The 60,948-nt window shown below is 44.3% G+C and overlaps 3 protein-coding genes and 1 non-coding gene across 4 annotated transcripts; 2 read left to right on the top strand and 2 right to left on the bottom strand.

Moving 5' to 3' along the window:
• The first annotated feature begins 7,605 nt into the window (after positions 1-7,605).
• Positions 7,606-15,569, top strand: KLF11 (KLF transcription factor 11). The gene is made up of 4 exons (XM_056856423.1): positions 7,606-7,717; positions 11,397-11,657; positions 13,576-14,548; positions 15,261-15,569. Exons 1-4 carry the CDS (start codon positions 7,673-7,675, stop codon positions 15,554-15,556), a joined length of 1,575 nt encoding a protein of 524 aa, XP_056712401.1. The 5' UTR covers positions 7,606-7,672; the 3' UTR covers positions 15,557-15,569.
• Positions 15,570-20,919: 5,350 nt separating this feature from the next.
• On the bottom strand, positions 20,920-32,819 carry CYS1 (cystin 1). The gene is made up of 3 exons (XM_056856158.1): positions 32,505-32,819; positions 23,254-23,306; positions 20,920-21,016 (listed from the first exon to the last, which is right to left on the bottom strand). Exons 1-3 carry the CDS (start codon positions 32,817-32,819, stop codon positions 20,920-20,922), a joined length of 465 nt encoding a protein of 154 aa, XP_056712136.1.
• Positions 30,680-30,870, bottom strand: LOC130484035 (U2 spliceosomal RNA). The gene has a single exon (XR_008933677.1). It is a non-coding gene; the product is annotated as a U2 spliceosomal RNA (small nuclear RNA).
• Positions 32,820-48,359: 15,540 nt separating the features above from the next.
• On the top strand, positions 48,360-57,717 carry RRM2 (ribonucleotide reductase regulatory subunit M2). The gene is made up of 10 exons (XM_056856331.1): positions 48,360-48,467; positions 49,429-49,494; positions 51,993-52,148; positions 52,490-52,606; positions 54,186-54,319; positions 54,767-54,861; positions 54,956-55,089; positions 55,717-55,821; positions 55,960-56,073; positions 57,423-57,717. Exons 1-10 carry the CDS (start codon positions 48,360-48,362, stop codon positions 57,573-57,575), a joined length of 1,182 nt encoding a protein of 393 aa, XP_056712309.1. The 3' UTR covers positions 57,576-57,717.
• The last annotated feature ends 3,231 nt before the right edge of the window (positions 57,718-60,948 follow it).

Below are 60,948 nucleotides of genomic sequence, written 5' to 3'. Positions count from 1 at the left end.
CTGGTGATTTTCGAACACACAGTTCCAGGAAAAACCTCTACGGTATTTTACATCTTGACATAATCAGCTCTAGTTACTGACAAATATGAAAGCAAGGACATCAACAACAGACACATCCAGAAACTATGCACTCCTGATCCTGAGTTTGGAGAGGGAAGGGAGCTCAGCAAGGCTATGATGCCACACCACCCTCCAAAGCTACCGTTTCTTCCATGGGAACTTATTTCTGTTACCTGCTGATCACTTGTAATTCCAAAATTTTTGCAATGTTTGCAATTCTAGGTTAACTGATATTTGGGTGTAGGGGTCCTGCCTTTTCAGGTGTATGTTTCAAGCTACTGCACAAGCCCCTCTATTGCCCTCTCATCCATTCCAATACCTCCCAGCTCTGCAGCCCACCTAGGCAAGGCTGATGGTTCACCCCCCCACATTAGTGTCTGTCATGCTGAGTCACATGTTACAGAATACACAGCTTTGATGTCCTCAACCTGTGTCAGACTTGACAGATGTGAATTCCGGGTTCACCTCAATTATTGTGTTTGATCAGGAGTATAGTACATAAGAAGAGAAGTTTTCAGCCTTCCCTCTCCAAGCTGCAGTCATCCTGATATTTGGCCTGTTGGGGAATCTCAAGTCTATCCCAGAGAATACACCTTCCCATCATCCTTGGATAGATCAAGCAGCCCACACACAGCTGTGGGCAAAGATCTCTGGTTGCCAAAGAGGTGACTGGTACTTACCCGCTCCATTCTGTCCACATCCTTTTTGAAGTGAGGCTTCCAGAACTGCACACAGTATTCCAGGTGTGGACTGACCAATGCAGTGTACATAGGGGCTATGACATCTTGCAATTTGGATGTTATGCCTCTGTTGATACACCCCAAGAGCACGTTAGCCTTTTTTGCCACTGCATCACACTGGCTGCTCATGTTTCGCTTATGGTTCTCCTGTACCCCAAGATCTTGTGTATCCCCCATCCAGTATGCATGTTTTGCATTTTTGTTACCCAGATGTAGAACTTTGCCCTTGTCGAATTGCATCTTGTTTACATCCGCCCACTTTTCCAGTGTGTTCAGATTTCATTGAATTCTATATCTTCTGGTGTGTTCACTGCTCCTCCCAATTTGGTGTCATCTGCATTCTGCAAATTTAATGGGAAGTCTCTCCCCTCATCCAGATCATTAATAAAAATATTGAAAAGTACGAGGCCCAGAACTGAGTCCTGTGGCACCCCACTGGTCACTTCCCTCCATTCAGATGAAATGCCATTGACAACTACTTTTTGAGTGTGGTTCTCCAAACAGTTCACTATCCACCCAACTATCCTCGAGTCAATTCCACAGTCCTCCAGTTTAACCATCAGAACATCATGGGGAACCCTGTCAAAAGCTTTACTGAAATCCAGTTAAACAACATTGACAGCATTCTTTCAATACAGTAAGTTCATCACTCAATCAAAGAAGGAAACAAGGTTGGTCTAGCAGGACCTGTTGGGGACAAAGCCGCGCTGACTTCCCCGGATCACCAAGTGATAAAGCAGCATCGCTTCCTCCCTTGTATCTCATATTATGTTTGGATTAAGTGCTCAAATGTAGTACAAGGCAGTCTGACACAGACTGACCTCCTTTTCAGGATAGCACTACATGGGACATGGCTCATGTAACTGCAAGCTCAGAATGCCGATCGTGGTGGGGGTTTCTTTTTTGCTTCTACAGCATGCCAACAACCATTCAAAAAAATATTTCTCATTTGTAAAGAGACAGCTGTCGCCATTCCCAGCTTCATTTCTGTTTGAAAACTGCTGCTGCAGCAGGGCGAGCTGTTCCACTCCAGGCTCTGACCTGTCCCCTAGTTTCTAATTGTGGACTGGCCTTGCTACAGTTTCAAGGGTCACATGTCATGGGTCTTTTATTTGTAGCTCACACATGTACATGTGGAACCTGAAGGGGTGGGAAAGAAGCAAATTGGGGATCAATATGGAATGAATTGTTAGGTAATGAAAGGATTAAGCAATTACCTGTATTCTCCCATGATGTTTCTGTTCCAAATCACCTTCCTCTCAGTGTTTTGGACTATGAAATGTAACCGGGCATCTATACATATAACATGCATTCTTAAGGTTGCCAACCTCCAGGTACTTGCTGGAGATACCCTGCTATTACAACTGATCTCCAGCTGATAGAGATCAGTTCCTCTGGAGAAAATGGTCGCTTTGGCAATTGGACTCTATGGCATTGAAGTCCCTCCCCTCCCCAAACCCCGCCTTCCTCAGGTTTCACCCAAAAAATCTCCTGCCAGTGGCAACGAGGGACCTGGCAACCCTATGCATTCTGCCTTTGCGTTTGTTGATTTGTGCGGGGTTTGATGCTGTAGGAAAGTGTATTTTTTTCTGCTTCCCACAACATCATGGTGTTTCTATGTACCACCTAAGTTTCCCTCAATTTTTATGTAATCTTTACCAAATTTGTTTTACTGTAATATTTTGGGAAGGATCGCAGTAAAGCCAGGCTGGCTACTGGGTGGATGGGAAAGTCTGGATTTAACCGGCCCTGCCCACACAGTAGACATTTTTCCTGCCCCAGTTCTCACACCAACCATCCCAACCTTCCATGGCACCAGTGTAAGCAGTCAGACCCCTCTTCCCACTAAGGGGTGCCACGAAGGCACGGGGGCCAAAGACTGGCATAAGAACAAGACACTGCTCCCTACAAAATAGATGCCTCTCAGAGAGTTTTGGGATCCATCTTGTGTGTCAAGCCTGGGAAGGATGGCAGTAGGCTGCTGAACTTTTCCCCTGGCCCCAAGGTGTGCCTGGCTGGACAATGGGGCTAGCTAATTCCCATTGTGTCACCCTAAGGTGATGTAATCAGTGCTCCAAGCAGACCATTACTTACCCTATCTCCACCCATCCCAGCAATCAATCAGTATTCAAACAGAATAGCCCAGCCCTTGGGTCCTGATGACTCATCAAGCCTCTCCTATCTTCTCTGGAGAACCAGGTTTGATTCCCCACTCTTCCACATGAAGCCTGCTGGGTGGCCTTGGGCTAGTCACAGTTCTCTCTGACCTCTCTCAGCCCCACCTGCCTCACAAGGTGCCTGTTGTGGGGGTGGGGAAGGGAAGGCGATTGTAAGCCTCTTTGAGACTCCTTACGGTAGAGAAAAAGCGGGATATAAAAACCAACACTTCTCTCTTCATCCCCGCTGTGATGACGCAGTTTCCAGTGCGCCCCAGAATTGTCATCAGTGCACTGCGGGTGATGCTCTAACATTCACCCAAAACTCTATGATAACCATACACCATGATGCCCATAGAGTTTCGGACGAATGCTAGTTTGCCTGACATGATGACATCCAGGTTATACCTGAAGTTGTGTCGTCATGCCAGGAAAGCTGATTGTGCCCCACCCCATTCTCTCAGAATTTGCTCACCTCCCTCCACTCCCGCCATTCACTCATCATTTTCCCTGTGCTGCCTAGCTGAGTGACAGCAGATGGGGGCAAGAGATCTCCCGCCACCAGTGGAAATATGGCAATCCTAAAACTGGCCTATTAAGGGCCAATTCTCTCTTTACTTTGTGTATTCAAGTATGTAGCTTGTGTAACCCACTCCGTTTAGAGATGTGTGAGCTCCTTACCTTTCCCTCATACAAAGACGATGAAAACCCATCCCATATCTTTCAGGGTACTCTACCCACAAAATCAGAAGCCTTGTACACATTACAGTGGATGCTTGTACATCCTGCATGTATGAGAATACATCTGTTTATAAGAAATAGCCAACACATGTTCACTTAAAAATAAAACCAATACCTGGATAAATGTGGGTTTTAATGTGGGGTACATGTTTGAACCAACGTGTGAACTGGGTCGCACATTCTATTAACTGGTTATACCTGGATGCTTTATAATGTAAGTGTGATTGCTTTGCATGAATTACACTTACAAATCAGTATGAAGCAACATATTTTGAACACACGGGAATCATGCCCAAGCATAACCCAAGATAAAATATGCCCAATTTGTTTACCATAAATTGAAAACAGAAGCAACAATGTGGAGGAAAGTCAAGCTGCAGCAGAGGAAGTAGGATCATAGCCAGCGAAAGAACTTAATAAAGCTGAACAGCCATAAGTAGTAGTGCTAGATATTTTTAGACTACAATAGGTTATTGTTTGTCAGATTCTGAAAGTTTGCTACCTCAGCGAAAAATAGGAAAGAAAGATCTTCGAAGCTAACACCATCAAATGATCCACATTACTGCTTGTTTGCTTACGTGCATGCTTGTGTTCCCGCACATGGACTCCCCTAGAAGTATCATATAGCATAACAACATACTGAATTTCAGAAGTGCAAGTGGAACTCAAAGTATTTTTAAAAAAACCACTGCTAGGTCTCAGCTGTTATTCACTATGAAAATGCTACACACGGAAGGAAGAGGCATCTCACTGCAGGCGGCTTCACCCTTTGACAGCAATGCAGAGAATCATCGCTGTGTTGGTGTAGGCAGGAGAACAAGAAAGGCAAAAATAGGTAAGACTTTTTTTTTAAGCCCAGTGGTTCAGTTTTGTCTTTTGAACTGGCTTTGGTTATCGAAGAGTATGCAAAAACGTTGAGTTATAGAGGGCTGTTCTTCAAATAACTCCCCTTTATCTTGATGGAAAGTTCTAAGCATCTTTTTATTAATGGATAGATGCTGAAACAGTTTGAAGGAACGTATGTGATTGTACTTTTTGTGATATAGTTTATTTCATAGTAAGAACTTGCATGTTTTCTTTCTTTCTGTCTTTCTGTCTTTCTTTCTTTCTGTCTTTCTTTCTTTCTTTCTTTCTTTCTTTCTTTCTTTCTTTCTTTCTTGACCAGATATAGTTGTTACCTTCTACCTCCTCCTGCAATTTGTCTCCTCAAATGGAAAGGAAGAATTATTTTCAGTTATTATGATTTTTGTCACTCCCCTCAATATGTACAGTTGCCATTTTTTATAAATAGGGCAATGTGGGTATTTTCCCCTTCCCACCCAACAGCTAACCTACTTTTATCTGCCCCTCTGTCTTAAGCTTTCCTTCCCCACCCCCGCACCTCGCCAGCCTCTGCCTAGCAAAACTATGGCCCAGTTGTGTAGTGCCGGCCACTGGCCCAGGCCCACTTGCATGGTAGGGAACCCACAAGGACATGTGGGGTGGAACCTCACTTTCCCTGTATCCTCCTCTGCACACTATTTCCTCTTTCCCTCCTCCTGGCAACCCCCATATCCTTTCCCTGCCTCATTCTCTCCTTAGCCAGCCTACATTTTATCTGCCTCCCATCTTCAGCTATATTCATTATTTGTTTACTCCATTTATACCTGTTTTCTCCACAGTAGGGATCAAAGCATCTGACTTGATTCTTCTCTCCTCCTTTTTATCCACACAACAACCCAGTGAGGTAGGTTAGGCTGAAAGTATATGACTGGTCCAAAATCACCCAGTGAGCTTCCACACCAAGATGGGGATTCGAACCTGGGTCTCACGGACCCTACCCTGAAGCTCTGCTACACCACACTGGCTTTCATAGGGTGGCTGCTTTTGAACAGTAGCAAGCACCCAGGCCTACTTGAGTCAAGGAAGTCAGGTGGTATCAAGTCACCCAAAGGTTGCTTCCAGGCCTAGTGTGGCCAGTCTCCAGGTGGGACCTGGGGATCTCCCAAGTTACATCTGAACTCCAGATGGCAGAAATCTGTCCCCGTGGAGAAAATAACTGCTTTGGCATTATATCCACCCAACTCTATGGCATTATATCCAGCTGGGTCCTCTCTCCTTCCCAAACCCTGTCCTCCTCAGACTCTACCACAAAATCTCCAGGAATTTCCCAACCTGGAGCTGGCAACACTAGTCAGGCCTGGCACTAATGAGTCCTCCCTCAAAGTCCAAAATAGACCTGGAAGGGGCTCTGCCCCTCCCCCTTGCTTTTACTGACAGAGCCAAGCCTTGGGATGCTGTGGTTGCCTGGCAACAGCCACTGAGGGACTCTGTTGCTTAAAGCAACAGGTGCCCCTTTTATCACATTTGGGTTTTTTAAGATTTCACATTTTTTTTTGCAAACCTGAGGCGTTGCTCAGGTTTGTAGAAAAAGTTTGCTCAGGTTTGTAGAAAGATGTCTTGCCCACTCACAGCTCCAGTTACCATATTTAAATATCCAACTATTTGGCCAACTTCACTATTAGAATATAAGATAATTCCTGACAAGACACCATGTTAGTCTGCAGCAACAAAATAAATAAAAATAACAGGAGTCGTTTTATTCTTGTTTTAGAGAGGTCTCTAAAATAATTATATACCCCATGCATCTGACGAAGGGAAGTCTAATGACAGCATAAGACCGCTGGTCACCAAATGCACGAAATGAAATGTTAGATTTTAAAGTGGGCCAAGACTCCTATTTACCACAATCCTTGCAAAATCCACAGTGGGTACCCGTGTTAGTCTGTCTGCAGTAGTAGAAAAGGGCAAGAGTCCAGTAGCACCTTAAAGACTTAACAAAAATATTTTCTGGCAGGGTATCTGAACAAGAAAGCTGTGGCTCGCAAAAGCTCATACCCTACCAGAAAATATTTTTGTTAGTCTTTAAGGTGCTACTGGACTCTTGCCCTTTTCTACTCTTGCAAAATCCGTTCGCATCCTTCTGGGTATATTATCTGTTGGGTCTACATCACTCGCTGCCAAGCTCCTCATTTAGACAAACACCACGTTTCAGCAGGAAATAGAGAGGCCCCCCCCCAAAAAAGAAGAGAGCAACATTTCTTTCCAGCTTCCTGTACTAACTCTTGCATCCCCCCCCCCTAACAACAGCAACATCAGAATGATCAGCAATGTATTCTTCTATTGGAGCAAGATTAAGGGGGTGGGAGATCTGCAAAACATCTCTGAAGCAGCCGAGTCTTGCAAACCAGACCCGAAATTCTGCAAATAAGAGGGGGAGGAAAGAAAGAAGGGGCGCTCATTCATTGCACGAGCTTCTTAAATCTCCTCGCTGCGCTTAAGAGTGCTCAGGGTGGGGCTAACAGGAGCCGACTCTGCGCTGTTGCTGGGGCCAGCCGGGGGAACTGGGTTGCGTGCACGAGCGCGCGCGGGCGGTGATGTCAACTCTCTGCGGCCCCGCCCACCCCCTTGGCGGCGTCCGAATGCCTCTGTCCCTTCCGCGCACGCGCGCTCGCGGGCATTCCCTCGCTGGCCGGCTGCCGCTCCCTGACTAAGCCTCCCCGCCCTCCCACTGGCCCCGCCTCCCCGCGTCTCCTCGCGCCGACCTTTCCCCTAGTTTCCAGAGGGAGGTTTCTGCTCGCAGACTCGGCGGCCGCCGCCGCGGAACGTGCCCACGAGGGGCCTTTCCTGCCGCCTGCCGAGCGAGCACGAGGCCATCACGCCGCCCGAAGGAGGCCATTGGCTGGCCGGGAGGCAGCTCGGCCCGTGATTGGCCGAGGCGCGCCTTCCCCCCCTTTTCCCCTCGCCCTCCCTCCCTCCTCTCCAGCTGGCTTTGCTGGATGGAGTGTTTTGGTGCGTTTCCTTCTGTGTTTTGGCTGCTCGCCTCCCCTTGCAAAGGGAGGTGTGGGGAGAGATAAAGGGAGGGCGGAGGAGGAGGAGGCGGTCCCGCCGCTTGTTGGCTTTGTCACATCGCGGCTGCCCGCGGGAGCTTTCGGCATGCATCCCTCGCCCTGCGCCGAGGAGGCGGGAGATGCCCCCGCGGTGAGTACCACTTATGCACGGGGAAGGTGGTGGGCTTCCTCTTGCCACCTCCCGGGAAGAAACAGGCTGGCCGCCTCCCCTCTCCCTCCCCCGATCCCATTAGCATCATTTCCCAAGCTGCAAGAGACTTGACTTGAGGTTGCTTTCTTGCAAAAAAAAAAACAACCCAACGACAATCCTGCATTGTTGTTTTGTAAAAGCATTCAGTGGGTTGCCGAGATGCTCAGACGATTGAGACGCTTAAGCGTGGTTGCACCCTTCACCGGCTAATCCAGGAACGGTAGTTCAAACAAAGGCAGCCCGTTCAAAACCTCCCCCTGGGTCACCTAAGTCGCGTGTGGGTGGCTCCCTTCGTTGACGTCGTCTGGGTGCTGTGATGCACGCATCTGCCTTCTTGTTCCTGAAGCCTGGAAGAGTGCAGGGGCGATGCAGTGGGGATCTGTCACGCGTGTCTCCCAAAAGTCGCTCCCGCCTTGGGCGATGGAGCTTTGCGTGCTAAGAACTGCAGCTTTGCCCGGGTTTCCTGCTCCCCGAGGAGTCCCCCCCCCCACCCCACACGCTTCGTGATGAGCAATCTTTGCAGACTGTGGTCCGCAGTTGCCTGTGAATGACATGCAGCCCAACCCCAGCGATGATTGCACCTTGCAAACTGTCGCCCTCCGCTTACTGGGATGTGTGCCTTCTTGGGTGGTGTGCCTTTTTGCACAGGGTGTAAACGCATGGTGGAGGGGGGGGTTCGCCTTGGATATGCCGCTCTCTGGATGCACATCCTGCCCAGCCAAATTCTCCAAACTCAACAATAAGCCCCCCCGTGCAGAGTTTTGAGAATTCAGATGGGGGGAAATGTGCATCTAGAGAGCAGCAATCCAAGGCAAAACCTCCCGTGCTTTTTCGCCCACAGCTTCTTGTGTTAGTAGAAAAGGGCAAGAGTCCAGTAGCGCCTTAAAGACTAACAAAAATATTTTCTGGTAGGGTGTGAGCTTTCTTGTGTTGTGTGCCTTTTTCATAGCTGGTCGGGGCTGAGGAGGATAGAGCTTCAACGGCTAGGAAAGGTTTCTCTCTTTGTCAACTTCTCATTTTTTTTTAAAGTGGTCTCCTTCCCCCTCCCTTTATGCAGCTCTTGCTCTCCACCCACCACCCACCCACCCCTGGGCGAGGCTTGTGGACAAACCCACCACGCCTCGCGGCGCATCCAGAAGCGGCTCAGCCAGAGACCACCACCCACTTGCTCAGGGGCTATTTTGATGCATGACGTCGACCCTCTTCCACCCCCCCTCCCCAGCTATATTTGGAGTGGGCGGATGCCCCGAGTCCCATGAGGTGGGAAGGACGCCCCCCCCGCCCCCTTCCCTCCCTTGAGAAGGCGGAGCCTCACCCCCCTCTAGCCAATAAACGCTGAGTCCATAATAGCGGATATTTGCATAGCAGCCCCGCCCCTTATTTATTTATCTATTTATTTATTTATTTTAGCAAAGTGAAGAAGCTCTTGCAGTGAAATAAGCGCGCAGAGCCGCCGTCGGGAAGAGGAAACAGGAATGTAAAAAAACAAACAAAACATAAATGACAATACATTAGACCCCCCCCACGACTCAAAGCGTTCATGCCCTTTTTCGGGGTAACGACGTCGGTAGGAAATTTCCAGCCCTCCCTTCTGCCCGCCCTCCCATTTCCGCAGTCGCTTCTCGTGTTGTGTGCCAGCTCGACCGGCTTGCCTCTGCAGTGTCTGGGTAAAAGAGGTGATTTAAGGACACGCTGCCAGGCTGGGTTATGCTGTTGCGTGCCTGCCTGCCTGCCTGCCTGCGAGGCCAACCCAGGCGCCTCAAACGGCCTCTAACTTTCTTTCAAACCTTATTTGTGCAGAAGCTGTCGTCTTTACCTCGAAGAAAATGGGGTTCGACGAATTGCAAGCCAATGCAGAATATTTGTGTGTGTTTCTCTACCCCCCTCCCGGTCTGTTTCAGAATGCTGATAGTAGATTTCATTTTTTTTTTGCCCCAAAGGAAAATTAATGTTAGTAAATTTGCAAACACGTGTCAAAGCCCTCTTTTTCTTAAATGCTTTTTGTTTCCTGGTATTGTTGGGCTTTGACATGAATACATTTTTATTTTAACAGGTAACCCACTCCCAGTTGGTATTTTTGATCACTTAATAGATTAAATAATAAGGAAAAACAAAACTCTTTGCGGTTCATTAGATAAGTTTCAAGACAGCTGATTTTCCTTCCCTAAGCTTTCCATTATCTGTCAGTCCATACAGATGTCTATTACAGGAGTCCCCAGCGTGGTGCCCCTAGGTGCCATGACACCCACGGATACCTTTTCTAGTGCCCCCCCAAGTGTTTTTAGGAAATGGGTGGGCCAGGTAGGACTTTTGCCTAGCAGGTCTTCTCATTGACTACTGGAGATTTGATTGGCTGTGCAGATTTTAAACGTTGCTTTGGCAAAAGCTGCCACCACTGCCCAAGGATCTTCACTGTGTTATGGAAGTTAAGCTGCAGCCATCCTTTTGTGGCTGGCTCCGCTTCCTGTGGCAGCCATTTTGTCACCGTGCCCTCCATGCCATGTCAGAATTTCAAAGGTGCCCAAAGGCTCAAAAATATTTTGGACCCCTGGTCTATTAGCTTACACTACCAAATTATTAGATGGATATCAAATTTCACAATAGTTTGACCTTGTGAAAACTGTCTTATTTATTAGGATTCAAATAATTTTGTGGGACCATCCTGTGGCTAATATCTGTAATCAAAGTACTGTGACTAGTAACCTTTTGACTAGTTCTATGTGGACGCCTTCCTGGTAACGATTGAATTTACTTGTGTTTTGGACGAAAGCCTGTGATATTTGCACATGGTATCTGGTTATGGTAGTCTGCAGACAACAAGTTGAGCATGATATATGACCTCTTGTAGGAATTATGAGGATTGCTGCCCAAGAGCTGATTCCTCTTTCCTTGTGAATCTGGGCTTCTGTAGTTCTGGGTGTGCAATGAATGGAGTTCAGTCCTGTGCACACGTGAAGTTCTGGATTGGAATCATGTTATAAGGCTTCTGCATTATCAACATTACTACAGCAACTCCAGATAACTGACAAAATGGGATGGGGTTGACCAAAGCTACATGATATGGTACAAAAGCAGCTGCTGTAGATGAAGTCACCTCAGTACAATGCAAAATAAAAGCATGCTCATATCTATTGATTTAATGGGGTTTAAGCATGCTTAATTCTTAACAGTCATAACAAATGATCACAAAGTTAAGGGCTAAATAACTGTATTTTTGAAAAGTTTACTTAATGCTGTAAGTCTTATTGAACCATTTCCAGCAAGCTGCATATTTTTCCCTACTTCATTGAGTTGGTGGCATAACCTGTATAACTGGAAGGAAACAGTTTTCCTGTAGAATAATAAAGCTGGTGACAAGACTTTTCTTTCGGTTTCTGTGCTCTGACCCAGCTCTACCTGCATGTAAACAAGGTGCTAAATGTTCCACTAGTTGCACAAGAAAGTGGATGAATATGCATGTTGAACATCTCATTTACCTGGGAAGTGAAGCGTCCGTGAGCTTTCTTATACGTGAATATCTCCTTAGCTGGAACAGGACGTTGATGTATATGCTGAGTTTAGTAATCTGTTAACTTTGTTTTCTTACTGACTTAACAAACAATGATATGCTTTTGTCTAGGTTGACATTGTGGACATCTATGAATCCATACGTGAGCGGCAGCGTCATGATAGTGAAAGGTCTACCTGTAGCGCTTTGGAACAGAATGACATAGAAGCTGTTGAGGCACTTGTCTGTATGAGTTCCTGGGGTCAAAGATCACAGAAAGGTGACCTATTAAAAATAAGACCTCTTACACCTGTATCAGATTCAGGTGACTTTGCAATGCACACTGAGCCTACGTCTGAGCTGCCCAAGGACTATAACTTTTTATCTACGCTGGTAAGGATAACAAAACAAATATGTATGGGATTACTATGAATAGCATTAAAGAAAAGAAATATGTCCCCGTTTGATTTGTACTTCATTCATTTGATCTGAGAGCCTTTATGATTGAGTAAGAAGCCCTTGGAAGCAACGTGTTTCACCTAATGTTGGACATACCTCTCCCTTCCATTATACAAAAATCAGTTTAGATAAGGGCCTGCTCCAGATTGCTTTGTTTTATTGCATCACATCTGTCAGATTTCCAGATAATGAAAACTAAGCAGAAGTGCTCTTTTCACATGCATATATGATTATAATTTGGAGAATCTGATTGTGTTGGTTGTTGTTATTACAAATGTTTCCAAAGTGGTTGGATTGGATTTCCCAGTTTTGTTTTGGCAAGAGAACTATGCAGTGAAGCTTGACTCGGGCCAAGGCTTGTCAGCCCTGGCCCCAGTCTGGTGGAACTCTCTCTCTAACGAGACCAAGGCACTGTGGGATCTAGTTCAGTTCCGCAGGGCCTGTAAGGTTGCGATGTTTCACCAGGCCGACAGTTGAGGAAAGCAGTGGTGTCTAATATAGCTGGCCTTCCTTCCCCCTTTTCCTTTCTTCCATCTCACTGAGTTTTAATTGGGACCCTGATTGCGTCTCCTTTGTCTCACTGTGGGCCATATAATAGGCAGCAACTGGATTTTACCATTAGAATTTTATTGTTGGTATTTTATATTGGGATTTAATTTACATACTGTATGATTTGGATTGTGTTTAACTTGATGTTAGCTGCTCTGAGCCCGGCTTTGGCCTGGGATAGAGAGCGGGATATGAGTTTAATAAACCGTCCTCCCTTCAGTTTATCTTTGCATATTGATCACAATCCAGCACAGAGTTAGGTGCACTTAAACCCAGTCAAATAAAGTGCCTTCTTAAACTGTCCTGGCTTGTGGTTCTAATGTCAAACATGAACCTTGGAATGCAGTAATAGGTTTCATCAGTTTGTAACATCAAAGCATTCATAATAGATTCAGTTTAAATTGATAACTAACAGTGTAATCATAAACATTGACTTCAGTGGATTTGGAAGGGTTTAAGATTACATATTCATTTCTGTTGTGGCAGATTACCTGGATGTTGTACAATATAAAACCAGTGGGGTTCATGTAGTTTTCTGCAGTGAATTAAAGGCAAAAGTTCTGATTCTTTTATACAAAATACTTTAAAAAAAAGCAATTAGAGTTTTTTTTTCCTTAATGGAAATATATACCATTATGAGAAATTAGTAAAATAACATTGAATGTCATGTTCAGTGGTAGCTACAGCCTTTTATCATGCTTTAACTCAGCACCCTTTAAGAGTGGTAGGTCTCTAATCTGGAGAACAAGGTTCGATTCCCCTCTCCTGCACATGAAGCTTGCTGGATGACCTTGGGTCAGTCACAGTTCTCTCCAAACTCAGCTCACTCAGAGGTAAACCACCTCTGAATGTCTCTTGCCTTGAAAACCCCAAGGGGTCGCCATAAGTCAGCTGCGACTTGACTGGACTTTACACATTCATGCACACAAAGCATAGTTAACTTGGAAATGAGCTCTGCTGAAATAATTGGGTTTTTATTTCCATGTCAAAATTCTCTGTGAAATCTGTAAATAACTTGAGAAGGAAATAAAAAAAAATAGTAAGGTTGTAAGATGGGATATTTCCTTCTTATGTTAATAACTAACCTTATTGATCTCTTTGAAGGAAAACAAACCTGTTTCAACATTTTATATTTTAAAAAATACACTGTGAGAACAAGACAAAGCAAACTGATTTTGGAGGCCTGTATGATAGTATATTAACATCCAGGAGTAAGAATGATTGCCTCTAAAGTAGCAGTGTTTTGATTTTGGTATGCTGCTGCTGCTACTCTTAACATCTTTTCTTTGTTTTCAATGTCTAGTGTATGACTCCACCATACAGTCCAGATTTTGCTGAGCCATCCACATCAGTGCTGCCCTCCTCCCAAGTCACATATTCAAAACCGAGGACTATAATGGCTAATGCACCTGCCGGCCTTGTCACTCCTCCTGGCTGTGCTCCTGCTGCAGCCCAGCCACCTGCCCTGAACGCGGAGAGGCAGTCTAGCCAGAAGCCAAGGGCTGACCAACCCGTTCCTCCGCTCTGCAGGGCCATGGCAACCAGCGTGATCCGTCACACGGGGGACAGTTTTGCTTACTCTCGCATTTCTGCCAGGCAAGAGAAAGCAGGAATGGTATCAGGCAACAGCAGTTCCATAGATCAGCATGAGGCCCGGGACCAGAGACGCTTGCGAGTCTTACAGGATTCCAGTGTTGCTGACGCCTTAATTTATGACCCTTCACCAGTCAACGAATCTTGTTTGCACAGGTCAAGCTGTAACACCACAGGGAAAGGGCAGGAAATGCCACAGACTTCTATCCCAAAGAACTGTGAAAAGGATATACAGCAAAAGAGCCCCCCGCTTCTACCCACCCCACTGTCAAATCCCCAGGTGATCTGCCAAATGATCCCTTTGGACAGACACAGAGGTATGGTTCCTGCCTTTCTAAAGCCCTCTACTCAGATGGCATCCGCAGTCAAACCCATCTTGCCCCACACAGCCCCAGTTTCCCAGCCTCTTCTAATGGGACCTTCCATGCCTCAGGGGACTGTTATGTTGGTTCTTCCACAGGCGGCTGTCGCTCAGGCACCACCGTGCCCACAAACGGTGTTGTCTGTTGGGAACACCAAACTCTTGCCCTTGGCTCCTGCTCCAGTTTTCATTGCCTCTGGTCAAAGCAGTGCACCTTTAATAGACTTCTCCCGGAGAAGAAATTACGTTTGCAACTTTCCAGGCTGCAGGAAAACCTACTTCAAAAGCTCTCATCTCAAAGCCCACCTCCGTACGCACACTGGTAGGTATGGAAGAGAATGAGTGTGTCACATTTCTTTCAGTATTGCCCAGTAACATAGCTGACTATGGAGATGTTGGTAGTGTGTAAGGAGGGCTTATCTTCTTTCGTAGGAGAGTCATTGTTCTTCAGGAACACAAAGAGGGCAGTCATTAGGGCTCAGTGGGCTTGAGCAAATTGGTTGTCTTTTAAGTGAGAATAAAGCATGTGCAGTCAGTGGAAGTGGTACTTACTGCCACTTTAGAGGAATAGGATTCAACAAAAGGGTGATTTCATGAGACATATGCTGTTCTTTTGGGGGACAAAAACCGATTGATGCTGGAGGAGCAAATCTACCTGTCTGTTTTAGTTGTAAAGATTAAGTTCCTTGTCAAAGAATATGTCTTGAGACATGCTGGAAAACAAAGGAAGCTGTCTCTTTTTACAGAGATGTTTGTTGTTTTTTACTTCCTGACTTGGTTGGGAACTGTGTGTGGAATAGTAGCTTCATTTAATTCATACTGCATTATTTAGTGTTGGATCCCAGCAATAATTTTCATGGGAGGGGGCAGTTTCCACCAATTCCCCCTCCTCCTGCTGTTCCTAAGCATCCCCACTCCTTGAGGAGCAGCATTCCAGGAGGCAGGGTCGAAGTCTTAGTCTTCTTGATAAAACAAGCTGTTTTCTTCTTGATTTCCCTTTTCTCCCCTTCCCCCCCCCCCCCCCGCCCTTTCAGGAGAAAAACCTTTCACTTGCAGCTGGGAAGGCTGTGATAAAAAATTTGCGCGATCCGATGAACTTTCTCGACACCGCAGAACACACACGGGGGAGAAGAAATTTGCCTGTCCGGTCTGTGACCGCCGCTTCATGCGCAGTGATCATTTGACAAAACACGCCCGCCGCCACATGACCACAAAGAAGGTGCCCAACTGGCAGACGGAAGTTGGCAAACTGAACAGAATTGCGACAGTGGAGAAACCTAGAGGCGAGGGTGCTTTGAGCATGCTTCTGCCTATGCTGTCTTCAGGTTAATAGGTCTGTTTGTGAAAAATAGACATTCAAGACTCACTTGGTTGACCCAAAAGCAGCTTTGACTGATTTCCTAATGTCTATTAATAGTTGCTTCATTTTTTATTGGAGGGAAAAACCTGTAATGTTTTCTATTCTCTACCTGTTCCCCCCCCCCTTCAACTTAAGCCCTATTTAAATGTTGAGGACACCCCCTTCCCCGGATATATATTTTTTTTAAAAAAAATTTCTACAAAACTTTAGAGCAGGGGTGTTGAACTCATTGGTTATGACATACATGTCACTTGGTCAAGCCAGGCCATGCCTCGCCAGCCCAGATTAGGGCCTGGGGGAAGGTGGGTGCCTCAGCTGGCTCATGGGCCGGATAAGAGCTCTCAAGGGGCTGGATCCATCCCACAGGCCTCTTGTTTGACACCCCTGCCTTAGAGCATTCACCAGCACTTGAGGAAAGCAAAACCTTTTTGGGGGAAACATTGGCAATGGACTTAAAAAACAACAACAACCCTGTCTTCATTTTAGAAACAGTGGTTCATCACAAGTGAAACAGGGTGATTTTTTCAAAAGGAAAAAAATACAATTTTTTAGAGTACAAAATATTTTGTATCTGTTCTGCCGCACCCTAGTTTTGTAATCACACTTTGACAGGAGGTGAAACACATGGTCAGACCCACCATGGGGAAACTGCTTTTCTTGCTGAACTAATTGAGTAATTATGATCTCACCCTGTCTGAACTGCAAGTCTAGCACCTGAATCTGCCTTTGGATTGTCTGCCATGTGATTGTTTAAAGAAAAGGCATAGTTTCCCTTGTCTGGAGAGAAGGCGTGTGGGGGGTTGTACAGATGATGAAAGCATGAGGCTAGTGCAGGACCAGTTTAAATACGACACAGACTGCATGTGCAGCCATCAGGCTATCAGGCTGCTATCCACATGGTAGCTCCATACAGCCAGAATCTCACTTTAAAAATGTTTGGGTATCATTTTATGTGCATACAAGACTGCTAGTTAAAGGTTTGTGGGCCTATGTCCATTAGTGCAGGTGAAAAGAGCCTTTGAAATGTGACAACATCAGTATGGTGCTTGTATGTATAAGGTATGTTTTGTGGTAAAGCTGCATGCAACCACCATGTCTTCTAAACTGGCTTTTGGAAACTTAACAGCCAGACTAGAGTAGATGTCATCCCCAAGGGCATTTTGTAGAGCCCAAGAATGCCTTTTAAGAGTGCTGCGAGGACCCAGTTCTGGTAGGAACTACCGTGGTGCTGCAGGATGAGGGGTTCTTGCCTTCCCCACATGCTGTTTTTTTTTTACCCAAAACAGCAGCACACTGAAGTGGTCCCAACCAGAGATGGGATCTGCAGTGCTCTTAAAAAGGTGTTCTAGGACTACAAAATGAAGGTTGGACCCAGGAATGGCGTCTTTGTAGTTTGGCCCTCTGGTTGCAAAATTTTGGTTGCATTTTGCGGGAACCAGGTTATTAAGATGATAATTTGCTTCCTATTTTGAACAAAGGAATGACTTGTTGAAGCCCCTTCCTTCTTCCCCCCAATACATAAATTATAACTTGGAAGTGCCTTCTAATCTTAGCTCAGTGCAGATAACTTAAGGAGGCTACATGTCTGTCACAAACATCTTAAGAGCACAGTACTGCTCAACAATTTTATATCCCAATAGGTTAATGGAGCCTTGGGAGTAAATCTTTCCATTAGAAATACAAACCAGGGTGTAAAAAATGTTCAGGTTTGGCAGAACTGTGCCCTCAGATACTAGGAAGAAACATAAAGGTGGTTAAAGGAAAAACACAATTATATAATGAGCAATCATAATGACGTATATAAAGAGGAAGTGACTTAGCATTTAAGATAAAAGCTGAAACTTTCATTTTGACACAAAAATTAACTGGCGATTGGTCAGCGTGCCGTCATGGAGACTTTAAATATTTCTCACTTGAATATTCCACAGAAGATAAGCAACGTGAAATGAGGCATTTACAGTGCAATCCTAAGCAGAGGTACAGCCTTGGAGTAACTTTGCAAAGGATGCCGCTGCTAGTCAGCTGGTGCTCTCTTTTTGTAATACTTTGCTTTAAAATGAGGGATTAATAATGCTTGTAGGATGCTGCAAGCCCTAGTAATAAAGTGTCCTAGAAAGGCAATTTATTTCTCTTGGAAGGGGTCCCAAAAGTTCTTAGCTTTGGAACAAAACCAGTTGATACCTTAGTATGATATAATGTGTAATTTTTCTACACTGTAAAATGAACTACAAGATTGCTAATTTGTAGGGCTGCTGTTTCTTATCTGTTTTTTAGGGAGGTGTGAATTTTGGGACATATGGACCATTGAGCTACTCTCTCAAATGATTACTAGAAATTTTACAAACATATTTTTGATCAAGATGAAAAAAAATGTCTTAATGATGTGAAAGGTGTGTGTGTGTAAAACATTCAATACTTCATTAGCATTTGAAACGAAATAGAACTCTCCTTAATTGTTATATCAGACCATTATTAAGCCAAAGTTACATTCATGTATTTACTTGGTGCCCATCAGAGACAATGAGAGCTAAATGAAAATGCATGCGGTATAAATGGTGGAAGAATCGTAGCCTGGGTGCCCAGATTTAAAAAAAACGTACACTTACACAATTGTCATCAGTTCTGGAATAATGCTAGGCAAAACTGGTGTTTAGGTTTGCTGGTGTTTTTACTGGCCTCGCTGCTGTGCCTCTAACAGCAGTTTTTGATTTGCAGAGGTTTGGAAAGAAAATCTTTTCCCATCACTTTATCGTCATGCTTTACTTTCCTGCCAAGAAAAATAATTGGTGGCCCTACTAGTGTAGTATCATGAGTTTTGCAACGAATTTGCTACGATACTATGCCTGTCCTACTAAGCATGTGTATCTGCTGGTCTACTTATTCTTGAGTTTGCAGGGCCTCATTTTCACTATAACAGAAATGGGCATTTCCTCTCTCTTCAAAAGAAGTAATTATCATGGGTGTATGAATTAAGCGTTGTCTTAAGTCGTTAGAATTTTGGCATGTGTTTCCGTTTCAAGTACTGTAAATGGGATTCCTTTGAAAGGACATTCAGCCAGGCTGTGTACCTTGTGCCCCCACAAGCCCAGTTCAGCCATGAGCGGTCAGGTGCTTGGCAAAAGCATCCTGCTTCGGCACTCTCCAGCAGGCAGCAAAACCAGGCAGCCTCTGGAACCCATAGATGGCTGGAGGTTATGCATGGCTGGTAGGCCAGAAATTATGCAAGTTTTGAGTTAAAACATAAATAGGCTATAAAATGGCACCTCAGTATTTATGTATTTCCTTTATTTCTATTTATATATGATTCTTTAAATTTGATATTTTAAGAACTGGCACAGCTGCGGGATAACGCTTGTACGAAACAAGTCAGTAGGCTTAATGCTTTTCCATTTTATGCTCAGTTAACTGAAAATAATAAGAGCGTGACACTCGTTCAATGTTGAGCGACGTTAAAGAACTTGTGAAGAGGTAAATGGCACAACTGTGGTGTGTCAACAGCATAGACAGATTGGAACCACTATCCCTGCCTTTTTACCTGTCTGTGCAGAACGCAGGACAAAATTCACTGTTGAGAAGACGTTACCTGAAATCCACAGATTTCCTTAGTGTACTTGAGAGCCAGATGTCTGTTTCCCGAAAGTGTCCTGATTATTAGTTACCTCTGATTTTAAGACTATGGAAAATTATGTTAAGTGTAGTAAATATATTGTGCCTAATATTTTATATAAATTGTTGCTTCACTTTTGTTCGGTGTTTTATTGTATATGTGCAGATAACATTACCATGCCTGCTAACAGTAAAATGGCCACCCACATTATGATAAAGAAGCAGATTTGGGCTACCTACAGAGAAGACAGGGCTTTCTCCATTCTGTAGTGAACTACCGGTATTCAGAAAAATACTACTTTTAAACTGGGGTGGGGTGACAATATGCTTTGGGAGGCTTGGAATTTTAAGAACAGCTGAGGGTCAGTTAAAGGAACAGAGTAGGAGGAAAAACTAAACTGCTCAATCATGTAAGAGCACAGAGTATTGTGAAGGGACAGAGAACAGCTTGGCTACCTCCTAGTATGAAGTAAAGTTGGCAGGTTTTCTCTTCAGTCCTGTATCATTGGCTTGAGGGGCTGGTGATGTATGGAGGAGAGTTTAGCCCCTCCTCTCAGTGGCATACTACTCAGGTCAGGGCCTTCTTGCATCATCCCCCATTTCTTTCCTCCAACAATCACTTCCGGGGAGAAGGGAGCCCTTGTGACTCACCTGTTTCTCAAACGGCTCTGTTGTAACTTCTCTTCCAGTAAAATGGAATTTAAGACTCTGGGCACAGTTGATTTTCCCCAGCTTTCTCTATGCCTGTTCTTCCCACATGACCAAGTGATCTGGCATGTGGTTTGAGTTTGGAATTGGCAAGATTACAATAAGTCCAGAGTACCTTAACACAGGAAGGCACTTTAACACCAAAATATTGAGAAACATCAGAGACAACAGGCAGCTCGAAAGAGCCAAGTTTTCTACCAGGTCTGTTTTGGAGGTTCAATATACTACTTTGAAAACTGCTAGGATAGAATTCAAATAGATCTCAACAATCTGGTGGGCACCAGTGCCCCAAGAAGGATTGGACAACTGATGTTTTCCCACAGGTATTCAAGGCTTTGAAAAAGGATACTGTGAGTGGAAAGACTTAGCTTTAGGGGCTCTAGCCTTCCTTACGCTCTTCAAACTTGCCTGCTGGAGCCAGGATGGTTTCATGGAGGAAAAGCCCCCTGCTGGGTACTTCCAGTGAACTCTGGGATTGGAACTAACATTTCAGCTGCAGCTGTGCTGTTGAGTGCCTATGGTACTTCAGCCGGGGAGGCTGCACAGCCCCTGGCTTTCTGAATGCCAGGATAATCAAGGAGTGGGGATGAAACAATATCTGCTTTTTTACCTGCTCAACTATTAGCCTGATCGTGGAAAGGTGATGTCTGGGGAGGATGGAAGATTGATTTTCCTTGATGACCAGTTCTATGAGTCAAGTAGAGTTTTTAACTAAAAAGAGGCAAATGTCTGATGGAAATACAGACTGCAGGTCAGTGTTTAGGGCTAAAGGGGTCAACATTCGTATTACCCCTCCCCCAAAAGGCAAGGCAAAGTGCAGCCCCCACTTTTTTGAAGTAAGCTTTCAAATCCTTTCCTCCTAATACTAAGACGATGCTTTCTTGGGGCATTCTTTCCATTCAGTCTTATCTGTTCCCTCACATCCCCAATTCGATTAAACTTGCAGTGTTGCTTAGGATGCTAGCTTTGCAGCGACAGCGATCCTGTTAAGATTCCTTCTGGTCCAGTGGCGACAGGCCTCAGCGACCATATTCTTGTTCAATCGCTGCCATCATCTCCTCTTCAGAATAGTCGTAGGATGTCTTGGACTTCCTCTCCACTGTCTTGAGTGGGAGGCTGCAGGAACAAAGATTGATCAGCATAAAAGAAGCAATCTATTAAGTCAGATCGTTTTGGTTCGTCTAGCACAGTACTGTCTTACTCTGATGGGCAGCAGGTCTCTGAGGTCTCAAGCAGAAAGGGATCATCCCCAGCACCTGGTACCTGAGGTGCTTTAATTGGAGCAGCCAGTGATAATACTGGAGCGGCCAGCGATAGTACTGGGAATCTTCTGTATGCACTGCAGAAGCTGTACCACTGAGTGATGGCTCCTCCACCAAATGCTCTTTCCCTACTGCCTGAGATCCTTTTTATTTGAGTTGCTGGAGACTGAACATCTGTATGCTTTACCTTTGAGCTATGGCAGGAATTACCATATTCTTTTGTGGAACCTGAGCAATATATTGCAAAGAACTTCATGTACATCAGAGCACATGAAACTACCTTACAGTGATTTAGACCAAGGCTTCTTAAACTTTTTCCACTCGCAACCCCTTTTTGCCCGAGAAATTTTTATGTGACTCCAGGTATATAAAATAGGTATACAAATCAAATATTTACTGATAATAAATCATAAAGAAATTTATTTTAAAACAATGCTTTGGTATACATATAATTTTACCATTTATTGTTGCCAAATTTTTCTCGACCCCCAGTTCCTGTTATGTGACCCCAAATGGGGTTGTGACCCACAGTTTAAGAAGCTTTGATTTAGACTAACTGGGGGTTACCGCATTATGTATTCCCAGCGATGTATTAAGAGTTTGAGAATGTTATAAAAAACATTGCTTTAAAAGGGTTTTTGGATACCACGGCTAAAAAATGGTTGGAAGACGTCTTCACAGCTAAAGGGGCCAAACAAAGTGCGAACAGTATTTTTTATAATGTTTTCAAACTCTTAATACATTGCTGGGAATACATAGAAAGTGCGAACAGTATTTTTTATAACATTTTCAAACTCTTAATACATCGCTGGGAATACCTAGTGCGGTAACCCCCTTAGTCTATCAAGGTCACCACAGTCTACTCTGACTGGCAGTGGCTCTCCAGGGTCATAGGTAAGGGTATTTCATATCACCCACTACTACCTGATCATTTGAACTGGAGATGCCAGGGATTGAACTGGGGACCTTCTGCATGCAAAACATGCTCTACCACTGAGCCACATCCCAAAGAGGGAGACAAATTGTTCTGGAAGTATAAAGGGATAAAATAGATGGGTAAAATTAAATTTTAGAAGGAACAAATTCAATTAAATTTCAATAAAGCTGTTCCTAAGAGCACTCTGAGCAAAACATACAGCCCCATATTGAAAATGCTTGAAATTGATTTCCAACTTCTTTCCTATTCCATTCTACAACCATTATGCCGGCTGCAGCACACAGCAAAATGAAGTAAACGGGGCAGAAAAACAGGGTCACCCGTACGGGGGTCAGTCTCTTCATATTTCAGAACCTTATCAAGCATACAGAAAAATGTTAGTTACTTTTTCTTTTAAAAGGGGGAAAGAAAAAAAATGCCTGACAGCTAGGGGGTAAAGAATGCTGAGGCAGTTGAGCGTCACTTGGCAAAAACGGAAGGAAAACTGACAAGCTTTGTACTATTATTGAATGGGGAGTGAAATCAGGATTGGGGAATTTATTGCTAAGCCCAATTTCACTCCCCCTGCCCCCAAATTTTTCAATACTGCATGGGGAGGAAGAGATAAAATAACCTCTCCCATGTGGGACTGCTCATATTTGGAGAAAAATGAGCATTTTTCTGAGATCACCGCAGCAGTTAGCGTGACACAGCAGAAGTCCTTGGAAGTTCAGGGTTAGGTAAGCAGAAAGGTATGACTTTTAGGAACCAACCCAGTATAAACCATCACCCAAGTTTTTTATGGGCAACCGTTTATCAAGGAGATTTTCATATCTCCAAGCCCTTTTCAAACATGGATGCCGTTCCTTCGGGGAAACGATTGAACACCTTTGTTTTAAATACGCTGATTAAAGTCAGTCTCCACCAGTTTGTCCCACAGTGAATGGACTTGTCCAACAGTAACAAAAACAATATTCCACTCAAATCTGTTGGCCACCAAAACCCTGCTCTCTCCAAGAATCTTTCCTACTTAGTCATTTGTTATACAGTAAGAAAAATTAATTCCCAATCAAGCTCAAATGCCGAAACTAAAACAGTGCACTTTTCTGCAAATCACATGAGTGGGGGGTCTACCCACTGCTGAGGTTATTGCCACATAAATTAAAGTAACTTACTTGTTGCTGTAGTTACTGTTCTCCAAAGCCAGGATGGCTCTTGTTGATAAAATCTGGAAGTGATTGAACATGATGGGATTAGTTACTTTTTTTACAATGACACTCTGTTAGAATAATGCAGACCTGTGGGCCATTTGCCTATGTCACTTTACTGAGTGCAATAATGATTTTCAGCTATTGGGACAGGATTGAGGCAGGGCCACCAACAGACCTGCAAGACAGCATTTTAATTGTTCCAGGATCCAATAGGAGACCTGTGGCACAGAGTGGTAAGCTGCAGTACTGCAGTCCAAGCTCTGCTCATGACCTGAGTTCGATCCCGACGGAAGTTGGTTTCAGGTAGCCGGCTCAAACATTAAAAGAAATTAAGGTTTCTTATCTGAGCAGCAAAGACGCGTGGCTTTATCACTGCAACCAGAACCGGTGTTTTATTTCACTGATTTTATGTTTTATGATCCCTTTTTGTAACAATTGTAATTGTAATAATTTTTATGCCATTAAAGGTTTATGATGATGATGAGGTAGCCGGCTCAAGGTTGACTTAGCCTTCCATCCTTAAGAGGTCGGTCAAATGAGGACCCAGCTTGCTGGGGGTAAAGGAAAGATGACTGGGGAAGGCCCTAGCAAACCACCCCATAAACAAGGTCTGCCTAGTAAACGTCGGGATGTGACGTCACCCCATTGGTCAAGAATGACCCAGTGCTTGCACAGGGGACCTTTACCTTAGGATCCAAAAAGCCAATGCTACGTCTAGCATTCCTCACTCTAAGGGGGGTTTCTATTGAAATAACATTAAATACTTAAAAAAAAGAAAAGAAAATGTACCATTGATCTGATAGGTTTATTTAACAATCCCAAAGGAAAGAGAGGGCAATAATTACTGTGTTCTTGGTGAGAGAACAGCAGCAATAATGTCAGCCCTGATAAAGCCAAATCAAAAGTGAGACACTGTGGCTACTGATAGGAAGTGATTCGCAGTATACTTGTGCATGGGAGTTTGTTTCATTTCTCTTGTTTTTATTATTGATTCCCAAAGGGACTGTTCCATTACTGGGTTGTTTTGTATGGTTTTGTTTCATTATTGTTTCCTTTGTTGTTTGTTTCATTTTTGTAATTCTATTTGGTTACTATTTCCCATTGGTTTCAATAGAAGACCCCCGCATCTTCGGTCTGTCCCTTCATTGTTTTCTATCTGATAGAATAAAGGAGTCTCCCTTTTTGAGGAAATTCGTCATTTCACCTACCATGAAACTTTCTGACAATCAACATTTTTTTCAAAATGGGGTGTTGAATACTTTAATTAAACTTGGAATGGCAACTGAAGACAGCAACATAAAACAAAACAAAACAACAAAAAGTCTATAGCTGAAGTTTACTGTTTGAGGCAGTGAGAGGGAGAGGGTCTGGCTCAGCTCATTCCGTGCTGTGCTAGTTTTCTGCATGCAGGGAGTTTTAAATATTTAAAAATGCAACATTACAATTATAGTCCGAAGTGCTATAGTACAACCTATCCCCTCATTTCATGGTGTGTGTTGACCACATCAACTCAGGAAGCTACTTGATACTGAGTCAGACCTTTGGACTATCAAGGTTAGTATTGTCTACTCTGACTGGCAGCATCACAGGTCTTTCACATCACCTACGACTAGGGTTTCCAGCCTCCAGGTGGTAGCTGGAGATCTCCCGCTATTACAACTGATCTCCAGGCGACAGAGATCAGTTCGCCTGGAGAATTTGGAAGGTGAACTCTATAGCATTATACCCCATTGAAGCCCCTCCCCAAACCATGCCCTCCTCATGCTCCACCCCCAAAATCTCCAGGTTTTGTCCAACCCAGAGCTGACAACCCTACCTGCCACTTGGCCCTCTTAGCTGGAGATGCCACGGGCTGAGCCTGAGACCTTCTGCATGCCAAGCAGATGCTCTTCCACTGAGGTATAGCATCTTACCCAGGCCACACCATTGCATCTGCAGCAGTTCTGTGCGTGCCATTTTCTCAATAACAGCTGCCCTCCCGCTTGTGCTAAAACATGATCTTGACAGCAGTCAAGCGGCCCCAGGGTCCATCTGCACTGGCCCACTCAAATATAGCATCACATTAATTGTACACCATAAACTGAGCCCCAGGATGCTGTTGCATGCCTTTCATTCATTTCAGCGGGGCTCGTGCAGGAGATGTTCCTGCCTCGGATCTCAGTTTTTAAAACATATATTTGTACGAAGCCAGAGGCCACCCTTTTGGGTTTGTGACATACAACCTTCGGAACGTAGTCCAAAACTGAATGAAAAAGCAGCCACAAGATGGCACCGTCCCACAAAGGCTTGTTAACAATAACACTAAACGCCCATTCCCAACAAAGTATTGTTTTTCTACTAGGATCTAGGCATACATTAAACATTACCCTAGCCTTGTGGATAAGGCTGAAAAAGGTTTCTAGCCCACAAACATTTTTGCTAGTTTGCCTGCCCACAAGTAGTTATGGGACTATCCCCATGAGGGCTGTTCTTTATTGCAGAATAATTGTGGTTCTGCTTTTTGCTGAAAGTACAATAGAAATTGGGGGTCCTTGTGGTACTCCGCCTAGTGCAAGGGTCCCCACCATGGTCCCTATGGGCACCATGGCGTCCACTGACACCTTTCCTGGCACTCGTTGAGTGTTTGTAGAAAGCGGGGGGTGGGGGGAGCTGGGGCTTTGGTCCAGCAGTCCTTCTGAGCGGGCATTGGAGATTCGATTGGCTGGGCAGATTGTTAGAAACGTTGCTTTGACAGCAACTGCCACCACAGCCCAAGGATCTTCACTGTGTGACTGAAGGTAAGCGGCGGCAGCCATTTTGTGGCTGGCTCCGCCTCCTGCGGCAGCCATTTTGTGGCTGAGCCCACCAGGCGATGTCAAAATTGAAAAGGTGCCCCCAGAGGCTCAAAAAAGGCTGGGGACCCCTGACCTAGCACTATACCCCCCCCCCCCGGTGACAAACTCCTATTAGATGTCTACTCAGACGTTATCACATTCAAACTGTGTGAAACACAGGGTTGCCAACCTCCAGGTGGTTGCAAAACTTGGACTGCAATATAGAAGTTAAACAAATGCAGCCGCTATGGCTAATGATTATAATATAAAGCAGTAATTTTAAAAGATCTCATTTATGATTTTTGTTATCTCCACAAAAACCAAAGACATTCTGTACAAAAGTCAAACCAAAAAACAGCCTACGGTATACAAAATTTCTAAGCCAAAACCAGCCTATATGTAGGCTTATATAAGTGCTGTGTTTGTAATTATTATGTCTTGTGTTTGTAATTATCTTCTTTTGTAAGCATAATTACATGTTTACGTGCTCTTTGAACTGATATACGCCTACATATAGGCTGGTTTTGGCTTAGAAATTTTGTATAGGCTGTTTTTTGGTTTGACTTTTGTACAGAATGTCTTTTGGTTTTTGTGGAGATAACAAAAACCATAAATGAGATCTTTTAAAATTACTGGTTTATATTATAATCATTAGCCATAGTGGCTGCATTTGTTTGATTAACCTCCAGGTGGTGGCTGGAGATCTCCCGCTATTACAACTGACCTTCAGGCAATAGAAATCAGTTCCCCTGGAGAAAATGGCTGCTTTGGCAATTGGACTCTATGGCATTGAAGCCCCTCCCTTCTCCAAACCCCGCCCTCCTCAGGCTCCATCCTCAAAATCTCCAGGTATTTCCCAACCTGGACCTGGCAGCCGTAGTAAAACAGGATTGTTCGGGAGGACGTTTTAATAAAGTGAATAGGGCGACAGTATAACAGAAAGGTTCAGAGAGGTGGTTTTATACACCAAATTGGGACTGTAGGCTATGCCACAGTTTATGCCATGTATTATCTGTTTACCGTACTATCCCATTCTTCCGACGTCTATAATTCCATGTTGTGCATTGCTTGATCCTTTTTTGAATTGTTTCTAATTTTGTAATCCCAGTCTAGTTATTATTAGGTGTCTCCTATTATTGGATTGTTTTATGGTATGTAATCCGCCTTGAGCCAGCCTGACTCTAATCTGGTGAACCGGGTTTGTTTCCCCACTCCTCCACATGGGTGACCTTGGGCTAGTCACAGTTTTCTCCGAACTCTCTCAGCCCCACCTACCTCACAAGGTGTCTGTTGTGGGGAGGGGAAGGTGATTATAAGCTGCTTTGAGACTCCTTAAAGGTAGAGAAAAGCAGGGTATAAAACCCAACTCTTCTTCTTGAGTCTCGAGAAAGGAGGATGATAACTAAAATAAATTTCCTCAGAAGGGCCACTTTTCTCTGTAATTTTCCTTCTGTTTTGTTGTTTATACACTAATTAATTCCTTCCTGTTGTCTCAGAGTTCTCAGGGCCTCACCTGGCACTTATGTAAAAATGTTTCAATATCTGGTTCTGTTCCCTTAAGATGGGCTTTGTTTTGACTCTATGGCCATCCAAAATTAAGATCCTTGGCTTTGCCAAACTACAAAATGCAAAACAGGTAGGTAACCGTACCCCAGTTAATAATTTACAGTTGATTGGTGAATGTTAAGAAACCCAGACAACTGGGCTGGGGTGGGGACAGATTGAAAATTTAAAGGGCAGGGAGCCATTGCAGCCCTTTGTTTACATGGGATTATTGTTGCCTGGTGCTGCAATTGTATTTGAGTGTTGTTGTTGTTTTATTGGCAGAGTATGGAAAAAAGATGGGAAGACCCACATTAATTAAATGTATTAATTGTTGTTTTTATGTTTTATGATGTGTATTTTGGGGGTTGATTTTCATGGTTCTAAAACGTGACGTTACGTATGTTTTACATTGTTAGCCACCCTTGTAAGGGCAGAAAGGCAGCATACAAATACTGAATGAAAATAATAAATAAGTTGAGCCGGTAACCCAACTTGAGACCATGATTAGCAGGGTGATCCTGTGCAGAGTTACTCAGTCTCAGCCTTTTGCTTTCAAAAGGTTCAGACTGGAGGAATTCTGCATAGGATTGCATTGTGATATTTTCTTGATACCGTCTCAGAGAAATCTCTGGCACGCCAGCTTTCATGATGAAAAAACATACTCTGCTGCAGCCATAACAAATGACAAATTTAGCTGGCCTCCAAGGAAGTTAAAAAACAAAACACTAAGCCAGCTGGTTAGCAGATGCAAATTCTGCTTAATTAAGCCTACTGTACTTACTATTGTTAAAATATAAAGCTGTTCAGATGCTGAACAAATTTCAGTTATTCTGATTTTTTGTAATAACAAAAAAGGGACTAAAAAGTAGGTTTAAAGGAAAATGAAAATTGTTTGGTAGAAATGTAATTCATATTGGCTATTACTCTTTTGCACTTCCCTGCTCTGCAAATGCAGAAAAACATGTAGCTTAGCATATATCATGACCATGAAACATTAGTGACTGCTTTTCAAACTCCGTACTTTATAATCAACAGAAGTGGTTGTTTATTTCTTTACTGATAACCCACTTCCCCCCCAATAGGAACTCAAAGTGGCGTATAACATCATTCTTCACTCCTTCATTTTATCCTCACAACAACCCTGTGAGGTACATTAGAGAATGACTGACCCAAGACTGCAATAAGTCTCGTTGTTAGTGTACTAGGTTTTGCCTTCCTGAGGTGCTAAAAGCCTAGGATGTGGTCTGCGCACAAATTATCAAGGTAGGAACTGACCATCTTGGTCAGAATATAGTGGTCAGAGTGGCAGACTAGGATCTGAGACACCCAAGTTCAAATCCCCATTTTGCCACAGTCGCTTGCTGGGTGACCTAGGGCCCGTCTCACACACTCAGGCCAAACCATACATGACAGTAGCCTCATGGCCACCACAAGGATGCCACCACCATTTTAAAGTAATTTAAAAGTGCCACAAGGGCCTGATCCTGATCGGGTCTGCCACACAGTGGGCTGAGGTGCTCTTGCACCTTATCAAGTGCCAAAACCACTGCACCTAGGGTTGCCAACCTCCAGGTACTAGCTGGAGATTGCCTGCTATTACAACTGATCTCCAGCCAATAGAGATCAGTTCCTTTGGAGAAAATGGCCGCTTTGGCCACTGGACTCTATGGCATTGAAATCCCTCCCCTCCCTAAACCCCGCCCTCCTCAGGATCTGCCCCCAAAACCTCCCGCTGGTGGCGAAGAGGGACCTGGCAACCTTAGCTGCACCCCTCCGTTTTCGCCTTTGAAAATGTGCAGGGGGCCCCAAGAGCACTGTGCTGCAGGCCTGATCAGGTCATTGGTGCATTTTTTAATTAATGGCTTTACAGTGGCGGTGGTGTCCTTGTGGCAGTCAGGAGGACACCATCATTTTTAGTTTGTTCCTCAGCCTAGCCTACTTCAAAGGGTTGTTGTAATGATAAAATGGCGGAGAGAAGAAGGAGGTAAGCCCCTTTGGGTCCCCATAGGAGAGAAAAGTGAGGTATAAATGAAGTAAATAAACAGATTATGTGGCTCTCTGAGCATGTGCAAAAAGCCTTTCCAAAAACCCTGGATAATCCTTGGGTTGAATGCACACTTTGTACACATGTTGTGGCTGTATAAATTTATCAGTCCATTTTGGAAACAGCTGACTGGATTATATCAATCTTGACAACAAAGGGAAAAAATCCAAATTTAATCGTTTCATTCTGGGGTAGTTACCCCATTGTAAGGCTTTTATATAAACAGAAAACGTACTGGATCTTTAGAGTAAAGGTAAAGGTCCCCTGTGCAAGCACTGGGTCATTCCTGACCCATGGGGTGACGTCACATCTAGGCAGACTTTGTTTGCGGGGTGGTTTGCCAGTGCCTTCCCCAGTCATCTTCCCTTTACCCCCAGCAAGCTGGGCACTCATTTTACCGACCTCGGAAGGATGGAAGGCTGAGTTAACCCTGAGCCGACTACCTGAAACCTGATCTCTGTTGAGATCGAACTCAGGTCATGAGCAGAGCTTGGACTGCAGTACTGCAGCTTTACCACTCTGCGCCATGGGGCTCCTTTATACAATAGTAATTACTATACAATAGTAATAGGGAGCAAATACAAAAGAAGGTATTTCTGCATATACGGACCATCCAGCGACGGAGGAAATTGTCCAAAGTTCATAGGGAAATAGTCAATGGTGGGGCCAGCGGGGCCTGGCCAGTCTTCTTCACTGCTTGTAACTTTTAGGCATGGGTCTTCCTGGCTGTCTGGGGGTCCTCGTCAGGTGGTCACGGTAGTTGGGGAGCAGGGCTGCCAGAGCCCATCTCTTTGGGCTTGTCTGCTGCCATAGGCTACCTCGACCTCTAACCCCCCAAGTTGGAGGGGGATGAGGTGGCTGGGACCCAGGAATTGGTGGCCCCTCTCCCTTAGGGTCAGGAGAGACAAGTAAGTACAAAGAAAAAAAAGGTGAGAAGGATAGAATAAAAATTTCAATCTGTTTTTTAACCAGCAATATTCTCCCCAAGGGGAGGTGCACCATTCCTGGAAATACTGCAATACCAGGTTGATGCATGGAGTGGATGGAGCAAGCCCCTATTCCATCTCCCAGTTCCAAAAATCTATTCAATATATAGTCCTCAGATAGAGGACATATCAGATATTAGACTGATAAGAACAGATACTACACTTGATCTTAGCCGATAGGCCGAGAAGCGATAAAAAAGCTGCTCGGAAAAATTGCCTTCATACCAGCCTGATGCACTTCTGGGCTAAGAGAGCACTGCCAAAGCCCGAGGTGCCCAACGCCACAGCCAGCCCAGCCAGGTTCTCAAGACCCCCCCTGTTACATTCCCACATTGCTGCCTTTCTAACTTCAAGGTAATCAGCCTCCTGAAAGCCAGTCTGATATCATTCTTGGTAGAGTCTCTCCCCCTTGTCACGTTTAAGATTTCCACTGCCAAGGCTTGGGCAGACATTGACTCGTAATCTGCATAGTTCCACCTCCTTTCCCATGATGCACTGCGGTTCCATTAACCATTGACAGTCGCCGCTGATGCCCAGGCATGTCCCTTTCTGCATTCTTGTATCTTGTCTCCTCCCAGAACCATCGTCCAAAGAAGCGGAACGTTTCAGCAGTCACTTACAAGTGGACTTTCCAGTATGGACAGGCTCCATTCACACATCAATAGATATTGATCTGTTGGGATGCTCTTAGGCCGATACCTTCAGATCCCTAGACATGAACGCTTATGCACATGCGGTTTAAATTTGTTGGATACAATTGACCACATCCTTTTAGATTGGCCCTTCTATGTGACTCTGCGGGATAAATTGCTATTTACTTTGCTCCAGTACAAGAGATACAGGAGTAATGAAGTGAAATGCAAATTTCTTTTGAGTGATCATGATCCTAAAATTATGGCTACCGTGGCTGAATTTCTTACAGGAGTTCTTAAAGAACAAGAAAAGTTTTATTAACACGACTTGTAACTTATATGTATTGCCCTTTGGAGGTATATTGTTGTTTTATCTCTGTCTTTTGGCATGCCAATAAAGGTTAATGAATGATATTGATCTGTTATGGTGCTATAGCAATAATTTGTAACGGAACGATTGCTATAGGGCTATAGGTAGGGTTGCCAGGTCCCTCTTCACCACCGGTGGGAGGTTTTGGGGGCGGAGCCTGAGGAAGGCGGGGTTTGGGGAGGGACTGCAATACCATAACTAGGCTACCCCGCCCCCACAAGTCAGGGATTGCCAAGCAGGAGGTGTTGCTTTGGGGCAAGTTTGAACTCCACCAGGTCACAGACTCCTCTGTATACCACACCTAATCCTATCATGCCTGCTATTCCCATTTACATACTGTTAACATTTACATACTAATGCTTGTCTGAATTCACTTAAAGACAGATGGATGCACATTCTAAGCTGTATCTGAAGAAGTGAGCTGTGGCTCACGAAAGCTCACACCCTGCCAGAAAATATTTTTGTTAGTCTTTAAGGTGCTACTGGACTCTTGCCCTTTTCTAGTACTGCAGACAGACTAACACGGCTACCCACTGGGAATTATTTCAGTACATGAAAAGTATTTTGTGGAGCAATAATGGGACTAACTGCGCCAGATACATGTGTGCACGCATGCAAGCACAAATCCTGATTGAAGATTCCCCTGAGAAATTTTACTAGTTGCTGTGGCTCACGAAAGCTCATGCCCTGCCAGAAAATATTCTTGTTAGTCTTTAAGGTGCTACTGGACTCTGGCCCTTTTCTACTCCAGCCAGGTTTGAATCTCTGATTGCGACACAACGTTCCCGCAGAGCCTCTTTTTGTGCCTCCCCCAGCTTTGCTTACCTGCGGATCCCCGTGGGCTTGGTCCCCTTCGGCGCCCCCTGCCGGGCTGGAGAAGGAGTGGCGGGGCGGCAGGGGCAAGCGCGGCGTGCCGTCGGCGTCGCATTCCGCCAGCACTTGGTCCAGCAGCTCCGAGTCCGAGTCGGGCTCCCCTAGCGGCGGCCGAGGCGCCTGCGCGGGCGTGGGGCTGCCGCTGGTCCTCGCCTCCGCCCTCTCCTGGCTCGGCCTGGCGGGGGCGCTGCCGCTCCCTCTCCCGCTGCCCCGCCGCGGTCTCCTCCAGCGCCGGGCAGGGCTGCAGCTGCTGCTGCCCGTGCCCATGCCGGCGGAGGGCGAGCCGGGGGTCGCGCGAGCAGCGGCTGCTTCCTCCTCGGGGGTTCGGGTTCCAGAGCGCAACTGTTGCTTTGCAGGCGGTGGCAGAAGAGAGTAGTGGGATCCCGGTTCTTGCCCTCTTTCCTGGTTTCCCAAAAAATCTATTATTTATAGAATTAGGAGGCTGCCCTCCACGCACAGACCGCTAAAGGCGACAAAACGAGGCTGGCAATTCTGTGCTGGTTTTGCCCAGCGCGTTCAAGGCAGAAGAAATCTGAAGTTGGATTCTGCTCCCCCCCCACCATCCCATCCCAAGAATTTGGCCTTGAAAGAAACCAAATGGGTGTAACCTTTTCCCTTGGAATGAGAGTGTTTTCAAAATAGCCTTGAACACACACACACACTTTTGACTAAGAGTCTTTAAAAAGGGGGGAAATGCCAACTGGCCACACATACACACACACACACACACGCACTTTGGACTAAGAGTCTTTAAAAAAAGGGGCAATGCCAACTGGCCAGTCTCACGGATAATATCTGCCGTGAATGCTGGCAAGTAGAAACCATGACCAAAATAAACAGATCCCGAATTAAGGCCAAGTGGAAAGTATTGAAAGGAATGGAAATAATCACTCCGGCAAGGAAAGTTTAGCTTTTCTCCGGTCTCTCCCTTGTGGTCCAAAATAGAGTTCCTTTGAAAGCAGCGTAGCAGTTCGGTTATTTAACGTCTTTAAACATTGCCATTTTTCTGTTAATAATATTTACCAGGGAGGATTAAGTTAGATGTGAGGATCTGGAATGGCTGCAGGGGATCTGAGTAGTATTTGGGAGTACGTCTTCTTACTGAATTCAGTAAACGTGGACAGAATTGGCCTGCACCGTTAAGCCTGATTTAGCATCCCCTACTTCATTTCAGTGGGGGTGTTCAGCCCTGGTACGTGAAATAATGCATAAGACAATGGCTTTTGGGCATGTGCAGAAAGCATTATTTCATGACTGTGTACAAAACCACAGATGTGGGCTGCAGGAGGCAGTCAAATAGGCATGTGACTTCTCAGCACACGAGCACTGCTGGCATTTCACATTTTAGAAATTATAATAAATGGGAGGGGGCACAAGAAATTGCAAGAGGGAGAAGCAATTTGGAACACACCCACTCACCCAGTGAATTAAGAAAACTAATTCTTCTCTAATGTGTATCCCCACCCTGACTCAGCATACTGGGTGTGCTAGGTCCCCATTAAAACATTTACCCCTTTTCATTTTGGTTTATTTGGTGGTGGACACACATGAAGCTGCCTTATACTAAATCAGACCCTTGGTCCATCAAAGTCAGTATCCATAAAAATCTACCAAAGTCAGTAAGCACCAAACTCAGACTGGCAGTGGCTCTCCAGGGTCTCAGGGTGAGGTCTTTTACATCATCTACTTGCCTAGTCTCTTTAACTGGAGGTGCCGGTGATTGAACCTGGGACCTTCTGCATGTCAAGCAGATGCTCTACCACTGGGCCACAGCCCCTATCCAAAGTGTCATCAAGTTGCAGCCATCCCATGGTGACCCAAAAGGGTTTTCAAGGTAAGGGACGTTCATAGGTGGTTTGCCATTGCTTCTGTGTAGTGACCGTGGAATTTCTTGGTGGTCTTCCATTCAAGTACTAATCAGGGCCAACCCTGCTTAGTTTTCAAGATCTGGGGAGATTGTGCTGGCCTGAGACATCCAGGTCAGGGTTTGGTTTATTTGCAAAGTCACATTTGTCCATACATCTGGGTAGTTCTCCAGGCATCTTTGTTTATACTGGGGCTGGTTTTGCTACTTTTTTGATCAGAATGGTGTAGAATGGGGCATTCTCCTGCAGTTATAACTTATCTGCAGACTACAGAAATCAGTTTCCTTGGAGAAAATGGCAGCTTCAGAAGATGGACTCTATGGCATCACGTCCCTGCTGAGCTCCTCCCCCTCCCCAAACTCCACCCTCCCCTAGCTCTGCCTTCAAATCTCTAGGAATTTCCCAACCTGGAGTTGGCAACCCCTTTAACACTGCGTAAGAACCATCATGCATGAGAGGACAGATGCCACTCAACAGCAGCTTGCTTAAATCTGCTTATCTCTGAGTACCTTTAATCATAGTGATTGAAGTGTAGACTTGAGTGCTGTCATGGCTGTAGATTCATTTCATTTAAGGCCTGGTCTGCTGCAGTTAAACTTAGATTCTTTTTATTCACCGTCCGCCAGAAGGTTGAATTATCATTGTTGTTTATAGCTGTAATCAAGCTCCTCCAATTTTTTATATAAGGCCTCTTTTTTCCTCCAATTAACCAAGTCCTTGTAGTTCTTTTTAATGATTAGCAGCTCCTTCAATACTGAAATAGTAGATTCTTTTTATTAGATCACGATTCTTTGCCAGATTTACTACAGTGGTCACCGCAGGATTCCCGCGTATCAGCTTGGTGCATCTTAGCAGATACGAAGTTAAGAAGTATTGGAGCAGCTTTACCTTCTTCGTATTTGGATATCCTTAGTGTTAGACAGACAGCTTTTGAATTGCTAAGGAAGAATGATCAGGATAGCATCAGCCAGGATGCCAAAAGGGCATCTGCACTTCTTTGAGGCTTTTCATCCCCTTTATTTCCTGTCCAGCAACAATATTTTAACTTTAACTTTCTTACAGTTCTAATATATCTTCAGCTTTTCTTTTCAGCCCAGGTAAATGCCTTTAGCAGAAACTGTGGGCCGTTGTGCTGGAGTCCCTCTAGCCCAAAGATTTCATCCATGCAAAAGAGCAGACCTTGAATCATTAACTATTTTTTTCTTTAGTTGTACTTTATATTCCACTCAAAGGGCTTGTTTTATAACACCTCTTGTTGCTAAGATTCCTGTCTGCTTGCATGATTTTCACCTTTTTATTTCTCTTGGCTGGTAGCGATAAGGGAATCACACTTTCTGTAGCTGAATTTATTCTTTCTGCTCTTAAAATTAGGAGGTTGTATGTATCATCTAAACCTGGGGATTGAATTTTTTCCTTTTAATATTTAATAATTGGAGACCTGCTTTTTTTTATTCATCCACATGCTTTGGCACATAGGTGCTTGAATTTCGGAACAGGAACAGGAGTGGCTGCATTGTGATAACAGCAAAGATTTAACCTACACGGTATTGATTGTCTGAATAGGGAAATTAAGAGGTCCCCATTAAGGGAAATTATCCATAAACAAAAGTTGCATGACTCAACTAGGCTTGGCTGCTTATTACTGTTCAACCCTATGCCACTCTGACTGCTGTTCAGCAGTCACCCTATGAAAGCCAATGTGGTGTAGCAGTTAGAGCTTTAGAGCACAGTCTGTGAGACCCAGGTTCAAATCTACATCTCGCTGTGGAAGTTAACTGGGTGATTTTGGACCAGTCACATACTTTCAGCCTAACGTACCTCATAGGGTTGTTTTGTGGATAAAGAGGAGAGGAGAATAATGTAAGCTGCTTAGGTCCCCGTTGTAGAGTAAGGTGGGATATAAATGGAGTAAATAATAAGTATAGCTGAAGATGGGAGGCAGATAAAAGGTAGGTTGGTGAATGGCTGAGAAGGAGAGAATGAGGCAGGAAAAGCGGAGAGGATATGGGGATTGCCAGGGGGAGGGAAAGAACAAATAATGTGGGGAGGTGGATACAGGGGAAAGTGAAGTGCCACGCCACAAGGCCTTGAGGGGTCCCTACCATGCAAGTGATTGGGACCACACAACTGGGCCACAGTTTTCCTAGGTAGAGGCTGCTGGGGGCAGGGAGGGAAAGCTTAAGACCAAAGAGCAGATAAAGGTAGGTTGGCTGTTAGGTGGGAAGGAAATATAATTGCCAGCTCCAGGTTACAAAATTCCTAGAGATTATGGGATGGCGCTGAGGAGGACAGGGACCTCAGTGGGATACAATGCCATAGACTCCACCTTCCAAAGCAGCCATTTCCTCTACAGGAACTAGAGCTACTAACCTCTAGGCGGGGGCTGGAGATCATCCAGAATTACAGCTGCTCTCCAGATGACAGAGACCAGTTCTCCTGGAGAAAATGGCTGCTTTAGAGGGTGGGCTCTATGGCATTATACCCTGCTGAGGTCAGTTCCCTCCCCAAACCTCACCCTCCCAAGGCTTCACCACCAAATCTCCAGGTATTTCCCAACCTTGAGCTGGCAACCCTAAGGAGGAACTGTTGTCTGTAGTTGGGAGATCCGTTGTGATTCCAGGAGCTCTCCAGGCAACACTTACCGGTAAATATTTGTTTGTTTAATTCATTTATACCCGGCCTTTCTACCCAGTGGGTTCCCAAGGTGGCTCACATCATTCTCCTCTCCTCCATTTTATCCTCACAACAACCCTGTGAGATAGGTTAGGCTGAGAGTGTGTGACTGGCCCAAGGTCACCCAGTGAGCTTCTTCGGCACTAGTGAGGATTTAGACTCAGGTCTCTATGTTTGCATTTTATCACTTGTCCCCTGGAGCCCATAATATGATCAGAAACTCAGTGGTTTTTCTTTTCAGAAGCTATAAAATAGCAGTACAAAGAATACTTAACCCATTAGCTTAGCCTATTGAATTTCTACCTGCTGCAAAACTCTCAAAGAGCATTATGCTCATCAAGTAACAACCTACTGGAGATCCCCGGCCTGAGAGATATCCGGCTGTCCTCAACCAGGACCAGGGCTTTTTCGGCACTGGCTCCGGCCTGGTGGTACTCTCTGTCAGCTGAGACCTGGGCCCTGCAGGACTTGGCTCAGTTCTGCAGAGGCTATAAGGCAGAGATGTTCTGCCAGGTCTGTGGTTTAGGGCAGTGACGGTTCCATCATGACCGGCCTCCTTGTGCCCACCGTGCCACCTGCCTATCTCCTGCATTCTTTGCATTAGTCAATCTCCGCCTTTTTACCAGCTAAGACACCGTCAGCATCAATCGTAAAGGCGCCACCGGACTCTTCAGTTTAGTTATTTAATTATTAAGATGTATATTGATTTTAATGATACTTAATTATGATGAGATGCTGTGTTTTAACTGATGTAAGCCTTGGCTGGGAAAGGGTGGGTTTAAAATCTAATAAATAAATAAAAAATAAATAAATAACATCCAGAAATCACTGTATGTATTTGTATATATTACTTGGGAGGAAAGGGTAGATCCTGGTTGGGGTTGCCAACTGCCCCGGAGAAATATGTCATCCCTTCAATAGAGAATAGGCTCTTATTTACCTCCATGCCATTAAAAGCTTCAATTAGCTATTTCTACACATAAGCCTCTATTAAAAGGACAGGTTATTTTAATTTTTTTATTGTGTGTGTGTGTGTGTGTGTGTGTTTATTGGTTGACGCATTTCTATCAAGTGTGTCCAATATTTTTGTTGACACCATCTGGCAGCCCTACTAGCACCAAAAGAGAGAAACAGGAAGGGAACAATACATTTTAGCTCCTCTGCTCACACCCCAAACAGAACTAAAGGGGACTGGTGTTTTGTTTTCTCCAGTTTTCAGAATGGGTAGGACTTTTGCCTATCCATTACACATAAACAATACAATCAATTGGTGAAGAAAAACCGATGATATTTCAAGTTTTCTTCCTTGAATCTCTGTCAAGGTAGAATGCACTTTGTCTATACATATTTCCGTAGGGTCCATTTGACAATACAGAAAGACATCTTTCTTCACAACCAAATTTACTGCAGAATGGTTGCACTAAGATTTGTTGGCTCTATCTCTTTATCGTGAGTCAAAGTGAGACATTTTAATGTACCTCTTTCATGCTCTGTCAAGGCAGGAAACATGAGGCAGTACCATTTTGGAGTCATATAATGCATTCCTATGGATAGTTACTCCAGTCTAACCCCATTGAAATCAGCCAGCTTACACTGGAGTAATTCTGTAAATGATTGTACTTAGACTTCCTTGTTGCAAACTACCACGCCAGAGGTCCCCAACATGGCTCATGGGCGCCATGGTGCCTGCCAACACCTTTTTTGGTGCCTGCCAAGTGTTTTTAGGAAGTGGGCAGGGCCAGGTAGGGCTGACTGTTGAAGATTTGATTGGCTGTGCAGATTTTTTTTCACGTCGCTTTGGCAGCAGCTGTGACCACAGCACAAGGATCTGCACTGTGTTACTGAAGTTAAGCTGCGGCGGTAATTGTGTGGCTGGCTCTCCCTCCTGCGGCAGCCATTTTGTGGCAGCCATTTTGTTGCTGTGCCCACCATGCCGTGTCAGAATTTCAGATGAGCCCACAGGCTTAAAAAAAGTTGGGGGCCCCTGTACCAAGCAATAAGATTTGTACTGTTGTGCTCCCCCCATTCTCGTAGAGTCCAATGAGAGCAATGAGGGCAGGAGGTTGGATTGATCACAGCTTGCTTTATTGGCCAAGAAGTCGTAACTGGGTGAGCCAGGATCCAGACAAACAGCTCTGCGATCCTGTCACCCCGAGGCAGGGCAAATGCAAGAGGTTTTATAGACGTTTGACAATCCAATACAACAATGATACCTTTTCTTAACATCTGATGTTAGCTTGTCAATGCAACATCATTAGTTTCTTCAGCGCGTGCGTGAGCCTTGCTACGTTAATGAATGGAGCCTATCTTATTGGGCAGTTCAGAGTGTTCCCTTGCAGGGTGAACCGAAAGTATAAAAAAAGAGGAATAGGTGGGAGGGAGGCTGTTGGAGCGTTCCCTTATATGAGAGGAAAGTTTCCAGCCTTTGGAATGTGTGTGTAGGTACGTGCTTGGTGCTAAAGGAAAGGGGGCCACTGGGAAGCGGCTTCTGTGGTTTTGCTTGTAAGCAGCTTGCGTGTATGTCTGAATGTGATGCAGGTATGATTACTCAGGCACAACAGTACATTGATGAAATGACCTATGAAATGGAGCCCTGTTCCTGCCTGTGCCAAAAAAAACCCGTTATCCCAGGTATGTCTGATCAAAGGATAACGCATTGGAGATCAGGAGTTAGTTTTACAGCTATGCCGTTTAATGGTACCAATTTAAACAATACAAGCTGGGATCAAATCTCTCCAGCCGAGACCCCAGAGAGTCACACTGCAGAAATAATCACATTTTCAGTAGCAGAGACACTCTAGGTCGCATTTCACCAATCTCTATTAATGTTGGTGACATCACTTCTGAATTTTAGCTGGAGGCGATGCCAGTGCGTTCACAATGTCTCCCCCTCCACTTCTCATTTGAGTAGTGGCAAGGGCTAGGAGGTGGGAGGGTAGAGATTGCCCACCATAGTGGGTAAGTTGGCAACCCTATGAGAAACAGTGTGGGGAGCTTAGCATTGGTGAACCCAGGAGAGAGCAGAGTAAAAACAGAAGCAGAGAAACAAAAGACTGTATACATTCAGTACAGAAAATGTGAACCAGCAGTACGTCAGTTTTGGGTGAAGTAAGCAGTAGCACAAGGTATCCACAACCTTGTATGACTGTTCTCTAGTGGGGTCAGAATAAGGTTTCCATTTCTTGGGGAAAATTATAGACCCAGATCAGAGAAGCCTGGGCATGATTAACAGTCTAGTAATGCTAGCACGCTTGTTCAGAAATAAGTTCTCGTTCCATTCACCGGGAATCCAAAGAAGGATTTCTGCATTGATCTTAACAGTTTTGTATCAGCAAGCACACACTACAATATGCACCATCTAACTGCTGCAAATTAAAACTGGAAAACACAACTTGTTATTCCTCTGGCAATTTGAAATGGCACAATTATTGAACATGACTAAAATCTCCACAAGCATTCCAGGTTTTGAGCGAGATCTATTAGAAGGAGTTCTGTGTATTGTTAGTGTATCCCTGTATTGTCATTGGTACACAACCCCACTATTTATCCTGGGTAAATATGCTTTTAAGGCCTTTCTGCTTTGTATTTTCTGAAATGTCGTATTCTCATTGTCATTCTGTAAATCAAGCTTTTCTTTTTCTGCTGCAGTGGTTGCTTAGGCTCCTCAGGGCTGCAAACTGAAATTCCCTTTGTGTGGCATATTCCTCTCTGAATGGCACAACATCCATAGGTCAGGGATGGAGAACTTCCAGCCCTTTTTTTTAGTGATAAAATGGTGAACAAAGTCTGCTGAACCTTTCTGTGCCAAACTGCGGCAGCTGCTTGCGGATTTATTTTCTCAGGAATGTACACAGACGTTCGAAAAACAGGAACAGACCACTAACTTTGCTGATTTAAACCAACTCTTTCCCATCTGCAGTTATTAGCCTTGATTTCTTTCATTTGATTTAAAAGCTCCCACTCCGGCTGCTATTTGACCCACTGGGGAACACGTACAGATTCTCGCATGTTTTCATGATACAGCCACACAGTAAGCCAGTAATTAGGAAGAATTTTCTAACCGTTAGAGCGGTTCCTCGGTGGAACAGGCTTTCTCGGGAGGTGGTAAGCTCTCCTTCCCTGGAGGTTTTTAAGAAGAGGCTAGATGGCCATCTGTCAGCAATGCTGATTCTATGACCTTAGGCAGATCATGAGAGGGAGGGCATCTTGGCCATCTTCTGGGCATGGAGTAGAGGTCACTGGGGGTGTGGGGGGGAGGTAGTGAATTTCTTGCATTGTGCAGGGGGTTGGACTAGATGATCCTGGTGGCCCCTTCCAACTCTATGATTCTAATTTCTATTGGATACTGATAAGCCGCATATTCGAGGAAATCTGCATGCTGTTGCCTGTTGTGTCACTAATTTCCTGTAGTTCTTAATCCATATGCATGCTGAATATCCAGGAGCAGCATGGCACCACGACTTCCTGTGTAGGAACTGTAGCAGGCAGTAGAATGTAGCAGGCAGTAGTATGTTTTGCGTGCATTTAGTGACTGGTTCCAGTGACCTTGCATAGCATTCATCCTGCCTTTTGGCGAGCTAAACTGTAACCAACTTGAACAAATGAGCTCACTCTCTTTTTTTTAGCAGCTTCATTTAACAGATCCCCTCCCTGTGCAACGCAACGTTTACCAGAAGACCAAGGTCCAGTGGTCTTACCAAACAAGATTAGCGTGACTCTCCGTTACTGAGGAATGTTTAAGCTTAGTTCAGGCAATTAGGAAAAGTTCTTATCACTCATATCACCTAAAATTGGCAGGGTGAGTCTGTGGACTGAATATTTCTCAGCTGAGTGTGGTAGGTAACAAGAAGGGCTATGCAATTGCTTCACTCTGTAAAGGAAGCCACGGCCCTCCGTTTGCAAAACCTGAACAAGGCTGTTAACGATAGGACATTGATTCATAGGGTTGCAATGAGTCGAAGCGACTTGACAGCACTTACACACACACATAATTGCTTCACTTCAGTATGCATTTTCCATACCACAGCAAAATTGGCTAAAATTGTTTGTTGACAGTGGAGTAGATAAGTTGGATCCATGAATCATTCTGGCACTGTCTTCCACAAATAACAAGAAGAAGAGTAGGAGTAGGAGTTGGTTTTTATATGCCAACTTTCTTTACCACTTAAGGCAGAATCAAACCAGCTTACAATCACCTTCCCTTCCCCTCCCCACAACAGACACCCTGTGAGGTAGGTGGGGCTGAGAGAGTGTGACTAGCCCAAGGTCACCCAGCTGACTTCATGTGTAGGAGTGGGGAAACCAGCCCGGTTTACCAGATTAGCATCTGCCACTCATGTGGAGGAGTGGGGTATCAAACCTGGTTCTCCAGATTAGAGTCCACCGCTCTTAACCACTACACCACGCTGACCCCCTCCCCTCAAAAAACAACAACATCCTTTTCAGAACTTACCTCAGGGCTGCCTTCTTAGGATAGGGCATGCCCTATCAAACAGCCTCTGCCACTCTTCAAACATATTTGCCTAAATCCTACACTAGAAGTATAAGGAAAAAACACACACAAGCACTTTGATAAGCAAGGGAAATGGATGTTAGTCCCCTTAGCATAACCTTCTGTTTTCTGCCTGGAAGAACTCTTGCTATTTTAGGTATTTCACATTTAAATTAATTCTAACAGCACAGGATTATTTTTTAACTGGTTTACACAGCATTGATCAGGAGGTACCCATTTGCTTTGTCATGTATAAAATGAAGTGAAAATTAGGCATAACAGGCATTTCGCCTTTTTTAAACCCCAAAGAAAGCTTGAAGGCTTGCAATCAGAAACGGGGGGACTGGACTGGAGTGTGAGGGGCTGCTTAACTCCTTCCCTGCCTGCTGTTCCCCCCCCCCACTGTGTATGTCCCCATATCCTTTTCCGTGTGTGAGATTTTGAACTGCAATGTAGTCTGATGAGAAAGGGACCCCCAGTCCCTTCCCACTGCAGATCTTAAATACTCTTGAGTTCAGGATCCTGCTGATGTGTATGTTTTAAGATAAATTTGGCATAAGATTCAAAGTACTACTCACCTTGCATAGTCCAACCTTGACCGTAGGTTAAAGAGTGTGTGTGTGTGTGTGTGTGTATTTGGGCCACTTTGGGGGCTCTGGTACTTGCTCATGACTTTACCATGCCTAAGGAATCTATACTTTTGAACTGGTCTCTCATTATCAATTTATCAAGAATCAACAAACAGACCTGCAGTGTTCTGTACACTGAAATTAAGGCAGAACATTGTTCACTGGAGCCAAAATGGGTACTTTTTACCCAACCTGGGAGGCCAAAGAAGCTTGGCTGGGGCTAGGAGTCCATTATCACAATATGGTCTGTTTTGGAAATAAAACAGAAAATTCCCTTCTGTGGCTCAGGAGATTCTATGTATTAATACTACCCTATATGTATGCATGTGCCGTCAAGTCACAACTGACTTATGGCGACCCTGCAGGGTTTTCAGGGCAAGAGTCATTCATTCGGAGGTGGTTTGCCATTGCCTGCCTCAGTGTGGGCTGAGAGAACTGTGACTGGCCCAAGGTCACCCATCAGGCTTCATGTGGAGGAGCGGGGAATTGAATCCAGTTCTCCAGATTAGAGTTCGCCGCTCTTAACCTCTACACCACGCTGGCTTTCAATAGTATCCTATCAAAGGAAAACTAGCGCAGCATATGAAGAGCTAGGTCACAGCCTTTCTCCCCAATGTTTAATTTTTATCTGCAGGAAGTTTTTACATGGGGGGCTGTTGAGAATGTGACTCTCTTCACCTGTACTCTGAAGCTGTACAACCCATTCCACCACCTCAGAGTTCTTCCACCTCATTCTGCTACCTGTGTCAACAAAGCGTAGCTTGCTTACAATCCATGCAAGAATACTGTTATTATTATAACTTTGATAAAGTATTCCACATCAGCTAGTTGTTGTACAAGAGTTAAAACATTTTGGGTTTACACTGTGAGGTGCACATTTTAAAATCTTAAATGCCAACCTATGGTGGTGAAGTACCTCACATAAAGGAACATATGCACAGGAGGCCAATGGGTAATCTTGCAGAACTTCTAGGTGTGCTATAAAGTTATCTGACGCCTCTTCTGCATGTGCGGTTTTTGTTGGTTCCAGCCTCCAACTGCGTCATTTTTTATCTTTTCTGCATGCGTTCCCCTCCCTTCAGGGGTTACTTTGATTTCTTGTTGCTTCCCCCACAGGTCTTTTGGGAGCACTTCTATGCCAATGGTTTTTTTCAAGCTGATTTTGAGTTGACTTCACTCTCTATGTGTAATGCTCCCTTTGGGGGTTTCCCCCTGCCCATTGCTGCCCCTCAACGCCCACATGCAACTCTCTGCTGCCTTCTCTCCCCTACCCTCCCCCATTACATGATTAGTTGCATTGTTTCCCACCATGTGGATTTCAAGTATACCTTTGTGATCAACTATTCTGATTTTTGGAAAAGTAGTCACCAGCAGGGCAATGGGATTCTTTGTTTTGCACTTAGACCAGAAGCCATTTTGAGACCAGACCAGAGAATCTCCCCTAACTTTTCACCTCAGCAGGTCAAGAAAAGTGTAATGTGTTCAGTGGTTAAGAACAGTGGTTTGGAGTGGTGGACTCTGATCTGAGAACCAGGTTCGATTCCCCACTCCTCCACATGAGCGGCAGAGACTAATCTGGTGAACCGGGTTGGTTTCCCCACTCTTCCACATGAAGCCAGCTGGGTGACCTTGGGCTAGTCACAGCTCTCTTAGAGCTCTCTCAGCCCCACCTGCCTCACAGGGTGACTTGTGGGGAGGGGAAGGTGATTGTAATCCAATTTGATTCTTCCTTAAGTGGTAGAGAAAGTCGGCATATAAAAACCAACTCTTCTTCAAACCCCAATGGTTTTGAACCATATGTCCAGATTGCTTGAATGTGTGCAGCCATTTTAAAGAGACACATGCAGTAGGATTGCCAACCTCCAGATGGGGCCTGGAGTTCTCCTGGAATTACAACTGATCTTCAGATACAAAGATCAGTCCCCCTGGAGAAAACTGAAGTTTTGGAGTGTGGATTACAATTGCATTACATCCTTGTTGAGCTCCCCTTGCCAACTCTGCCCTTTACAGGCTCTGTTCCCAAATCTCTAGGAATTTCCCAGGTTGGCAACTCTAACATGCAAGTATTGTAAAACCAATGAGAAGAGCAATGGTTTGTATATGTTTTTGCATTATATAAACATGTGCAGATCATATATAGCATTAACATGAACTTTAAATAGAACTTCTGGTGGCTGCTGTTTAATTTAAAAATGTATGTTCCGGTAGCTTTAATGAGCACAATTGATACATGAAGAGATACAATAAAATATTCCTTTTTTTAGTGTTTAGCACCATGGGAGTTTCTGTTAATTGTAGAACTGAAAGAGAAATGGTCAGTTGTACCACAAGGGACCTGAATTAAGACATTTATGGAGGTACCAAACACTTTTCTCTTTAAAACCCAATATACGGGATTATATTTTAATCTATTCTGGACCATAACTATATACTCATTTGAGATATAAATATGTTAGGCCCCCGCACTGATTATGGACTTGTGCGATTTTATGTATAATGCTCCAGTGACCATAGAAACATGAATTGCAATAGACAGGAGTCACCAAAACTGACTTACAGTTGTGGTTTATGGCCCAGGGGTCAGGATACAGATCTAAAACTATGGGGGTTGGGAGAGATGCTTCTTGAAGACTGTGCTCTTTTCAGGTCTAAATTTCTGCTCATTAACCTTGTTCTCCAGTTGGATTCCTTTTCAACTCCGCAGGCACAGCCGGTGACTGACAGAAAGGCCCTTCTGAAGCGAGAGTTCATTTTTAATCATTGTCTGCGCATATGGTGAACGTTGGCAGGCTTTCTCACAGAACAGTCTGCTTGTGACAGGCAAAGCTGTGTTAGCAGAAGGTGGCTGGACCATTCAGGAAGCTTCTTGTCAGTTGTGGGAGATGAAGAAGTCAAAGAAAAAGGAATCAGAGTGGAGGCGACAGCATGGAATACAGCACTGGAGAAATGAGCTCTGAAATTTCCGTGGGCTGCTGTGTGTGTGATTCACCCCAGGATTGCAGCCAAATGCAAGACTTTCCTCCTACTGTGCAAGCTATAGGAAAATCCTTTTGGAGGTAAAAATTAGGTGACTGTTAGAGGAGTTGGCCTTGGTGGCCCTGATGAGGGCAGAAAGGTAGGGTATAAATTGTGTTAATAAATAAAATATAGCCAAAAGCAAACTTACATTAAAAAAATTGGTTTGCAAAGAGAAAAAAGATCTACTTGCTTATTTAGCTGATATAAAACAAACAATAAAACCAACAGAGACCCCAAAAGGTGTCTCAAAGTGGCTTGCAATCACCTTCCCTTCCCCTCCCCACAACAGACAGTCTGTGAGGTAGGTAAGGCTGAGAGAGTTCTCTCCAGGATCAGAGGAACGTCCCTATTATATCAGGTGTTGTAGAACACAGGCAGGATAATGCTGCAGCAGTTGTCTTGTTTGTGGGCTTCCTAGAGGCACCTGGGTGGTCTCTGTGTGAACAGACTGCTGGACTTGATGGACCTTGGTCTGATCCAGCAGGGCCTTATGTTCTTAGAGTTCTGAGAGAACTGTGACTGGCCCGAGGTCACCCAGGAGGCTTCAAGCGGAGTGGGGAATCAAACCTGGTTCTCCAGATTAGTCTGCTGCTCTTATCCGCTACTACGCCACACTGGTGTCATTAAAAAGAATTACCCAGTCGTAAGAATTCCAGAGGAGCAACCCTAGAATCATAGAGTTGGAAGGGACTACCAGGATCATCTAGTCCAACCCCCTGCACAATGCAGGAAATTCACACCTACCTCCCCCCTCACACCCCCAGTGACCCCCTACTCCATGACCAGATGGGGGAGACCCTCCAAGATCCCTGGCCAATCTGGCCCCGAAGTGGCGATCAGCATTACCCTGGGCATGTAAGAAAGGGCCAGGAGAGTCAAACACTGCCACAACCCTGTTAATCTGTCACAACAAAAATGAATACCTTAAAGATTAACGTGTTTTTATTCTGTGGCGCAGAGTGGTAAGATGCAGTACTGCAGTCCAAGCTCTGCTCACGACCTGAGTTCGATCCCGACGGAAGTTGGTTTCAGGTAGCCGGCTCAAGGTTGACTCAGCCTTCCATCCTTCCGAGGTCAGTAAAATGAGTACCCAGCTTGCTGGGAGTAAAGGGAAGATGACTGGGGAAGGCAATGGCAAACCACCCCGCAAACAAAGTCTGCCTAGGAAACATCTGGCTGTAACGTCACCCCATGGGTCAGGAATGACCCGGTGCTTGCACAGGGGACTACCTTTACCTTAGGAACTCACCACACTGAGGAATTGTGTAACTGTCCCAGTCTCTATACTTTCAGAACGCATCCCAAACTATTCTGCAGCTCTGTAAAACAATGAGTTTACTTCAGAGTAGCCCTACCGAAACCATAAAGATACGCAGAGACTGTGCAATCCTCCTAAGGAAAGGGCAAGAGTCCAGTAGCACCTTAAAGACTAACAAAAATATTTTCTGGTAGGGTACGAGCTTTCGTGAGCCACAGCTCACTTCTTCAGATACTGAAGAAGTGAGCTGTGGCTCCCGAAAGCTCATACCCTACTAGAAAATATTTTTGTTAAGTCTTTAAGGTGCTCCTGGACTCCTGCCCTTTTCTACTACTGCAGACAGACTAACACGGCGACCCACTGGGAATTATCTCCTAAGGAAGAAATTCCAATGTTTTTTCTCCCCCTACCAATAGGGAAAAAAGGAGACAGCAGCCCGACGCCAGCAGCTCGTGACAGTTCTCTGCCCAATCGGAAACGCCACAGGCTGAGGGACAGCTCAGAACAAAGAGCTTTTAAAGGGGGCGAGACTCTTTTAAGCCAATCGGAACGCCGATTGGAGGGCCGTTCCCTTCCGCGTTTCCCGCGCTTAGCAACCTTTTGTTGTCGGCTTCTCATCCCCGGGCCAATAGGCGCGCGGAGCGGGAGGAACCGCCCCGTCTCTTCTCGCGGTGATGTTTTTTCGGAGGGCCCACAACCAGCCAATGGGATAGAGGCAAGGGAGAGCCGGCGCCGCGATTGGACGCCTGGGCGTTCTGGCGCCAAGTTCGAAGCCCATATAAAGCGGCAACCGGGCCGGCTTCTTCTCTCCGTTGCCCGCCGAACCGACTCGCCGCCGCGCCTCTCCGGTTCCGCCTTCCCGCCGCGACCGCGATGCTGTCCTCCCGCCCCCCGCTCTCGGCCCGCAACCAGCAGCAGAAGCCCTCCTCGCCCCGCATGTCGCCCATGAAGAACTTGGCCTTGAGCGACAAGGAGAACACGGTGAGTGCGGCGGCCCAGCCCGGTAGAGGGAGAGGAGGGATCAGGGGGTGGGGGAGGCCTTAACGAACAGCCTTTTCCCGCCTTTGCAACTAAGGCCGTTTGTGCACGGGAGGGTTTCGCCTCTGGATGCACATTTCCCCCCCCCCCATCTGAATTCTCAAAACTCTCTTTTATTTTATGTAACTTTGACGATGACAATATTGAAATTGTATGTGACTTAATAAGAAAATTTAAAAAATATATATTTTTTTAAAAAATGAATTCTCAAAACTCTGCACGGGGGCTTATTGTTGAGTTTGCAGAATACGGATGGGGGAAAATGTGCATCCACAGAGAGGCAAAACCTCCCGTGCATAATTGGCCCAATTAACTCGCCTAAAGTGTCGTTCTAACTTGGCAGAACGGGGACACGCATCGTTTCATGCTCTTGTTTCTTAGCCACCGAAGTAACGTGGGAGGGGGGCCCTTCGGCAAGATCTCCAGCTTCCACTGCTGCCAAACATCTGAAAGGGCAGGGGGGGAAGGAAGCACAGACGCTACCCCATTTCAAGGCCATGCTTTTTTAAGCTAAAAACAAAAACTGTTTCTGGTATGGGTTCTTCCCACTTGGGGTGCAACTGCAGTCATTCCCCACCCCCCTGCCATATTAACAACCTCCAGGGAAGGCTTTGCAACTGACATCTGTTTCTGCATCACTCCCCCCCACACACACAATAGCCCAGACTTTTCGGGACCCGCAGCCGAAATCTGGGCAATCCAAAAGCGCCCCTTTCTAGCTCCTATTTCCCGCGAGGGTGTGTGTGTGTGTGTGTGTGTGGGAAACCTGTCCATTGCAAGATTGCCGCGCCGGGACCGGTGGGGTTCCTTTTGTCACGGGCAGCCCTCCTGGTTTTTCCTCTGCCCCAAACTTGCTTGGGGTAACCGACGTTGGTCTCTCTCTCCCCACCCTCCTGTTTTCCAGCCTCCATCGCTCAGCACCACCCGGGTCCTGGCTTCCAAGGCAGCGAGGAAGATCTTCCTAGAGGCGGTGAGTCTACACTGGAAGAGGGGGGGGGAAAGTGGGGAGGGGGATTTGCGATTGGGAGGCGAGGGGTCAAGGGGGGGGGTGCCGTCTGTTGCAGGCTCGAGGAAGGATCTTTTCCGACTAAGAAGGCCCTGTTCCCGCCATCAATCCTCTCATTCTCTCTCCCTCCCTCCCCACTGTTGAGCCTGGGGCGGGGTTGACTTCCTTCTCGGTTTGGCGCCAAATGCCCCATTGTTCAAAGGCGTCGGAAGCTTCCTCTTTGGTCAATAGGATCATAGGATGTATGTATGGTTTTTTTTTTGTAGAAAAGGGCAAGAGTCCAGTAGCACCTTAAAGACTAACAAAAATATTTTCTGGTAGGGTATGAGCTTTCCTGAGCCACATTTCACTTCTTCAGACTAACAAATATTTTCTGGTAGGGTATGAGCTTTCCTGAGCCGCAGCTCACTTCTTCAGAAGTGGCTCATGAAAGCTCATACCCTACCAGAAAATATTTTTGTTAGTATTTAAGGTGCTACTGGACTCTTGCCCTTTTCTACTACTGCAGACAGACTAACACAGCTACCCACTGGAATATTTTTTTTTTTTTGGTCATTGATAGCCTTAAATGCCTGTACTCGGTTTTGTTAACGTTGATTCAAACTATTTTCTGTGCCCACTGGCAGCTGCAATTTCAGTTAGTTTTCCAAAAGGCTAGATCTGTTTATAGGAATATCCTTAATTCCCCACTCACCCCCTGTGTAAAGAGTACCCTTTTGCGGACATGATCCTGCTTTGTAAAAGTGCCCTTGCCTGGTAGTGGTGGAAAAGTGGTCAAGTTGGAGCTGACTTTTAGGGCGAGACAACCCCATAGATTTTTCAAGGCAAGGGAGATTCAGAGGTGGTTTGCCCTTGGTCCTTGAGTTCCTTTGTGGTCTCACATCCAAGGACTAAATAGGACCCACTGCTTAGCTGTTGAGATCTGGCAAGAATGGCCTCGCCTGGGCCTGCTTCTAAGCAGAGGTACTTATAACCCCTGGGAGACAGGTAGGGTGTGGAGTACCTTCCATACCCTTTACCATCTTGTTAGGTGAGGTAGGCGGTAAGCATTCAGTCATGTTCTTCCCTGTTTGAAGTCCTTTCTGGTATTAGTCTTGTAATAATTTCTATTATCCTGTTTACATATTGTTTCCTGTGTGTCAGACATGGTAATACCATCCACATTCTTACCACTCCTTAAAAGACCTGGTTCTTAACCATTTTTCGTTTCTTCTCTTTATTTTAACTACTTGTATTTTCCCCAATGTTCTGAGGAAAAGTTATTTTGATATGGCATCTCATTGTCTAACTATTTCATTAAATATTTAATTTATTGAAAAATCTGTAAATCTTGATGTGTGATGAGTCAAGCAGCTTAATATATTAATCTACCTATCCTACATACAGTTCAGTGAGATAAGTTGCCTGTTAATGAAACTAATTATATTTAAAAGATTCCGTGAGGTAAGCTGACTTGTACATACTGAATAAGAATTGAGGTATGCATATAAGCTCTCTGATTTGCTAACTCTAAATCATACTAAAGCTAGTATAAGGATCATTTTCAGAGAGATAAACATTACTATTATATTAAGTTATAGAATGTGAAAAGCAAAATTTTATAGTGAGCGTGGTCATTCCAGGATATAAGTATGATTCATGACATCTGAGAATTTTGCCAGTTGTTCCATATGGATTTGATACGTCAATTTTCTCATCAGTGCAATCTGTCATACGATTAAGCCAATCATAATTATATAATATTTTCTTTTCCCAGTTATCAGCGATAGTCTTTTTTGTTGCAGTGCCCAAACTTAAGGCCAGTTCTATATCTGAGGAAGATATAGAAAACCTTCAAAAATCATTTTGGGTCTAGGAATATGACTACCTAGCATTTGATTAATAAATTGAACAACATATTGCTAGAAAGATTGAATTTTAAAACTGGTCCAAGAGATGTGGTATGTTCAATGCAGATTGGATGCACATCTCCAACAACCCCCAATGTTCGTATATATCATCACTAATTTAGGAGGCATCATTAGATATTATACCATTATTAGATTATTATACCATTAGAATAATACTTTAAAGAAATTTTATTTCATATTTATTGAGATCAATGTCAAAAGGACATAATTCCATATCTATTGCCATTCATCCATACAGATGTTTAATTCTAATCTAATTCCTGCCACCTCTATTTTGTCTCAGTTTAATTTTGTTACACATTTCTGTTTTCCATAGGTCCCTTTTTGTGAATTAGTCCTCTCAGTGTTCCTTATTCCTTTCTCATATTTATTGATGTATATATTTACACCCTGCTTTTCTCCCTAGTGGGAACCCAAAATGGCTTTCAGAATCTCCTCTCTGTTGTATCCTCACAATATTTCATTTTTACAAAATTTACTTTATACTGTTTTCATATGATTGAATAAGTTTTCTAAGAATGAGGCAGTATAATAAATGTAGACTTTTTTCAGGATGCTCCTAAAAGTGCAAAGCTACCTTCAAGCAACATACAGGATGAACCTCTGCTTCGGGAAAATCCTCATCGCTTTGTTATCTTTCCCATTCAATACCATGATATCTGGCAGATGTACAAGAAGGCAGAGGCTTCCTTCTGGACAGCTGAAGAGGTGAGAGGCTAGAGAATGCATCTTGTAGAATGAAAGGGGCATTGTTCAGTGGTAGAACATGTAGTTTGTTTAGGTAAGGTATACAGGTTAAGCTCCTGGCAATTGCCAGTTAAAGGTTCTCAGGTTGGCAAAGAGCTTTGCCTGGGGCCCTACAGAGCTACTGCCAATTAGAGTCAATTTTACTGAGCCGATTGACCAACAATCTGACTTTGTGGAAGACAGATTCTTAGGCTGATACCTAGTAAGCATGATGTAGGCGAGGAGTGTTCAGTAATTTTCTGGGTGTGTTATACATTCTTGGTTGCTTTACTGTGTTTAACAGTGATTGCTGTACATTTCAGGTGGATCTCTCCAAAGATATTCAGCACTGGGAATCCTTAAAGCCTGAAGAGAAGTACTTTATTTCACATGTTTTGGCGTTCTTTGCTGCAAGTGATGGCATTGTCAATGAAAATTTGGTAAGCATGCTAATGAAAAAGATGTTATTCACCTTGTTGACCTGCTGTAGAAACTTCCATATTAATGCCTTTCTAAACGTCATCTGTAGGCTTCCTTTCTCAGACACTCGAAGCAGATTAGACAGTTACAAACAATTCAAATGAAGACAATATCATGCAAACAGTGTATTGAACCCTGGCTTCAAGGTTAAGATCGCAAACCGAACATAGAATATTCAGTGAACAATGCCATGAACTGCCTACAATTTCATACACTATAGCACTATTCTCTTTACATAAACACCCTCCTGAATGTCTGTTTTATGCATTCTGTGGAACGATTGAGGCATGGGGGCCTTTCTGACCTCTTCAGACAGGCCATTGCACAAGGTGCGTGCCACAACAGAAAAATGAGGTTTATATGTAACAGGATGATCCATAGAAGAAATATAAGTATAATAAAACTATGCTAAACTCGATGCATTCAGAGAAATAACTAAAAATTGTGGTGTCCCAATCAGCCAATGGGATCTAGCAACCATTAAAATCAACCCAAAGGATTGGCCAGTAAAGGGATCCTCCACATACAGAGGCAGCAAACCTTTGAATGCCTGTGCTTAGAAGGTGGCATCAAAGGAAGGCCTTGACCCTTCTATTCCCACTTTGTTGACCCTTCACAGAAAACGGTTCACCACTGTGTGAAGCGGGATGCTAGACTAGGTGATTGATCCAGCAGGGCACCTTTTACGTTCTGAAGACTTACACTGGTTATCCCCAAATAAGGTTTTCCTTGGACTTTTAGTATCAAATTGAGATATCCAGTATCAAATGCCTTAGAGCAGACACTGCACATAAATTACGAAGTTCTGGTCAAGTGATTGTTTTTCAGGAAATATCACCTTGAAGCATGCAATTGAAAATAAAACATTAAAACATTGCTCAAATGTTTGGAATTGAATGCAGTAGTAATAAGCTGCAACTCAATAAAAAACGTTTTTTTTCCTGAAGTCAGGAAACATGCAGGGAAGATGAGAGAGAAGGTAGGATAAATTCTTGGGAAGTTAGGTCTTTTTACTAGAGTAGATTTGCCACTTGTAAAAGTGTTTGGAAGCTTCTGAGCTTCACAGAACTCATGGCAAAAGAAATTCTTGGCCACGATGAGCAGCTTTGTGTTTTAGGTTAAGCCACAGTGAATTATTGGGTTGAAGCAGAAGTGCATGTGATCTGTACATTACATTAGTTTATCAGCACGTTTCTGTTTAATCTATTAGCAGAAAGTGGTCCATTGCTGGTTTCCAGTGTATTTTACTAGTGTGTGTGTGTAAAGTGCCGTCAAGTCACAGCTGACTTATAGCGACCCCTTTTTTGGGGTTTTCACGGCAAGAGACAGAGGTGGTTTGCCAGTGCCTTCCTCTGCACAGCAACCCTGGTATTCCTTGGTGGTCTCCCATCCAAATACTAACCAGGGCTGACAATAATTTACTGTAATATTATGCATCTTTCCACGTGAGTCTGTTCGCTCAAAAACAAGTCCAAAAATAAATATATGCGATTACTCTAAAATGGGAAGGATGCTTTGTAACTTAAATGTATCCTGTAGGTGGAGCGATTCAGCCAGGAAGTACAGATCACAGAGGCTCGTTGTTTCTATGGATTCCAGATTGCAATGGAAAACATCCATTCAGAAATGTATAGCTTGCTTATTGACACTTATATCAAGGATCCGAAAGAGAGGTTAGTATTGTTTTGAGATAAATGGCTTGGTATTCCTGCATTGACTTTTTAAGTAAATGATTGCGCAAATGCAAAAAAAAGTTAACATGCTAAAATGCTTGGCTCTTAAAAAAAATGAGTTCTGCATTATTTCAAAGCCGTCCCCACCCCATCATGTTTTTCAGAAAGTTGAAGCATACGTTTTGCACATTATCCTTCTGGAAAGAGATCTGTTCTCTATTTGGAAAATGTGCCTACAGCTGTCGTGTAAATAATATTTGATTCTTTTATTACTGTGTAGGCCATTAAAATCTTGGCTGTGTGGTTTAATCTTTCCCACAGAGTTTTTATAGCTGTATCATGTAACCTGGGGTCAAATTCCTGTGAATTTTTCAGCCTAGCCTACCTTAAAGGGTGGTTAAGAAGACTTCTAATTGAGTATTTAATAGCATCATGCTCTGCTTCCAGGGAATTTCTCTTCAATGCCATAGAAACACTGCCATGTGTTAAACAGAAAGCTGACTGGGCCATGCGCTGGATTGGGGATAAACATGCCACTTATGGTAAGTGTCGCTTGGACTCTCCTTTTCATTTACTTTTCTAGTCCAACAGTTTGTTTTAAAATCAGCGCTGATACTTGTCCCAATGTCCCAACAGGAGAACGTGTAGTTGCTTTCGCTGCGGTGGAAGGAATCTTCTTTTCTGGTTCTTTTGCATCAATCTTTTGGTTAAAGAAACGGGGGCTGATGCCTGGACTCACTTTTTCCAACGAACTCATCAGCAGAGATGAGGTACGGCTCATACTCCTGCGATCCACTGTACATTTTAGTTGGGAGAATCTTGCATTGAATTGAGTGTCACTTTTAAGTCAACATGTTTAAGAGTGGGTTGTGTGGTTCCTAGAAAGCAATGTTAATAACATGCTTCACAGCATCTGATAAACCCTTGAGGAAGCAGTAATTTTTATGAACTCCCATTAGCCAAAATTCTGTAGCAAGTTCAGTGCTTGGGAGTCAAAAATTGTATAGGAGTTGAAAATGACTTAAAGTGGAAGGGGCTGTGGCTCAGTGGCAGAGCATCTGCTTGGCATGCAGAAGGTCCCAGGTTCAATCCCCGGCATCTACAGTTGAAGGGACTAGGCAAGTAGGTGATGTGAAAGACCTCTGCCTGAGACCCTGGAGAGCTGCTGCCAGGCTGAGTAAGCAAGACTGACTTTGATGGACCAAGGGTCTGATTCAGTTCAAGGCAGCTTCATGTGTTTTGTTAGCAGTGGGGAGACTAAAGAATGCCTGGTGCTGACGTGTAACTGATATAGAATCTCTTCCATTCACTCAAGGTCTTTTAGGTTTGCTAGTGATTTAGAGGTAGCATTCTTCATAGCTCTTCTCTGAAGTATCTTTTCAATTATTTTCCCCCAGGGTTTGCACTGTGATTTTGCTTGTCTAATGTTCAAACACTTGGTACACAAGCCATCTGAGGAGCAAGTGCGAGAGATCATCACTAATGCTGTCAGGATAGAACAGGTAATTGGCAGTCCTTTGCTAGTAATGGTGAAAAAGTATCTGCATCAAAGTACGCACGGCTTAAAACTTAGTGGGGGGGCATTAAGTTATAGATGGTGTAGCATTTGCATACTAAGCGCTTTGTTCCCTTAAACGTAGGAATTCTTGACGGAAGCGTTACCTGTAAATCTAATTGGCATGAATTGCACTTTAATGAAGCAGTATATTGAATTCGTGGCAGACAGACTGATGCTGGAGCTCGGTTTTAACAAGGTAAGTTTTGTGCAGTTCGTCTCCTAAGGAATGCAGTTTGTTTACATTTAGGGCCTGCTTTTCCATTAAGCAATTGCTTCTTGGCTCATTAGTGGTTATTTTGGGTTTCACAAGGCACTTACACAGGTGTGTGGCTTATTTATTACAATTTAGAACGTGCCAAAAGGCACTCAGGATGGACATGTATTATAAGTCCTTAAATTTTCAGGGGATAGCGTCTTTTTTTGGCTGCCACTCACTCATTGGGAGACATGAGTATATTTATTGCCATAGAATATCTTAAAGCCTCTATTGTCCTTTCCAAGAAGAAGAGCAGGATACAAATATTAAAATAACAGTAATTCAGAAATAGCTAACTTACCGTTTGCATGATAAATTTTTATTGGAATCTCTGGTTCACCATTGTTAAAACATTAGAAAGCAAGAGTGCATATACTAGCACTTAAAAGTATAAATAAGACCTGAGCTACACACAAACCCTGAAATGGGGCAAGAGAATCCTGAGGTGGCAGAAAAGTCTCCTGGGAGAACACAAGTGCCTAAGAGTATCAGACACAAAGCCCACACAAGGTGAAAGCAAATAACACTCTTAAGTGAGATGGCAGTGGTCTTGAATACGTTTTCTGTCTTGAAAACAAAATACATTGCTAATGCAGCACACCACACTAGGAAGGTATGTCTTATCTTTACTCCCTTAGTCCAGCAACTAGAATGTGGTTGAAGGCCTACGTGAAATAGGCCATTAGCAGAACTGTTGAGTACCCAGCAAGCTTCCATGGAAGAGTGGGGTTTCCAACCTGCATCTCTCAGTTCAGTCCTGATAATCTAATCACTACACTGTACTGTAAGAGCCAGCGTGGTGTAGTGGTTTGGAACAATGGACTGATCTGGAGAACGGGTTTGATTCCTCACTCCACATGAGCGGCAGAGGCTAATCTGGTGAACTGGATTTGTTTTCCCCACTCCTACACACATGAAGCCAGCTGGGTGATCTTGGGCTAGTCACAGCTCTCTCAGCCCCACCTACCTCACAAGGTGTCTGTTGTGGGGAAGGTGATTGAAAGCCGGTTTGATACTTAAGTGGTAGAGAAAGTCAGCATATAAAAACCAACTCTTCTTAAATATATACACACACAGAACAAAATGTCAACTATACAACAAAGAACAATATAGTAACCTCATATCCAATATAAGAGGTGGTACCTGGGGAATAGTCGTGGGAGATAGAATAGAAAAATGAACAGAAGCTAGAAGGCTGCTGAGCAGAACAGAAATTAAAATGTAGTTGCTTGGCATATAGATAAAAACTTGTGAGTTTGGATCCACATATTGTCACTTTCTTTTTTCAGATATTTAAAGCAGAGAATCCATTTGACTTCATGGAGAACATTTCCCTGGAAGGCAAAACCAACTTTTTTGAAAAACGTGTAGGAGAATATCAGAGAATGGGAGTGATGTCAACACCCACAGATAACTCTTTCACTTTGGATGCTGAATTCTAGGTGCAGAAGGACAGCTCTCCAGCTAAGCTTGAAAACTGCTAGCTGTGTTTACCCTATTGCCCTCAATGTTCCGTTCTTGCAGTGTGTGCTGGTACTTTAGGAAGGTTTGTGTAGCTAAAGCAGAAAAACAATTACTTAAGGGTTAACTTCAGTGTATTTTAAAACGATGCACAAGCTACTCAATTTAAAAAAATAGTTGCAGTGGCATTCTCCGTTCTCTGGTGATTGGATGCTAGGACTTCATCAACAGCACAGCAAAGTAGAACGCGAACACTCTTTTAGAACGCAACAGGGGATCTTACTTGATCTGCAAGAAGTTACAGGCACTGTGGGTTGGATCCTGTGAACCATAGGTGTAGCAGATCTATCCCTGCCTTCTTTCAGCAGCATTTTGAGACTCCTGAAAGCTGGTGCTGGGAAAGGATGTGTGTGTCAAAGGAACCTTGTGGACAAAATGCCTGGAGGGATTTGAGGGAAATCACCACCACCTTCATTCTACTAGCGAATGAAGTGCTGTGGGCTAAGGTTTCCACTGATGCAGTATTGTTCACAAGGTTTCTGTAAACTCCTGCATCAGCTTTTTTGTGAGTCTCAGAGGTCTGAGAAGGGAAGGTGGGCAAGATCCAGGTGTCTTACACTCACTGTTCATAGGGTACAGCCTTCTGCAAATACATTGCCCTTAGCTGGTTTTAAATTTATTTACTCCTTTAATAGTTTGTACATAAACCTGGCACTTTAAATTAAAGGTCTGGCCTGTCATTCCTGGAAAAGGCTGGCAATGCATGTGAGTTTAGAATAAACTCTTTTTAGACTGCTTTTTTTTGTTGCTGTAACTTAGTTGTACTCTATTTTACCTGTGTAAAATTGTGTAGGTGCTGAAATGAGAATAATTTTGAACATGTGTAGCTTCTGACAAAGTACTTAAATGGCCTTGGGGTGGAAGTAAAACTTTAAATAAAACTCCAGTTTTCAAAGTGCTGGAATCAGAATGTTTAGCTGTGTAATGTTTTTTTCAGCTTGTGAGGAAATCACAGGCAGCCTTTTCTCTGCATGCCATAACCACCTGCATAGGTTCCCCTATCTGCCAGGAGCAGCATTTCACTGAGCTTGGGGGGCTGCAGTAGAAGGAGGGGGCTGGCAGGAAGGTTTTGTTCTGCCGATGGGAAATTTGATCTGGATACAACCATGGTTAGTGACTCTGGCAGCAGACAATGGAAAGGATAAGTAATTTTTAAAACTCCAATCTGTTAGGCATGCTGGCTTCAAAATAAGGTTTTCTGATATACATTGCTCCTCCTTAGCAACATGGTGCATCTCATGTTTATCCACTGTTCCATTTTGGTTTATGGAGCATGAGTTGAAGTATTATACAAAGCCAGCAGTGAATGGAAAGTCAATTACAGTGGTCAACGTTACCTTTGATTAACAAAGAATGCAGATTCTGGAGATCCGCAACACTGAATGCAATTCCTCAGGAGGTAGTATTTCACATCTGGAACAGGATCAAGCAATGTGACCTGTTGTAGAACTTGCTAAATTTTGCTGTCTTTTGGTAATCTGGGAGTCGTTTGCTGCCCTCTCAGAGAATTAGTGGGAAATATAATGGACTTGAGACTGTGGTTATGTTCTAAATGTGCACGTTCGGTTCTCACCAAATCTTGATGTGGTAAAAAAAGAGGATGTTATATTTTCATGAGTGTCAAGTAGTCAGGGTTGTACAAGATCAAACACCCCCCTTCCCTGCCAAGAAATGAATATCGTGCCTATAGTGACAGGTGCATTCGGCACTTATTTTTAGATAACAGGAAAAATCTTTGAAGAGGAGGGGATGGATAAGAGCAGATTCAGAAAAGGAAAGGCATAATGGATAGAGGGAGAGTAGATACATGTGGGATTTCAGCTTTTACATTATGCACAGGCTTTAATGAGCCACACAGAAGGCGTTAGTAAGAAGGATAGACAACTGTTGGCTAAATCTCTGCAAAATCTATATCTGCAAAAGGTTGGTGGTGTCTCACAGAGCCAAGGCTGTGATCCCTGTAGCCAGTTCCCTGTGCTGGGTTTTTTAGGGGGTGGGGATATGGGGGGAAGAATGAACACTTGTATTTTTGCAAATTCAGAACCATTAATTTACTATCTAATGAGATAAATGACAGCAAATGTTATCAACTGGCTGCTTCAATATGTAAATGTGCCCCCCCCTGCATTTAAATTGAGTGGTTTATGCACTTGACATCAGTCTCCAAAATAGGACTGTGTTTGAAAATATTTGTGTTGAAGTCACTTGCAGCTTGTAATAGCCATAGACTATCAATCTTGGCTATTGCCAGATGTGTAGGTATTAGAAGCCCTAATGTATTTATTCAATAATGTTATTGGGAAATTTACAAGTTCAAATTTACCTCAGGAACGTAGAAACCTCAGTTTCTCAGAGTTCTGTTTTGGTATGTATACAGATGTTGCCACAGAAATATAGCAGACAATAGGTGGGGTTAAATTATTAATAGTGATGATTATGTGAGAGCTTGGTATGGGCTGAATAATGTTACATTTGTAAAATCTGGGCCATATACTTTGTCAGGAGTCCTCAATCTGCTCAGCCTTTGGACACTTGAAGTTTTGTGAAGAGGTCATACATGGCAAGACAAGATGGATGCCATGGTGATTGTTCGGCAACCACAATGTTCCAGGATTCGCCCTTTCCAGACCTATTTTGGCCTTTGAGATAGGGCACCTTGGGGCCAGGTTTGACTAGGGTTCCCAGTTCAATTCCTGGAGATTTTGTGGTGAAGTCTGAGAAGGGCAGGGTTTGGCAAGGGCAGAAGCCTCAGCGGGATATAATATGTTTTCTTTCTGGAGGGACAGATCTGTTGCCTGGATTTCAGTTGTAATTCTGGGAAACCTCCAGGTCATATCTGGAGGATGGCAACCTAGGCCTGGCAACTTCTGGATAACTTGATACCACCCCACTTGCATGACTCAACTAGGCCTGGCTGCTTGCTACTACTGTTCAGCAGCAGCCATCCCATGAAAGCCAGTGTGGTGTAGCAGTCAGAGCTTCAAAGTATGATCTGAGATCCAGGTTTCACCCCCAAATCTCCAGAGCTGGTGACCCGAAGGGACTGCTGATGTCTGCAGTTGCAAGATCTGTTGTGATTCCAGGAGATCTCCAAGAGCCCCACGTTGGAGCTTAGCAACTGTAGGAGAGAAGGAAGCAGGAAAAGGGGAGGGGGGAAATGAGATGCCTCCCGCAAGTCCTTAAGGGTTCTCACTTGTACATAAATGACAGCATTGCTCTCTCCTTTTCACCTTTATTTCATAATTGAATCCAACTGGGAAAACACTAGGGGTGGGGTGTCAGGCTTAAGGACAG

Source organism: Euleptes europaea, chromosome 10 (assembly GCF_029931775.1).
Source record: "Euleptes europaea isolate rEulEur1 chromosome 10, rEulEur1.hap1, whole genome shotgun sequence".
Classification (NCBI taxonomy): domain Eukaryota; kingdom Metazoa; phylum Chordata; class Lepidosauria; order Squamata; family Sphaerodactylidae; genus Euleptes; species Euleptes europaea.
The sequence above is the reverse complement of the archived record's forward strand: the minus strand, read 5'-3'. Positions and strand labels throughout refer to the sequence as shown.

What these genes read in the sequence shown, in the direction of transcription:
- RRM2 (XM_056856331.1), top strand. Translation starts at nt 48,360, where the DNA reads ATGCTGTCCTCCCGCCCCCCGCTCTCGGCCCGCAACCAGCAGCAGAAG. An exon ending in GCATTGTCAATGAAAATTTG is followed by an intron (nt 52,607 to 54,185) that starts GTAAGCATGCTA and finishes TGTATCCTGTAG; the next exon opens with GTGGAGCGATTCAGCCAGGA. An exon ending in ATCAAGGATCCGAAAGAGAG is followed by an intron (nt 54,320 to 54,766) that starts GTTAGTATTGTT and finishes CTCTGCTTCCAG; the next exon opens with GGAATTTCTCTTCAATGCCA.
- KLF11 (XM_056856423.1), top strand. Translation starts at nt 7,673, where the DNA reads ATGCATCCCTCGCCCTGCGCCGAGGAGGCGGGAGATGCCCCCGCG. An exon ending in AGGCGGGAGATGCCCCCGCG is followed by an intron (nt 7,718 to 11,396) that starts GTGAGTACCACT and finishes GCTTTTGTCTAG; the next exon opens with GTTGACATTGTGGACATCTA. An exon ending in ATAACTTTTTATCTACGCTG is followed by an intron (nt 11,658 to 13,575) that starts GTAAGGATAACA and finishes TTCAATGTCTAG; the next exon opens with TGTATGACTCCACCATACAG.
- CYS1 (XM_056856158.1), bottom strand. Translation starts at nt 32,819, where the DNA reads ATGGGCACGGGCAGCAGCAGCTGCAGCCCTGCCCGGCGCTGGAGGAGA. An exon ending in AAGCCCACGGGGATCCGCAG is followed by an intron (nt 23,307 to 32,504) that starts GTAAGCAAAGCT and finishes AATCACTTCCAG; the next exon opens with ATTTTATCAACAAGAGCCAT. An exon ending in AACAGTAACTACAGCAACAA is followed by an intron (nt 21,017 to 23,253) that starts GTAAGTTACTTT and finishes TTGTTCCTGCAG; the next exon opens with CCTCCCACTCAAGACAGTGG.